At 36.7% G+C, this 52,395-nt stretch overlaps 8 protein-coding genes across 9 annotated transcripts; 4 read left to right on the top strand and 4 right to left on the bottom strand.

Annotated features, from left to right (window-relative positions):
• The first annotated feature begins 8,638 nt into the window (after positions 1 to 8,638).
• On the top strand, positions 8,639 to 11,128 carry LOC120341485 (RNA polymerase-associated protein RTF1 homolog). The gene has a single exon (XM_039410000.2). It carries the CDS (start codon positions 8,693 to 8,695, stop codon positions 10,754 to 10,756), a length of 2,064 nt encoding a protein of 687 aa, XP_039265934.2. The 5' UTR covers positions 8,639 to 8,692; the 3' UTR covers positions 10,757 to 11,128.
• Positions 10,913 to 12,424, bottom strand: LOC120341488 (glutaredoxin-3-like). Its single transcript, XM_039410003.2, has one exon. The coding sequence runs from the start codon at positions 12,402 to 12,404 to the stop codon at positions 11,358 to 11,360; it is 1,047 nt and encodes a 348-aa protein (XP_039265937.2). The 5' UTR covers positions 12,405 to 12,424; the 3' UTR covers positions 10,913 to 11,357.
• Positions 12,425 to 13,363: 939 nt separating this feature from the next.
• LOC120341489 (mRNA turnover protein 4 homolog) lies at positions 13,364 to 15,470 on the top strand. Its single transcript, XM_039410005.2, has 7 exons — positions 13,364 to 13,535; positions 13,773 to 13,831; positions 13,954 to 14,057; positions 14,269 to 14,418; positions 14,507 to 14,658; positions 14,894 to 14,970; positions 15,042 to 15,470. The coding sequence occupies exons 1-7, from the start codon at positions 13,508 to 13,510 to the stop codon at positions 15,207 to 15,209; spliced, it is 738 nt and encodes a 245-aa protein (XP_039265939.1). The 5' UTR covers positions 13,364 to 13,507; the 3' UTR covers positions 15,210 to 15,470.
• LOC120341487 (activating signal cointegrator 1 complex subunit 1-like) lies at positions 15,041 to 16,787 on the bottom strand. The gene has a single exon (XM_039410002.2). The coding sequence runs from the start codon at positions 16,754 to 16,756 to the stop codon at positions 15,719 to 15,721; it is 1,038 nt and encodes a 345-aa protein (XP_039265936.2). The 5' UTR covers positions 16,757 to 16,787; the 3' UTR covers positions 15,041 to 15,718.
• A 1,253-nt stretch (positions 16,788 to 18,040) lies between these two features.
• On the top strand, positions 18,041 to 22,369 carry LOC120341486 (U4/U6 small nuclear ribonucleoprotein Prp31-like). The gene is made up of 9 exons (XM_039410001.2): positions 18,041 to 18,302; positions 18,814 to 18,996; positions 19,232 to 19,358; positions 19,639 to 19,837; positions 20,314 to 20,457; positions 20,643 to 20,722; positions 20,805 to 20,927; positions 21,017 to 21,232; positions 21,521 to 22,369. Exons 1-9 carry the CDS (start codon positions 18,121 to 18,123, stop codon positions 21,800 to 21,802), a joined length of 1,536 nt encoding a protein of 511 aa, XP_039265935.2. The 5' UTR covers positions 18,041 to 18,120; the 3' UTR covers positions 21,803 to 22,369.
• Positions 22,370 to 33,491: 11,122 nt separating this feature from the next.
• On the bottom strand, positions 33,492 to 35,168 carry LOC120340772 (glutathione gamma-glutamylcysteinyltransferase-like). Its single transcript, XM_039409132.2, has 2 exons — positions 34,192 to 35,168; positions 33,492 to 34,020 (listed from the first exon to the last, which is right to left on the bottom strand). Exons 1-2 carry the CDS (start codon positions 35,159 to 35,161, stop codon positions 33,737 to 33,739), a joined length of 1,254 nt encoding a protein of 417 aa, XP_039265066.2. The 5' UTR covers positions 35,162 to 35,168; the 3' UTR covers positions 33,492 to 33,736.
• A 935-nt stretch (positions 35,169 to 36,103) lies between these two features.
• LOC120340773 (glutathione gamma-glutamylcysteinyltransferase-like) lies at positions 36,104 to 36,826 on the bottom strand. Its single transcript, XM_078120064.1, has one exon. The coding sequence runs from the start codon at positions 36,824 to 36,826 to the stop codon at positions 36,104 to 36,106; it is 723 nt and encodes a 240-aa protein (XP_077976190.1).
• A 4,935-nt stretch (positions 36,827 to 41,761) lies between these two features.
• LOC120340929 (solute carrier family 23 member 1-like) lies at positions 41,762 to 51,635 on the top strand. 2 transcript variants are annotated; one of them, XM_039409330.2, is made up of 11 exons: positions 41,762 to 43,026; positions 43,291 to 43,457; positions 44,077 to 44,350; positions 45,040 to 45,221; positions 45,810 to 45,942; positions 46,266 to 46,399; positions 48,764 to 48,931; positions 49,400 to 49,520; positions 49,958 to 50,130; positions 50,487 to 50,668; positions 50,738 to 51,635. In XM_039409330.2, the coding sequence occupies exons 1-11, from the start codon at positions 42,832 to 42,834 to the stop codon at positions 50,893 to 50,895; spliced, it is 1,887 nt and encodes a 628-aa protein (XP_039265264.2). In that variant the 5' UTR covers positions 41,762 to 42,831; the 3' UTR covers positions 50,896 to 51,635. The 2 variants fall into 2 exon arrangements, with proteins under 2 accessions (XP_039265264.2, XP_077976087.1); XM_078119961.1 differs by having other exon boundaries at positions 42,888 to 42,998.
• Positions 51,636 to 52,395: the final 760 nt, after the last annotated feature.

Raw genomic sequence — 52,395 nt, 5'->3', positions numbered from 1 at the left:
GAAACCAAACTGGGAAAGGCTCAAAGTTCCATGTTTATCGAAATAATATTTGAGACGATGATATAAAATGTTTTCATAAATCTTGACAATTTGTGATAGCAGGGAGATAGGCCTATAATCCTTCGGATCATGCTTAGACCCTTTCTTATGGAGCGGTATCACCTTAGCTATTTTCAGTATATCTGGATACACATGATCTGTAAAACTTTGATTAAAAAGAGAGGATAAAATTGGCGATAAAACAAGCTTGGCGATTTTGAACATTTCCACTGGTATATCATCACTACCCACAACTTTATTACTATCTAATTTATCTATTTGTTTTTCAATTTCCAGTGGTGTGGTATCACGAAGAAAAAAGGATTCACTGATGCTTGGTCCAAGAGTATGCATGTGGCTGTTCACAGCTGGACTTATTTTTGACGCAAGCATTGGACCAACTCTTAAGAAATGATGCTGGTACCAGAAATTTTCTTACCATCACTTATAATATAAGGTGGTAGTTTGTTAACCTTGGAATAATTACCAATTATTTTGCGAATTTCGGTCCATGTTTTTGCAATATCTTTTTGGTGTTGAGAAAATATGTTTTTATATTATTCTTTTATAATATCCAAGTCCAGGCTTCCGAAAACAAACAATACAGTAAAATTAATCCCATACCCGACTTGAAATGGTAACCGGACGAGAGGCCGTGGTTCGCCATATGGATAAGCCGTCTTATCGGCTTTCCTCTCCCTCGGGATAAATATGTAAATCCTATCCTTGTTTGGCTCTTGTAAGAGTTCTACATAACGCGTTTCTATACTTCTTGTATTCTTTTATTTTTACTTGACATTTGCTCATGCAGCATCTACTATACATCTTATTTTTGGTTTTGATGGACTTATAAAAATCCATGGAAATCCATGGTTTAAGCTTAAACTTGCGTTTCTTCAAGTCAGTCTTATATGGAGCATGATTATCAACTACAGATTTGATCACATTAATAAGAGAATCGATTTTTTTGTTTATATCATAGGATGTTTTATCAACATCTCTTTCTACTACAGAACGCAAATGATCAATAAAGTGTTCAGAGTTAAAATTACTAAAGTCGCGTGTCCTTATTTTAATCTGGGACCTCTGGCATGCTAGATGTATATGAGCCAAAAGAGGGAAATGATCAGAAATATCATATTTAATTATACTAGTAGTTGTTTTATATTCCATTCTATTAAAATAAAAATGATCTATTAAAGTGGCCGATGAACTAGTGACCCTTGTTGGTTTGTTAATACCACATATAAAACCACAGGAGTGAATGGTATCCATATACTTAGTCACATTATTGTCAACCTGATATTTTATCAGATCAATGTTGAAGTCACCAACAATATATACACAATTCCCCCTTGAGCTAATTAAACTTAAGGACTGTACATATTTATTTAAAAAATCATCATATTTATATGATCGATGTCTATATATAACAGCAATAATAATGTTTTTAGCATTAGAACATGGTCCAAATTGATCAATTTCGATCCATAAGTCCTCAATCAATCAATCATTCGTTCGTCGTCACAAAAACATCAAATGCACAAAAAATTGGTACAATAAATAAATATAATAATAATGATATTTGTGCGACAGGAGTCGCGAGGGACCATATTAGGTCTTCAAGCAGCGACACCTAAAGCGCTGTTACTGGTTCAGTGTAAAAAAATAACTACATTTGCTACAAACATTGACTATGCAATAGTCGTTATGATGAACATATTTTGAATCATTGAAAAAATTCGCAGCAAACGCAACTTTACTAAAATCATATAATAGAGAAAAAAAAAAAGAAAAACAACTCAAGTATAAATTTATAAAAAAAGGCATATTTGGATAAATGTATATAAGTTACATAAAAGACAAACGACAAGCGAGGGGACATCACATTCAATTGAGTTTAAGCTAAGGTCATCTCGTACATGATATTTAATAGATTCAAGAATATATAAGCCCACACCTCCTGCTTTAGTACAAGAATCCTTGCGAATAAAATCATAACCCCTAATGGGAACATCTGGAGAAGCCTCTCTCAGTTTGGTTTCAGAAACACCTCTTACATCAGGCAAGCTGTTATTACCTGGGCCTATTAGGTATTCAATTTGTATACCATTTTTTTGCAAATTCCTGACATTGAGATGGAGGATAGTCAAACTAGGTTGGCTTTTTGTCATTAATTTTTCCACAATATTATTCGGGTCAATATACTCGCTTCCAATATCCCAATCATGTACATCATTCAAACAGGTTTGTTCCGGCATACTTGTGGTAGGGCAGCATTGGTCCTCCATATCAGCCATTACTGGTAAATTATTAATTAGACATAAACTGCAAAAGGAGGGTGTGCTTAAGTTTCCCAACAAACTTAGCTTAGAGCATGTAAAGTGAACCCATTCATTCATGGCATATATTGCAGGAAATATAACTAGTTTTATCTGTGACGTAAGTATGGCAAACTTTACACATTTTTTAACAATTGACATAGTTACATTAGTATAAGAAAATTACACATGACCTCATAATTATAAGCAAAGTTATCATACAAAAGATTCATCGGATTCTATCCAAATCATCCTCGCTCAAAATTTTTAGACTGTTAGCTGACTCATTTTTACGCACATATACATTGCACATTACATTGTCAAAGGTAAAGACTGCTTCGCTCTCGTCCACGTGTTCATATATTTGAGCGTTGCTCTCTTGTTCTATGGACGTTTCCCCGACCCTTGTTATCATAAAAAATTTTCAACGCTGATTTTGACAGAGGGGCCATTTTCGCTATCAAGATTTACAGTTTATTAAGGTATTTGAACAATTACCAAGTAAAAAAAGATTCTCCTTGAAGGGAGGGTTGACTATTTTAGGGATATTTTGGATTCGGTTAAAAATGGCCAAAACTTGGTAGTTGGGGTCTAAGTTCCAGCAGGTCCAGCATTTAAGCATTGTTAAGTTACTGTTTTTTTTCTAGTTTTTTTACTAAGAGGACCATCTAACAAGTAAAGCAGTAAATTAACAGCTGATAACAAATCAGAGGAAGTCTGCTCGGGAATTCAAACATGTGGTAATTGAGGTGGGGAAAATGGTTCAATTAGAGGAAAACCATAAAAATCTATTCATCATGAAAAGATTTGAAGTCAAGTCTGGGAATCACGCCCGTTAAAATTTTAATGAACGATTATCGAAAATCTCGACTATGTTCATCATTATAAAAAGATCAAAAAAGATACGAAAAATATTTCATCTTCGAAACTGCACAAGTCTACAATGAAAGATAACTAGAAAACTACATAAAATGCAAATTTCTGCTCTGGTGACCACAATCCTCATAAGAGCTAATGTTAAAATCGTTTTGTTTATGTCCTTTTTATTTTTCGCGCGTAGGATGGGTTTTGAATGAATAAGGTATACAAGTGATATACTGAATACTGATGACAGTATCTCGCGGGGACAACACTAAAAGGCTGAAGGAAGAAACGGATGAAGTGGAGGGAAAACGGAAGTTGAAGTGTTCCCAAAGGTGAAAAATTGAAAAACACTAAAAGGCTGAACACTAAAAGTAAGAAGTGGATGAAATTTCTTCCGACGGGTAGTTAGGTGGCTGAAGTCACTAAAAAGCTGAACACTGAAAGGAAGAGGTGGAGGAAATTTTTTCCGACGAATAATGAGGTGGTTGAAGTCACTAAAAAGCTAAACACTAAAAGGGAGAAGTGGATGAAATTTCTTCCGACGAATAATGAGGTGGTTGAAGTCACTAAACAGCTGAAAACTAAAAGGAAGAAGTGGATGAAATTTATTCCGACGAATAATGAGGTGGTTGAAGTCACTGAAAAGATGAACACTAAAAGGAAGAAGTAGATGAAATTTCTTCCGACGAATAATGAGGTGGTTGAAGTCACTAGAAAGCTGAACACTAAATGGGAGAAGTGGATAAAAAAATTTCCGACGAATAATGAGGTGGTTGAAGTCACTAAAAACTGTATACTAAAAGGAAGAAGTGAATGAAGTTTCTTCCGACGAATAATACGGTGTTTGAAGTCACTAAAAAGATGAACAGTAAAAGGAAGAAGTGGATGAAATTTCTTCCGACGAATAATGAGGTGTTTGAAGTCACTAAAAAGCTGAACAGTAAAAGGAAGAAGTGGATGAAATTTCTTCCGACGGATAGTGAGGATGAGGAATACTTGAAAATTCAATATATTAGGAATTGGATAATTTAATGTTTGTTTTGTTCGTATTTATGTGACAATATATATATATATATATTCATATCTAGCTGTTCCTGCCGTATAATGGGTATGTTGCGCCACAATGGGTGGTTACGGCGAGGCATGTTTTGCAAATAGATATCTTGTTTTTCAAGACGCGTGAAGCTGATTTTGTTATCAAATCAATTTTTCCAATCAGCAAACCTTGTAATTTATAATATGTTTGTGGCCCACCTCAAAATGCCTCTGAGGCTTACCAGTGGCCCATGGCCCATTGGTTGAGAACCAGTGGTCTAACAGGACTTCGATTTGACTAATACATCATTATTCAAAGCCTTCGTGCGTGAACTGCTTGCAAAATTTATAAAAACAGATATTAAGTTCAAGGAATGAAATACGGAATCAAAAATTAATTATATTCGGGCACAATACCACGGCAATCTATGTACATAGATGTGTGGTTAACTGCGCGATTATTATTAATTTTTGATACCTATTTTCGTATTTACAAAATACAACGGCGATCCATGGCGGCGACGTTCTGGACATGCTGCGTATAAAAAATATTCGGTATTGGACTATTCGGTATTTGTTAAGAATATTCGAATCATTTGATTCGAAAAAAATATTCGATTTTGCGCACCCTTTTCTTGGCCGCCATAAGAGTATAAAAAACACGGAAAATTGAGAGTCACCGAGAAAGAGCTGCGTGTTTGTCTCTCTAAATTTAATTCCAGCCAGAATAAAATATTGAAACTTATCGAAACAGGCCCAGATATTACATTAAAATACCATTTCTGTTCCTAGCTCTGAATCGGAATATGTGTAACGTCTTTTCCAGCTGAAATTGACAAGCTATTATTAATTTCGTTAATTTATTTTATTCCGAAATGATCGATGTCAGTTAATTGCATAATATAGTTTATTTCCAAAAATCTCATTTGGTATTCCGTCACAATTTTAGAATAAAATAAGTGTTCCGCGATACAGAAAAGGTTGAAAATCACTGGTGTACGAGGTTAGGGATCAGGTTGTGCGACATCTTGGTGCGCGTACTTCAGTAGTACCAATATTTCAATTTCAACGGAGTTTAAATTAAATTTCAATCAAAATTAAATGTTTTCTAGAAGTCGGTATCTGATCGTTTATCAATTCATGTCAAAGCGTACCATAACTTAGTCGCAGAGAAGGTGTGCTGTTGCATATTTTTAACAAAATTGCAACGAACTTTCGGGTATACGATCCATTTAAATTTGCGTGTGATAGAAACTTAGGTCATTCAGTGGAATACTCAACTGACAGATTGAAGGAAATTAATTACCCACACAGCACGTCAGCATCTCGAGTGATGATCAGGGTGTGTTGCGCTGAACATGAAAATGAATGAAGGCAGATCAATAAAAGTAAATAACGAAAAATTCATTTACATTCCCGTCTGGCAATCGATGTTATTTGGAGTGTTTGTTTTTCTTCGCTAAACGGCTCTCTTTCTTTCGAATCGCGTAAATCAGATTCGAAAAAAATTGCGATTTGAATCGATTCAATTCATAAATTTAAAAGTGGCATGCCTACTCATCAGTCCGCTGTCAGGGTCTTCATCCAATCTCACTTCCGTCGGGATATGTTTTGGCTATTTAACTCTCCTAATTTTCGGTATTTTAGTGGCTTCAACCGCCTCAAAATCGATAGGACAAAATATCATCTAACCCTAACGTACTTCTTCCTTATAGTGTTTAGCTTTTCAGTGACCTCCGCCACCTCATTATTCGTCGGAAAAAATTTCATCCATTTCTTCCTTTTAGCGTTCAGCTTTTTAGTGACTTCACCCACCTCATTATTCGTCGGAAGAAATTTCATCCATTTCTTCCTTTTAGTGTTCAGCTTTTTAGTGACTTCACCCACCTCATTATTTGTCGGAAGAAATTTCATCCACTTCTTCCTTTTAGTTTTCAGCTTTTTAGTGACTTCACCCACCTCATTATTCGTCGGAAGAAATTTCATCCATTTCTTCCTTTTAGTTTTCAGCTTTTTAGTGACTTCACCCACCTCATTATTCGTCGGAAGAAATTTCATCCACTTCTTCCTTTTAGTGTTCAGCTTTTTAGTGACTTCACCCACCTCATTATTCGTCGGAAGAAATTTCATCCATTTCTTCCTTTTAGTTTTCAGCTTTTTAGTGACTTCACCCACCTCATTATTCGTCGGAAGAAATTTCATCCACTTCTTCCTTTTAGTGTTCAGCTTTTTAGTGACTTCAACCACCTCATTATTCGTCGGAAGAAATTTCATCCACTTCTTCCTTTTAGTGTTCAGCTTTTTAGTGACTTCAACCACCTCATTATTCGTCGGAAGAAATTCCATCCACTTCTTCCTTTTAGTGTTCAGCTTTTTAGTGACTTCAACCACCTCATTATTCGTCGGAAGAAATTTCATCCACTTCTTCCTTTTAGTGTTCAGTTTTTTAGTGATTTCACCCACCTCACTATTCGTCGGAAGAAATTTCATCCACTTCTTCCTTTTAGTGTTCATCTTTTTAGTGACTTCAACCACCTCAATATTCGTCGGAAGAAATTTCATCCACTTCTTCCTTTTAGTGTTCAGCTTTTTAGTGACTTCAACTACCTCATTTTTCGTCGGAAAAAATTTCATCCACTTCTTCCTTTTTGTGTTCAGATTTTTAGTGGCTTCAACCACCTCATTATTCGTCGGAAAAAATTTCATCCACTTCTTCCTTTTAGTGTTCAGCTTTTTAGTGACTTCAACTACCTAATTTTTCGTCAGAAGAAATTTCATCCACTCCTTCCTTTTAGTGTTCAGATTATAAGTGACTTCAACTACCTCATTTTTCGTCGGAAAAAATTTCATCCACTTCTTCCTTTTAGTGTTCAGCTTTTTAGTGACTTCACCCACCTCATTATTCGTCGGAAGAAATTTCATCCATTTCTTCCTTTTAGTTTTCAGCTTTTTAGTGACTTCACCCACCTCATTATTCGTCGGAAGAAATTTCATCCACTTCTTCCTTTTAGTGTTCAGCTTTTTAGTGACTTCAACCACCTCATTATTCGTCGGAAGAAATTTCATCCACTTCTTCCTTTTAGTGTTCAGCTTTTTAGTGACTTCAACCACCTCATTATTCGTCGGAAGAAATTCCATCCACTTCTTCCTTTTAGTGTTCAGCTTTTTAGTGACTTCAACCACCTCATTATTCGTCGGAAGAAATTTCATCCACTTCTTCCTTTTAGTGTTCAGTTTTTTAGTGATTTCACCCACCTCACTATTCGTCGGAAGAAATTTCATCCACTTCTTCCTTTTAGTGTTCATCTTTTTAGTGACTTCAACCACCTCAATATTCGTCGGAAGAAATTTCATCCACTTCTTCCTTTTAGTGTTCAGCTTTTTAGTGACTTCAACTACCTCATTTTTCGTCGGAAAAAATTTCATCCACTTCTTCCTTTTTGTGTTCAGATTTTTAGTGGCTTCAACCACCTCATTATTCGTCGGAAAAAATTTCATCCACTTCTTCCTTTTAGTGTTCAGCTTTTTAGTGACTTCAACTACCTAATTTTTCGTCAGAAGAAATTTCATCCACTCCTTCCTTTTAGTGTTCAGATTATAAGTGACTTCAACTACCTCATTTTTCGTCGGAAAAAATTTCATCCACTTCTTCCTTTTAGTGTTCAGCTTTTTAGTGACTTCAACCACCTCATTATTCGTCGGAAGAAATTTCATCAACTTCTTCCTTTTAGTGTTCAGCTTTTTAGTGACTTCAACCACCTCATTATTCGTCGGAAGAAATTTCATCAACTTCTTCCTTTTAGTGTTCAGCTTTTTAGTGACTTCAACCACCTCATTATTCGTCGGAAGAAATTTCATCAACTTCTTCCTTTTAGTGTTCAGCTTTTTAGTGACTTCAACCACATCATTATTCGTGGGAATAAATTTCATCCACTTCTTCCTTTTAGTGTTCAGCCTTTTAGTGTTTTTCAATTTTTCACCCTTGGGAACACTTCAACTTCCGTTTTTCCTCCACTTCATCCGTTTCTTCCTTCAGCCTTTTAGTGTTGTCCATCTCGCGGGGAAGTTTCGTTAAGTTCAGACTGATTGGGCGGGTGGTACCGGTACCGATATTTGTGACCTTGCTTGCCCGGAGCAGTTAGTTTTATTGTGGTGATCAGAGAATCGAGTTTTGTTTCAGGTTGTGGAGTTGCTCAGACAGGCTGCAGGGGACTAGGTTACGCGATATTATAATCTGCTGGTGCTGTAGGTTCCAAAAAATTGATACCGGTACCATCCGACTAGGCGCATAATTACAGAATTAATAGCGACTGAATTGATGATGCCGATTATCAATGTACTGAATGAAATACTGGCCCATTAAACCTCAGTTAATTAATAATTCATTTTTACTTCAGAAATTAGTTACTAAAAAGTTCAATTGTGATATTATCATGTCAAAACGTCGAAAGAATATTGTTTCAGACAGTGACGAAAGTGATGGTGAAATCAGCAGTGATCCAGTAGCTGCCAAGAGGCAACGAAAAGGAAGTAGCAGCAGTGGGCCGCAACAGGACTCACCAGCCAAAAAAATGTCATCTTCGAGTGATAGTTCTGATACATCTGATAATGATGACGAATGGACTGTCAGTGCGCGTTCAAAAAAATCCAAAACAAAGAAGAAAACAAAAACTAAAGGTAGCAAGAAAGAAAAAGGTAAAGTGGTTTCTGATGAGTCAAATTCTGGAGATGATAGTGATGCAAATGCTGCGGATAACTCTCCGGAAGAGGGAGAAATCAGCTCAAGTGGTGCAGAATCGAGTGGTGGATCCTCTGGTGAATTTGACGAGGAAGAACTGAGAAAACAGTTTGATGATGGCTATGATGAAGAATTGGTTGGGGATGATGATGACCGCAGAGCACTCGAAAATATGACTGAAAAAGAAAGAGAACAAGAGTTATATAACAGACTTGAAAGACGTGAAGCTTTGCAGAAACGATTCGAAATTGAGAAAAAATTAAGACTTGCAAAGCTACAAGATGGGAAATTGAAGAAGAAAAAATTGACCAAAAAGAAGAGCGGTAGTGTGGAAAAAAAGAAGGAATCTAAGAGCAGTAACGACCCATTTGCCGCAATGCGAAGTGATCGTCGTCAAAAGATGGAGGATAAAAAGGAAAGAAAAACTTTGGAAAGTTTCAAAGCTGAAAGAGAACGGAAAAAACTTAGAGCAGAGGAAATCGCAAAGAAGAGAAAGTTAAAATTGAGTGAAGTATATACTGATGATGAGGAAGATGATGATGATATTAAAGATGAATCAACATCGAAACCTCGGACTACAGCGTTGGGCTCATCTAGTGACTCTGACACATCATTAAGTGACAGTGAAGGAAGTAGTCGTGGGAGATCACCAAGTTCAGATGTTGAGCGGCAGTCAAAAGGATCACAAGAAATTGAGTCTGTTGCGGAGCTTCAAAAAATCAGACTTTCTAGATACAAACTGGGCCGATGGCTCTTATTACCTTTTTTTAAAGAAACCATCGCAGGTTGTTTTGTAAGAATTGGCATTGGAAACAACAACGGCCGTCCTGTATACAGGGTTGCTGAGATAATGGATGTTGTAGAAACTGCCAAAGTCTATCAGCTAGATAAACTGAGAACCAATAGAGGTCTTAGACTCAGACATGGCCAACAAGAAAGAGTGTTTCGACTTGAGTTTGTCTCAAATTCTGATTTTACCGAAAATGAATTTTTTAAATGGAAAGAGACTATGAGACTTGCCGGATTGCAGCTGCCAACTTTGGATGAAGTGAAAAGCCGTTTGGGAAAAATTCAGAAAGCATTGAAATACAATATACAAGAAAAAGATATTGATGGCATGATCAAGGAAAAGAAAAGATTTCAACGAAATCCAACAAATTATGCAATGCAGAAAACTCTTTTGCTCAAGCATCGAGAGATGGCTGAACAAACAGGAGATCAAGAAGAACAAGCTAAGGTCGGACAAGAACTTGAAGAATTGGAAGATAGGGCTAAAAGTCTTGATAAAAAAAGACAAGAAAATATTGCAGGTATTACATACATTAATGAAAGGATCAAGAGTTCTAATCTTGAAAAGGAGAAAGCCTGTATAGAAGAATGGAAAAATATTCGCACAAAGACAGCTGATCCTTTCACCAGACGTCGCTGTAAACCAGTGCTAGTTTCAAACGCAGAGGACTCAGATCAAACTCAACGCCTAATAAAGGAAATGGAACGGAGATACGGCGGTGGTGTTGACAAGTCATACGAAGCTCCAAAACGGGGAGGAAACAAAGAAAAATCGGATGAAGGCACTTCAAAAACTGATGCAAGTCTGTTTGATGCTCATAATTTTGACATCAAAATTGATTTGCAAATTTCAAATTCAGATGTTCACCCTCTTGCAGCACCGAAGGCCATGAGTTTATCCTCGTCAGTATCCATTCCAAAACGGTCATTGAATTTAGAGGACTATAAGAAGCGCAAAGGTTTGATATGATGCTGTATCAAAACCAGTGCGGCTACTTTTGGTTTTATTTTGATTCTGTATTCTTGTGTTGTCTGTCCGATCTGTTGTTACTCAGTATCATGCTAGTAATATTTTAATGTTTGAACTGTTATCAATTTGCACATGTCAGATTTATAACTCCAGACGACAGAGAAGATTCATCATTTTTATTGATCTCTCAGACCGAAAAAGCCCTCATTTGCTGTGTTTTTAAATAGTAATAAGCGTATAAATAATGATTTACTCATGGAAATATATTCACCCTGCCCCAACTGACATTAGCTAGTCACTATTTGTATCATGTTGAAATACTGGAACTGAAAAAAACTTTATTTCACATGCAATAAACTATTCATATTTTTACACATATTGTAAGACGCATTAAAAGCATTTACCATTTTGGGTAGCGACGTCTTGAAATGAAACCCTAGTGTGTGCCCAAGTGGAGCTGTCAAGAATTCCTTTTTTAGCGAGCCAAATTTTTGGTGTTATCAATCACAACAGGGGAGGGGGACAAGAGAATTAGAAGATATACAGGCCTACATCAAGTTTCTTCAAAGGGCACGTTATGAAAAATAACAGTGAACATATTTTAGTCTGTCTTCAATGCATCTTCTAATTCTCCATCTTCTTGCATATCGCGAATAATATCTAGTCCGCCAAGAAGTTCTCCTTTAACATAAATTTGGGGATATGTTGGCCATTTAGAAAAAGTCTTCAAACCCTGCCTTACTTCATCATCTGTGAGTATATCAAAGTGCCCGAATTTGGTTCCAATCTCTTTCAAAATTTCAACAATCTTTTTACTAAATCCACACCTGGGAGCATCTGGTTCTCCTTTCATAAAAAGCATAATTTTGTCTTGGTTTATTAATTTTTTAAGTCGATCTTCCAAGCTCTCTTTTGTAGTTGGTTTTGGTAACATTTCATCAAGCTCATCTTCTTCATCCATTTCTTTAAGTATGTCCAAGCCGCCAATGAGTTTGCCGTTGATGTACAGTTGAGGATACGTCGGCCAGTTAGAATACTCTTTCAGACCTTGTCGAACATCGGGTGCTTCTAATATGTCAAAAGTACTGAACTCTGCGCTGTATTTTTGCAATAAAGCAATAGTTTGTTTGCTGAATCCACATCTGGGTGTTTCTGGAGATCCTTTCATAAATAAAATGCAAGGAGCTGAGTTGATAAGTCGTTTTAATTTATTATCAAGCATCTCTTTGCTAGTTTGTATTGAGTCGGTGATTGGTGCGATGGCATCCAGATTTTTCTTGATCATTTTTTCAAGCTCTGGAACATGGGCACCATCCAATCGGTCAATTTTCTGTCCATTTTTTATAAAAATGAAAGTCGGTACAGCAACAATTTCAAAATGTTGTGATACTTCAGGTATTTCCTCCGCTTCCAATCTGATTAAGTGAACTCTTACAAACTGCTTTGCCAGTTCTTCCATGGCCAGATTCATTTGTTCACATTGTGTTGCCCACGGTGCCCAGAAATGCACAACTACTAGTTCTTTTTTTGCATTTTTGATGGCCTGTTGAAAGTCTGCTTCAGATTTGACATCAATGACCGGATTCATTTTATATTTAATAAAAGCTTTGCAATAATTTAATCTAGAGTATAATGACATATGAGCCATTATTTTAAAAAGAACTTTCTCATGTTAGTTATTTGAACCCATCCCAGATTGCCGATTGGGACATAAATATCTGAAAATGCCACAATTAAGCAGGTGGATATCGTAAAATCATTTCCTAAAGAGTGCACAGATAGAACAGTACAAGCTACATCACAAATTATCTTTCAAGTGCCCAAGTTTGTACTAGTCAAATACAAAATTGAAGCACATTTCGGTTTGCTATCATTATTCAATTCTTTGGCTAATAATACGGTAATATACAGCCTCAAAGTGGAATTTTTATTAATAAATAAGATATTAATCAATATAATATATTCAACCGTAATCCCTCTTATTCGGATGAAACGTGTTTTGTGAGTGCCACAGCGCACTAAGAAATAGCAGTGGCTTCACGAACACATAGGCTACAACTACAAGTAAAAAACCCACCGTCGTTGTTCAAGGTACTTGTTCGGAAAGGCTTGTCATCCTGTGAAAGACTTTCCGCAATGGTGGTGTTCCCATTGGGCGATTTGTGATGTTGATTACGAAAGTATGACGTCATATTTGAAATACACCGTTTTACTAATGATAGCGTTGCTGACATGAAATAAAGCTAGGGTTTATCGTACATTGACAATAGAACAATCTAAAACGCTATCAAAAAAGATTAATATACTGTATTAACTCAATGAGTGAGGTCAAGCCCCGTTTTATGCATCCAACTTTAATCCAACTAAATAAATAAGTAAATCCTATCCTAACTACTTTCGGATTGCGCAATTTTGATGAATAATTTTTTAATTATTTTATATGATTACTATAACAACTCGTTGATTTATTATTATAACTGTTTTATTCCGATTGACAAATAATAAATATCTGTCTCTCTCTGCTAATCTCACTTATTTTCTTTGATTAAATATATAAGTGAACACTAAATAATTACGTGTCGTACTAATCTCAATACAATTTGTTTATGCCCATTGCTCACATGTGCTCTGCGTTTGGATATACGCTCTCGCGAATTTCCGTTTCACTATTCACATTGATAAGTTAAGGTGATATCGGTTTGGATTAGGAACCAACGTGAATTTTAATAATTATCATCACTGAGGTCTGATATGCCGAAGTCGAAACGTGACAAACGAGGTAAGTTCAATTTGCCTGGGTGATATTTTGTTGAATAATTGAATATACATCGGACTTGAACTGGGAATCCAGTATTAATATTCTTAAATACGAACCTGGACAATAACTACAGAAATAGGTTAGCTATTGTTTTTTATACTTCATCTAGTTGATAATTACTGAATCGTAAAATAAATTCTGTTTTTTTGAGAACAAAACTGGGAAATGCAGAAATAAACGTGTTTACTTTTATTTCAGTATCCCTGACTAAAACAAGAAAAAAGGGCTTAGAAGGAAAGCAGAATCTGGTAGAGGAGGTATTTCAGTACTTGGTTACACATTTTTTACACTTCATATTATATAAATGGTGCAAATCACAAAGATTTTTTTCCGTTTTTTTGTGCTTGTCTTCAGAATTTTTTTCCTCCCCATTCAACAGGTGCGAAAATGCGTTGACATGTATGAACGAATATTTGTATTCAGTGTTCACAATATGCGGAACAGCAAGTTAAAAGATGTAAGAAATGCATGGAAGCACAGTAGGTATGAAGCTGGTAAAGTTTTTGGATTGCATCATCATTTTGACTGTGGACTTATGTTGAATGGTTTGTGCTCCGAAAAGCAATGATTGATAGTGATTCTAGCCAATTCAACTTTCGACTATTATATAGCTTATGCTTACTATGGTTAAACATGTATGTGTTTATCTGCTATGTCTGCATGTTAGTTTCTATTCTCTATTATGAAATTGAAGGTTTTTCTTTGGAAAGAATAAAGTAATGATGCTAGCCCTTGGTAAAGAATCAGGCGATGAGTATATGGAAAACATTCACAACATATCAAAAAAGTTAACCGGAGAAGTCGGAATCCTTTTTACAAGCAAGACAAAAAAAGAAGTGGAGGAGTGAGTTTTACTTCAATCTTTTTACATGGTTATCTGTGATGTTGGAGAACAATCTTTTATTATTGCATAAAATATAATTCTGTTCCAGATGGTTTTCCAGCTTTGGGGAGCACGATTTTGCAAAGTCTGGATTCAAAGCAGACAGTACAGTTGTTCTGGAAGAAGGGCCTCTCAACCAGTTTTCTCATGCCATTGAACCACACTTACGTAAGCTAGGATTGCCTGTTGCTTTGAAAAAAGGTATGCAGATGTTCAGTATCGTATCCTTTTTTATTGATATATACTGTAGATATGCATTTTAAGAAACGCAATAGCCAATAATGAAAGAGCTTGTTTTTTAACAGCCATGAATTTGAGATTAACTGATATATCTTTCACACTGTCTTTAATTGTAATCTATTGTTCAAAAGTGGTCAATATCCTAGTTTCTGTCGCCAACAAAACACTACAGATATGAATTATATTATCATTCTAGGTGTAGTGACCATGTTGGAACAACACAAAGTATGTAAAGAAGGCGAAGTGTTATCGCCTGAGCAAGCAAATATTTTGGTAAGAGATTTGTTTCCAAGTTTGCTTATATTTAAGCAATAGAATATTTAGTAAGTTTAACCCTATTACAGAAACTCTTGAAAATAATGATGGCGGAATTCAAAATACAACTCTGTTACGTATGGGATAAACCAACAAAAACTTTTGAAAATTTGCAAACGAACGTCTCCGAAAAAACATTTAATAAGATTACAATGGCCGGGGAGGACCTGAAATATGATTTTGTGGAAGATGGCTGAATAATACACAACGATTGTCAATATGAATTACTATCTCAAACGATGCTTAAAAGTAGTTTAAACTGCGTAAATCCTATTTGTTGATGAATGCAAAGACATATGATGTTCATTGAATATCAACTCTGAACGACTGGAACTCTTTATATGAGCACATTTGTGTTGTAACATCGTTTTCAAAATAGTTAATACTGAAAAGTCTGTGGACTTTTGGTGCATTGAAAAAAACTAACAATTATCTCTAAATATATCCGAACAAAAGCCCTTGGGTGTCAAGAAGATGATTTTTTTTAAATACCAGCCATGATGAGAGGTAACAGTAAACAGACAATTTTTAGCAATAGTGTAAGAGAACAGCTTCCCAGTTTGGTATGCAAAGTAATAATTACCTATTCCCTAATTAGAAAAGAAAGCTTGAACTTGTTGAAATGTAGTTGCCAGTTATTAAGTATACTTCAGAACACTTTTGTCTTCTATCAATGAAATATTTTAAAAGATTGTATGCATAAACATTATATTGCTACAATATCAAGACTTTCATAATATCCATCTTTACCAACAGTGTGTCTTTTAGAAATATGTATTTCCCTCAGATCGAACTCTCCGAAGTAATAGTTTTCAAATTCCTTCAGGATATTCTTCCCATCAAAGGTTATCCTTTTTTGGTTCGTGTTCCTCAAATTCTTTTGGTTGGGGTCCGGGCGGTCTATTGTTCGCAAAGTATTCATTACAGTAGCATGTAATTTCACATGGCCCCGTTCTTTTCTCGCAAGTCCTGCACTATCAAATTCTGATACAATGTGATCTGCTAATTCTTGCAGAAAATTAGGATCATCGGGGCATGATACTTTCGCATATAGAACATCTATTGCTTGTGGATCATCATTCATGTATTCTATACCTTGCACACAAATTCTTTTTCTATCACAGTTTATTAGAATCTTACTAGTTTTGATTCCTTGAAGAACATTAACTGCCCTTTCGCACTCGGATTCATCAAGAAGAATTAATGTCGTTATCGTCAAATGTAATTTGCCATAAGTAGGAAATAATTTATCCGTTACTCCTTCATCGCCTGAAAATTTTTTTAACACTTCAGTTTTAAACTTATTCAATCCATCTTTAAGAACATCATCATTAAGAGGAATTGTGACAAAATGTGCAAATGGTTCTTTCCAACGTTTTTCTGAAATCAGAAGTTCTATCCTGGTAATGGCTGCTTCAACATCTTTTGTTGACTTTGCTTTCACAAGTATGTCACCACTTTGCCCACGCTGTGGGATTATGACTTTTGAATGTGTTTCATATTCAATCTTTTGCTTTGTTGCACCACGACTGCCTATAACATATTTATATAATGCACTTGGACACGAAATACTTCCCTTGAAACCAGTGCTGGTTTTTTCATAGTTGAGGGTTTCATCTTCAGTTGTTTCATCCTCGTATAATTGTTCTTCATTAGGTTCATTTATTACAAAATCTTCCTCTTCAAGGTAATTTATATACAAAAGTCCATCTATATTTAAAATCTTAGAATTTAATATATCCATTACTCCAATCTGAAAACCAAGAGAAACTTTATAGTGTAGATAGATATATGTTTTTGCAGGCAAGCATACACTGATTTCTAAAGTTCATAGAGAGAGAGAGATTCCATGAATAATATTATCATTACCAAATAGTATAGAACAATATTGAAAGATTATATATCAATAGAGCGGGACAGTTTTGTGTATGCCAATATGCAAGATCAACGACAGCAAGGCTCCGGACCATTTTGTTCACACTGTCAGTAAACTGACATAGTTCAGACGCATGCATGGTACAGTTTTTATTAGATTCCGCACTCAACAAACTTTTACGTTAAATAACAATAAAGCAAGTTATATAGGACTTTATGAAAAACTAAACCAGCAACGCAAACATACACAGTTACAGTTCCTAACTCACACCTGCATCCGTCACTTGCTAGTCCAACTGTTAAAAACTTTGTTCTTTTAACCACAATTTCAGGTTATCAGACATACAAGTATTAGATTATTTTGCTTCCATAATCAGCATGAAAGATGAAAAAAATGCATTGCACTGCATTTTGTAAATCTGTTCATATTTTGGGGTCTCATTCTTTTTAGCAAAATAATAGTGATTGGGTAAAAATTGGTGGAATCTCTTAGAATTTAGTCGAAATTACAAAAAGTGACTCGGTGTCGGATTTAAAAATTGACTCATCGCAGCACAATAGCTTTACGTCCATCATACGTTTTCATGTGTGATTATCGATGGCTTCAATAGTGTTGTTGGAAACGTTGTGTGTTGGTGTTGGGAGTTAGTAGTTAGCATCATGGCGTGACAAATAACTTCCTTCTTTTATATGTAATTTTTAACATAAAACATATGGGGGGTGAAAAATATGAATAATTAAAATTCGGCCAAAATGTGGAAAAATAAATTCTTGGTGACTTCATGCAAATAAATTGAAATCACGTATTTGGATAACCAAAAAAAAAAAAAAAGACAAATGGCCTTTTAGTGGGAGTTCCTCCTTGATTCTAATATTCTCTCTACGTGAAAAGTAACGTGATGAGGCCTCAAACTGTGTTAGGCGGCTTATTTATAAATTGCAATTATTTATCTGTGTTAATACATTCTGACATTGAAGAAAATATTAAAACTAAAAATTGAGGAAGATATTACTGTATTAAGATCAGAAAGTAGAAATGGATTAGGCTACTCCATTGTGCATTTTAGATTAGGGTACTAACATGCACAAACTGAACAAGTCTGTTTTTTTCTATTTCATGTACTTTCTTATTGGCAATTGGCATGTTGTTTACCAAATGCAACATTGTAACTTTGTTTTAGGACTAATAGCAGAATAGTCATCTATCTGTGTCCAAAACATTGATCAACAAATATGTCTCTGGCTGATGAACTTTTAGCAGATTTGGAAGATGCTGGAATGGATGGAGAAGTTGCAATGGAAGAAGAGCATCAACTGGAAGATGATTCCGATGGAATCGATGATATTGACGATATAGATGATCTTGATTCTGGACATAAAGCAACCGATTCTGAAAGCATTCATCATGTTGCAAGGTATTGATTTAATGTCAGAATGTAGTATGTTTGTGTTGTAATAATTACTGCATTAGTAAATATACAGAAATAGAGGGCTCCATATTTCAGTCTATCTAAGTCAGTCATTATCTAATTATTATATTTATCAATCGCTCTATAACTATTTCTATTGGTGGAAAAGTCAAATGCTACTATTCTGAATGATTAGATTCAGAATCTTTCTTATAATGTACAGAATATGAACGATTTGGGATTGTGAAATCTCTTTGAATCCAACTTGTTTAATAAGATCGGCTGGCATTTTTAAAATTTGATTCATGATCCTATAATACAGTAATAGGTAGCTACTCTGTGCATTTATTTAACCATCTTTCAGCTGTGGTATTTGTGCTCCGGTTATAAATATATTTCATCAACCTAACGGACAATAGAAAAATTGATAAAAACGTATAAAAGATGAATATAGAAACTGTGGGTTTTATTTTTCAGGGGGATATTTTATTTTAAAGCCAATCATTTTTTTTTACAGGTTGAATGGAAGTGATCAATTCAAAAGAGTAATGGGTCGAATAGCGGAAATTCTTGACAAAAATGAGCCTGTATCATCAGCAGGTCCAGTAGAATCTAATCCAGAATATCAGCTTATAGTTGAATCAAATAATTTAACAGTTGAAATTGATAATGAAATCAATATTATACATAAATTTTGCAGGTACGTTTGTTTTGCATCACACAACTGTTTATTTGACGGACAGTTATATAAACATTTCTATTATTCGAACTGTCATTAGTTACCGGTAATACATCACATTATATGTTGAACTATTCAAATGAATTAACTGTAGAAGAATTTGTAAATCACTACAAAATGTACAATACCAACAGTTTATTTCTGATCATGCTGAGGCATTGTTTATACAAAGCCAATTAACATCAATCTATTTCAGGGATAATTATATGAAAAGATTTCCTGAACTTGAGTCTCTTGTTCCAACACCTCTAGAGTATATTCGAACCGTAAAGGAATTAGGAAATGATTTGGAGAGATGTAAAAACAATGAAGTTTTACAACAGGTAATCTTGTCACAAATTTAAATGTTAAAGATTCGTTTTTTTGCATTGAACTTTTTTGATTAATCAAGTTATTTAAAGTCAACTATCCATTCGTGACCAGTGGTCAGCTGCTGATGGCTGATGGAAGTAAGCACTTGATAACCTCGTTTTTGACTCCTGGGTTATAAATATTTTTCTCCAATTTGCATGATTTTTCTGCCCAGGGGACATATCTTGCTACTGGAACTACCATTTTTACAGGTTTCCCGTGGTAGCTTCACTACAATATATTTGTTTTCAGGTATTATCAAATGCCACAATTATGGTTGTGAGCGTTACTGCTTCTACGACCCAAGGAAAACAGTTAGATGAATACGAAGAAAAAAGAATTTTGGAAGCGTGTCATATGTCAGAGGATTTAATACTGGCTAAAATGAAGATTTTAGAATATGTTGAAGCCAGAATGTCTTTCATTGCACCAAACCTCACAATCATTGTCGGTAAGCGTATAGTGAGTAATAAAAAATAGGACTGGCAGTAGAAATATAGGCATTTCATAGTATCTGAGGGGGGAGGGAAGCCTAATTATAATGGCAGACCATGGAACCACTGTCACCGTTTCAGGAATTAACCAGATGTTCATTTCAGACTTAATGGTGGAGAAAGCCCTTACTGTTCAACATAAACCATCCTACGGTGCATTTAAAGCAGCGAATTCACAGGGTATTCGTCAGACTAGTGTTACCATGCACTGGCCGTCAATTTTAAAGAATCTTCTAGTAAATAATTGATATAGAATCGATATAATTTACCGTACTTGTGAATCCAGTGGAAAATTGGCAAGCAATAATAAAATAAACAGTAATATAAAAATTGATTAAAGTAATTTTGGCAAAATCAGCTTGCATCTTATTGTCAGTCTATTTTCCATTCATGAGTATCACATGTAGTTCTAAATTTTACTTTTGGTCTTTAGGAGCCTCGACAGCTGCCAAGTTAATGGGAGCAGCAGGGGGTCTTATTGCCTTGACAAAGATGCCTGCATGTAATATAATGTTACTTGGATCTCAAAAGAAAACATTAACTGGATTCTCTAGCACTGCTATAAATCCCCATACAGGTAATTTTTGTAGTTACAACATAGGATCTTAGGATGGGTAAATAATGAGATCATTTGTATTTTTCCCAGCTCCAGTATGAATACGAAAGCACAGCTTTTTATAAGAACTCATTATACAATTATATAGGTGTTCCTTTTATCAGATTTCAAAAGAACAAAACTAATGCTCATATTTTAATTCCTAGGATATATTTATTACAGTGACTTAGTTCAGAACATTCCTACGGATTTAAGAAGAAAAGCAGCAAGACTTGTTTCTGCCAAAGTAAGGAATTATTGAGAATGTTACCAATGTTAGCATATATTTTCAAATTGGCTCATTGAGTTGTGAATTGGCTTCTTTTTAGGTAACTCTAGCCGCTCGAATTGACAGTTTTCATGAAGCACCAGATGGCAAAAGTGGATTCAATTTGAAAGAGGAAATTGAAAGAAAGTTAGAAAAATGGCAAGAGCCACCTCCTGTTAAACAGGTACTTGAATATTTTTTGAGCAATTTAATCAAATCTAGGTCTTAAAAGCGAGTGATACTGAGCAAAGTTCAAAACAACGCTATATTTAGATTAAAGCTCTTCCAGCTCCAATTGATCCAGGACGGAAGAAGAGAGGAGGTAGAAGGTATAGAAAAATGAAAGAAAGACTTGGAATGACAGAAATGAGGAAACAGGCCAATAGAATGACTTTTGGTGAAATTGAGGATGAAGCTTATCAACAAAACTTGGGATTTTCACTCGGTCAGCTTGGAAAGAAGGGAACTGGGAGAATAAGAGCCGCACAAGTACGTTGTTTTATTTTACATATTATAATGTGTGAGTGATTAGGACACCGTACCTCCGACGGGAGTTCGTATTGATAAAACTTCTAATAAGATTCCTTTTATCCATGTTATTTTATTTTGCGTTATTTAGAACATTATTGCAGCGAATAGCACTAAATGATAATGGAGCCATTTTATATTCGCATGTTATTCTGTATTCATCTTGTTGTATTTGTTAGTAGTTTAAAATTATCCATGTATCTATAAGCTAGATTGAGGGATAGTTTATTTTCTTAATATTTTTTGAAGGTTGACAACAAAACTCAAGTGAAAGTATCAAAAACATTACAACAAAAGATTCAAAAGGCAAATCGAGCAGGTGCTGCAAGCACTTGGGGAGGGAAAACATCAATAAGAGACAGGGGGAGTGGAACAGCATCATCTGTGGCTTTCACTCCTTTGAAAGGAATTGAAATTGTAAATCCAAGTGCATCGGAGAAACGAGTGGATGAAGAAGCTTTAGCTGACGGTAAAAAGAGTTACTTCGCAAGTGGTGCTGCTTTTATTAAAGTGGAAACTCCAGCAACATAGTGAAGTCAAAATGAGCAAATAGAACTTGCTCGATCTGCATTGGTGAATTTGGCGGATGGTAATGAAATACCCAATTCCTGAATCGCTCCTTGTATTACTTGAAAATTATCACTTCGCATGGGATAAAGGTGGTGTTTTTTTATAGTTTGGGAGGGCTATCTTGTTGCAATCGAAGGGAGGACATTCCATTGCATTACTACTCCCTGCTCTTAATCTTGAACATTTGTCTCATATTTCTCAACATTGTTAGTTTCAGGTAGTAGCTGCTATCAAAAATTAAAACAGTATCAGATTCGCCTAGTTCACCATGAAACAATTTGTTTTATAGAATGTAACCGTGATAGCATATGCCTACCAGAACTGGTTTGCTTTGGTTAATCTCAAGTCATGATTGAGAATATTTTCAGGAATATTGCCATGGTCTGTTTTGGATTGATGTGATATGTTTAACCAGACCTTGTGTATGTTGCTTTTTGAGTAGACTTCTTCGAATCAGGAGTTGGTAGACATTGAAATTTTTATATCAGACTTTTGGTCAATTTTTTACAAATATATGTCCGAATCTGAGATGTATTCTACAGTGAAAAATTTTGGAATTGTTCAGGGAGGTATTGAAAGCTGAAATTCCACCTTCAAAAAAGTCCCATTGTGTCATGACAAATTGGTTCATGGTCTTGGATCATTTTCTAATATGTTCCTGTATTTTCTAACTGGGTGTGTAAGCGAATGGTTGCGTTTTGTGGTCTACATTTTAACATATATACCTTTTATGGGTAAGCAGACGCATGTCAGTCTTAATTTCAAACTGTCCAACCAAAATTGTCACAGATTGGATGCATGAATAGTTTTCATTCACTTGTTATATATCTGGCCAAACTGGAGTCCAGATCATACTACGGAGTACGGTACTGGTGCAAACGCTCCGCTTATTACCCTGCGCGGGTAAGAATCAGGTGGGGAATAATTATGTGCAAGTTTGGACCCCCTCCGTCGTTGATTAGTTTGGAAAACTACTGGTCGGCAACGACTCTTTCCCCCATCAAGTCCATGCGTCTGAAACTAATCCCATTCCCACGTCGAATGGTAACCGGAAAATAGGCCGTCACGTGATTGAACCACGACGTTCGTTCCCCCGAGAGGAATATGAAAATCTTATCCCATTTTAGGTAAGTATAGAAAGAGAAATTTATTATCACAAATATTACAATATTTTTATAATTACCATCAAAAATACAAAGTCAACACTATTATGAACATAATCCAATACAGAAAATAGTTTAACGGTATAATTAAATCGCTCTAATGCTGAGGTAAAGGAATATTGTATGGAGATATTGTATTAATTTGGGTTTCTAAGGCGACACTAACTACATTTATTCCTCCACCATTATTAAGAACCCCGTGCTTAGGACATCAAGTAAGAGGGGAGCCACAGCAATCTTCATAGCCGAGTTTTCAATAGTGCCCTAGCATTTAATGGAATGATTGGTCTAACTCTAAGTGACCAGGCGATTCAAACGTATTGGCACGCTCGAAATAAATTTCGCTTGTATTTCTTTCTTAAGTATCATCCTATATGGTCATAGGTATGAAAACTATTTTTAAAAAATATGTAATTTAATCATAATTTGGCCTTTAACCAGTCCGCTTCCTCGCGTGGGGTTTCCACATATATTTGGTCTCGTTTTTTATCATTTCGCATCTGATTTCTGTTGGTATCGAAGATCTGCCAGTGACAAAAAGTTTGCGACCTTGACGGTGTGACGAACTGCTTTTGAATTTTCGAATCAATTGGATCTTATTTTAAGTTCCGCCCAGTATTACGTTTTGCCAAGGTAGTGACGAACTGCTTTTGAATTTTCGAATCAATTGGATCTTATTTTAAGTTCCGCCCAGTATTACGTTTTGCCAAGGTAGAGGGCTAGTGTATACCAGTGTATGTTTGGTGCTAGAAGACTCGCGCCGACTTCGTCGTGTCATTTCTTTAGTACTACCATCAAAAATATTTGCAAAAAAGTTTACTTTAGTGTATGTACATGTGCAGATACTATTCTTCCAAGGATTGTCACGAAATAAAATGCTACGATCCTATAAATCAGGGACCGGTATGACTCAAACTGTGTTGGAAACGGGCCGGACAAATATTTTTGTCAATGCAATATAATAAATTCACAAAAGTTGGAAAATCCATTCAATTTATTCACCAATATAAATTCGACATTTCTGAAGTCTTGAATATTAAATTTTATAACGCAGAATATAGATCAAGAACATCAAAGCAAAACAAATAGATACAATATTTCTAGAGTTTTGGACAACCTGAAACGTAGTACACAGCAACAGTCTTGCCGAAAACACGCGCCACGAGTGTATCTTTCGCAGAAAACGTTGCGTGATCGTTGCGTACCGGTAGAGAATTTCAGCCTATTTTATAACAAATATTTCTAGGCTAATTTGTGATTACTGCAATTAAACTACAACCCCTAAGATGGCAACTTTTGCATCTTGCTGATTGGCCAGTGTTACAAAATAAACAAGGAAGTCGCTCTGGGAAACATCCCCTGGAAAAATATTTCGCCATTTTTTCGTGTTATTGCAGACCAGATGAAAGGAAACCATGGAACGGATCTGGCCCGCGGGCCGTTGTTTGGTGACATCTGCTATAAATTGACCAATCCAAGTTTAAAATCAGCAAAAATCTAATACTGATCTAAATTTGAAAATTGTACACTGAAATCTACACGCCAGAGAAAAAAATTCAGTTATTGCTAGTGAATATTTATGTAGACTGTGCAGTGTGTGATTTAATGTTAACTCTTGTTCTTATTTCATTTCAGTTATTATTGAGTTCCGTCATTGTTTACTAATAAAAGTGTAACAAATGGACTGTCAATCCTATCTATGACGGAACTCTAGCTTAATATCTAGTTATCGTTATCAACATTTGGCTAACGTGACTATTTACTAGCACCAGTGCTTGCAATCATCATGCCCGTCGTCCGTACATACCAAACACCAGACCAAAGCGATGCCATCGTGGCTGCCTTGATAACAGGTAACAGCACATTCCATCACACACAACTCATCGCCGGTTGCAAAAGTGGAAAAAGTGCGTAGGCCAACAATCACCATGGCTGGATCATCAGAGGAATGGGCATACTTTGAAACGAGATGGAAGGAATATGTTGACGCAACGAAAATAGAGGGTAGCGATAGAGTAATGCAGCTACTGGAATGCTGCGACGAAGCCCTTCGAAAAGACATCACGCAGGCAGCGGGTGGCAGTCTGGCAGGTAAACCAGAAAATGACGTTGTAGCTGCCATAAAACTACTGGCAGTCCGCGAAGAAAACACAATGGTTGCAAGAGTGGCATTGCATAACATGCGACAGGACAGAGATGAAACTGTCCGATCTTTTGGCGCCCGCCTACGTGGACAAGCCGGAATATGCAAATTCCAGATTAAATGCCCTTCTTGCGAAGCAACTGTCAATTATACAGATGCTATCTTACGGGACGTGCTCACGCGAGGCATAGCTGATCAGGAAATACAACTCGATCTTTTGGGCGACAGAAATCAGGACATGACACTCGAAGAAGTCTTCCTATTCGTGGAAACTAAGGAATCTGGAAAACGATCAGCTACACGCCTGTTCGACTCGATGGGTGCGGAAGCTGCGCGTAGCAGTTCCTACAGACGAGATAAAAGGAATGTTCAAAATAAATGCTCATACTGCGGCGAACCCGGCCATGGCGCTAGGGCAGTCCCAAAAATCAGGCAAGCGGAATGTACGGCATATGACCACACTTGTGGACACTGCGGTCTCAAACACCATCATGATCACATGTGCAGGAAGAAAAATAGTTCCAGAAGAACGGGAACTAGCAAACCAAACAAAGATGCTGAATGCGAAGGAGCCGTTTTTGATGCGATGTGTTCAGTAAGCGCGAACGTTGGCACAATCCGATCTAATAATTCCAAACGATTGCCAAGCCAAAGCATATCACTGGATCACCATCTATACGACAATGTCTATGACATATGGACCAAGAGGCCTTCGAAACCTCAACCATTCATAGGCCTTGCCATAAGAGCTGTCAAAGAGGACTACGAAGCGCTCGGATTCTGCCTAAAGGCCAACAGCAGTGTCGCCAGAGTCACGGCAATGGCCGACACGGGATGTCAAAGTTGCCTTGCGAGCATCAAGATTATCCGCCGCAGTGGACTGAAGGACAAGGATCTCATACCAGTCATTATGAAGATGCATGCAGCGAACAACAAACGTATCAACATAATTGGCGCCGCGATCCTGCGAATATCTGGAAATGATGAAAGGGGCGATGCGGTTGAAACTAGGCATATAACATACGTTACTGACAGCACCGATAAAATGTTCATCAGCAGGGAAGCTTGCACCGCCTTGGGAATGATCTCTAACAACTTTCCCAAAATAGGCGACATAAAACAAAGCATCTATTGTGCGTCTGGCGCGGCTTCACTGGACAAATCCGTCGCAAATAGCAACAGGGAAGCAAAACACACAAGCGCCCAGACACAAAAGCAATGTGATTGTCCTCGCCGCCAACTACCTCCTACGTTGCCCACCAAACTCCCATTTCTAGCCACAACAAACAACCTCGCACAGCTTAAGAACTTTTTCATTGAACACTACCGAGCCAGCACGTTTAATACGTGTGAACACCAGCCTTTGCCCATGATGGAAGGGCCGCCAATGAAACTGATGATCAAATCAGACGCCGACCCAGTTGCTCATCACACCCCTGTACCGGTCCCATTGCACTGGCAGGACGAAGTGAAGGCTGGACTCGACCAGGATGTCAGACTTGGCGTGATAGAAACAGTTCCTATTGGCGATCCAGTCACTTGGTGTCACCGAATGGTAGTCTGTGCAAAAAAGAATGGGAAACCACGTCGCACAGTGGATCTGCAACCCTTGAACGCCTACGTCACCAGGGAGACCCACCACACGCAGTCCCCATTCCATCAAGCACGCTCAGTCCCAAGCGGCAAAAAGAAGACCATGTTTGATGCGTGGAACGGGTATTAGAGTGTACATATACGAGAGGAAGACCGGCACTTGACTACCTTCATCACAACCTGGGGCCGCTACCGGTACCGCACTGCACCACAAGGCTACATTGCTTCAGGAGACGGATACTCGCGTAGATTCGATGAAATTGTGGCTGACGTTCCAAATAAAACAAAATGCATTGACGACACCCTACTTTGGTCCGACAGCATAGAAGAAAGCTTCTTTCAAGCCGCCAAATGGCTGGATATTTGTGGGAGACATGGCATCACACTTAATCCGGAAAAGTTCGTGTTTGCCGAAGATACCGTAGAATTTGCTGGGTTTGAAATAACAATGGAAAATGCTCGAAATTGCCCTGCTCGGAATTCCTAAACGCCATCATTAATTAACCAAGTGTCTTACGCATTCAGCATGACGAAACGCATGCTGCCATTCCGCGAACTGCTGAAACCCGGATCATAATTCGTTTGGGACAACGACCTGAACAGTATATTTGAGGAGTCAAAAACTACCATAGCAAAAGAGATCGAAGAAGGGGTAAAGATTTTCGGCAAAACGAAGCCAACATGCCTCGCCACCGACTGGTCGAAGAACGACATCGGGTATTGGCTTTTTCAGAAGCATTGCTCTTCCCTTATAAACTCAAAGCCGTTTTGCTGTCCCAGTGGATGGAAAACAACTTTAGTCGGCAGTCGATTCACTCATAGTGCAGAATCACGCTACGCCCCAATTGAGGGAGATGCTCTTGCAGTAGTCGATGCCTTGGACAAACATATTTACTTCGTATTGGGCTGCGATGACCTTGTGATTGCCGTAGACCACAAACCGCTGTTAAAAATTTTTGGCGACAGGTCACTCGACAAAATATCAAATACACGCCTCCGTAATCTCAAGGAAAAGACCCTAAGATACAAGTTCCGCATGATCCACATTCCAGGCGTAAAACACCGAGCTGCTGACGGCTGTTCTCGACATCCCACAGGGCAACCTGAGATGATGCATCTTACAGACGACATTGCATCGATTGTGAACGAAACCTCTCAGCTTTCTACGATTTTTTCATCAACCTTAATGGAGAAAGTTCGCACTACCGTGAATCACAAGAGCACTTTTGAGACCTCAATCATGGAGGCAGCAGCTTCATCAATTGCTGCTCTGCAAACTGTCACATGGGAAAAGGTAAAGTTGGCCACTGCTAGCGACGATCACATGAACAAAAAATTAGTCGAAATAATTGAGTCGGGAATGCCAGATAAGCGAACTGAACTTCCAACACCGCTACGAGAGTATTACAGATTCAGGAACGACCTCTACACTGTGGACGGGGTGATAATTTACAAAGACCGAATCGTCACCCAACCCCCCCCCCCCCCCACGTTACGCGGAGACGTTCTACGTGCCCTTCACGCCGCACACCAAGGAGTTTCATCAATGACCTCAAGGGCAGAAGCATCCGTGTTCTGGCCAGGAATTACAGCAGCGATCTTAACAACACGCAACAAGTGCCGAGAATGCAATCGCATGGCTCCATCACAGCCATGCGCTCCGCCTACATCTCCATATACACCATCTTATCCGATTCAATGCATTTGTGCCGATTTTTTCCACTACAAAGGTGTCAATTACCTAGTTATCGTTGATCGCTACTCCAATTGGCCAATAGTCGAAAGGGTGGTGCGGGTGGTGCGACAGAACTTATCAGCAGCCTACGACGAACATTCGTGACATTTGGTATTGCAGATGAACTGGCTTCTGACGGAGGACCTGAATTCACCTCCGTTGCAACACAGAAGTTTTTGAAAGAATGGGGCTTACATCACAGCCTATCATCGGTGGCATTCCCACACAGTAACTGCCGTGCAGAAGACGGAGTAAAAACTGTCAAACGACTTATTTGCAACAACACTGGGCCTAACGGCGAACTGGACACAGACTCCTTTCAGCGGGCCATCCTGCAATACCGAAACGCACCGGACCCGGACACCAAAATGTCACCAGCAATGTGCGTGTTCGGGCGCGCAATTAAAGACTTCATCCTATTCTTCTTGGAAGATATAAACCGCACAACACTTGGCGTGAAACTTTGGCAGCCAAAGAGGAAGCTCTTCGTAACCGGCATATGAGATCGGCAGAAAGATGGTCGGAACACACAAAAAGGGAGATCACGTAAGGATTCAAAATCAGATCGGCCCAGAACCGAAAAAATGGGACAAAACGGGACTGATAATTAAAGTTAGGCCATTTGATCGATACGCCGTAAAAGTCGACGGATCCGGAAGAGTGACACTTCGTAACAGAAATCTGCGTAAATACACACCCGTTATTGGACCTCAACCGCGATGCGTCATCGACATCCTCTATAAGCTCCCACCTGCTCGAAGACAATACACGAGGAAAGAGCCTTTTTGGAAACGACGTCACACCATCGGGGGAACACGACGAACCGATCGAAGGCAACGATCACAAAACACAAGCTGAAGTCACAAATCCTAACAGCCCGCCAACAAAAGCAGGAGTGGAATATCCTTCATGGCCTACGGACGCTGACATAGATGTTGACACGTCACCTGAATGGATGCCCCGACGTTCGAATCGTGCTCGAAATGCTCCTAGATGGCAAAAAGACTATCCTCAAAAATATGAACATTTTACTGTATATACTCAGTCTTTCATACCCCGCTACTCCTAAGAAACGGCGCACAAAAGACTTGGGGGGAGAGTGAATATTTATGTAGACTGTGCAGTGTGTGATTTAATGTTAACTCTTGTTCTTTATTTCCTTTCAGTTATTATTGAGTTCCGTCATTGTTTACTAATAAAAGTGTAACAAATGGACTGTCAATCCTATCTAATTGCTGCTTACTGACTATGCTCTCCTATCACATATTTTACCACCAAATTATATACTGTTCTTTAACTTCGTACTTTACATCAGGCTACTCAACTAATTTCACTGAAGATCCGCATACAAAACTTGAAAATTATTCGGGTCCGGTGTTTCCAGAAATTATATTTCAGCATCTTTAAACGCGCACTTCCTCGACCGGCTAATGATTATCAGCTAATCAAGATTGTTTATTATGATGTTATAGTTCTTTTCATATATATATATTCAAAACAATAAAACGTATTTTATAAAATGAAACTTGTAAAGTGGGGCTAATGATCTAAAATAAAAAAAATACTCCGCCAGTTGAGTAGCCCTGCTCTACGGTATGCAATGAACATTTCACATACTCACCGATCAAAAATTAAATAAACATCAGATTTTTCCAAATACAAATGGATGTGTCTACAGAACAATTTAATATATATACCGTAATTTCCAATAGCGCCTGAGGACCAAGGGACAACCCATATTTTTAAGATTCCCTTTGTTTTTGCAAATCTCATACGTCGAAATTCGTCAAACATTGAAGGCTGAAGCATAAGGAGTCTCAGTGTCAATGACTTTCGAATCCTCTACCAAGCGCCTCCGCGTTGTTGTCAAGGTTATTTACCAGATATCGAGTTGTGGAATCCATCCGGCCAAATACGTTTGAATGCAACCATCTGTGCTCCTCCAATCTGAACAGAGTCGCCCACATTGATGAAAGAATGGGTGAAAAGTTCCCCAGTGACAATGACAATCAATCCATCGTGTGCTGTCTCTTGAGAAATTACAAAACTTCACTAGGCAATTCGTGCATTGATCTTAGATAGTAGCCTACAGTGCGTATCTGGCATAGTTCACGTGATTGCACTGACTGACTGCAAAGAAAATAGGCTCCATTTCCCCCACACAGTGCAGGTGGAGATACCAGTCTGCTTCCCGCTCAGCCCGAATATACTTAAGAATTGCGAACATTGGTTTCACAAGACAATTAATCCACATCTTTGCAATTCTACTTTCTGCGGATAATGTAAGCAATATCTCTTGGAGATTCAGCCGTGTCATGAACTGCATGCTTAGAGAGAACAGGTCGTAGTAATTCTTCGACAAGCATCATATATAATTCCATTTATAGCATGTATAATTGGTAAATGAATGTGTTGTCACCGTATATTGCTATTTCGTAGATCGTCTCAGAACTGACAGTCGCCCGTTCACCCTTCAGCTTCAATGCCCACGTTAATGAAGATGCGTTAAAAATCTCTATATGTTTTTATTCGTAAATTTCCACAACACACAGAAAAAACATTTATCCACACTAGTTTCCAATGGTTTGCATCCACACTAGCTTAACATTGAAAGCTATCGAGTCGTATTTATACGTCGATCATAAATCTAATTAAATGCTGTAAACGTGAGCTCGTGATTCACGTTATAAACAAAACTCCTATTATCTAAATAAGGGTAATTATGTACATCGTACGGATGGGAACTTAGATATAATTATTTCAATCAGTGCCAAAGGTCTTGAGAATATAAATTTTAATTTGATAATGACTGGGTGGAACATGTTCTGTTCCTAAAACTGGTGTAATTTGATTCCTACGAAAGTCTTTGTTCGAATTTTGGGAAAAATCAACTTTGTTTTGATGATTTCAACATGAAATGGGGTACATTTGGGTGTTAGTTGCTATAAGCATTCTCAAAGCCCTGACATTTTGTGGGAACTTTTTCCCACTCAACATTTTCAGAACACCTCCAAAAGCTTCGGTAAGTACATCTACGATTCGGCTATTAATGTTCCAATACACAGTGGCGTATCTAGGGTGTGGCAGCCATGGCTCGTGCCATGGGCGCCGTTTGAACAGGGGCGCAAAAACGGCGAAAAGTATCAATATTAAAAACGTTTCAATGAAATAATTCAAAATTAGAAATAACTGAAACTCGTATTTTTAGTCAAATAATAACGTACAAGTATCTCGATTCAATAATAGTCATTATAAATTGCCAAACAACAATCAAGGGGGCGCATTTTTAGACTTTGCCATGGGCGCCATTTTTTGTAGATACAACCACATAAACTCATCAGCAGATGCATACCATCAAGTCTCAAATACATATCGTTGGATTGTCTTTGGTTTTCCCATTTTACATGTAATGTTATTCGGTACAACTGCTGTTCTACTGTAAATACAACATACTTTCGATCAATTTTCCAAGATTTTTTGTGCCTTCACCATTGCTAACATAATCGTAGTCGGATCCGTTGGGGTTCTGTCCAATAGAGGTAAATATACAATATTTGTTCTAGGTTGCAGGTTGTTACCCTGTTCTCGTCATAAGTTGGTCATATATACCCCATTTTCCGGGCTTTCATCTGTGAGAACATCGCGAAAAAACATGGAATCGATATCCTCCGCTCTCGATTGTGAAATTTTTCGTTGTTCTGGAATTCTGGTGACAGCAATGAAACAGGTGAACTGGACATGTCCGTATACTTTCTGAAACGTAGCATTTCATCATATGAGCATGCTACATAGTAGTCCCTCATATGGCTAGTTAAAGTTTTCAAAAAATACCAAGTGCGATTTGGAGGTCAGTTGCACATTTGTTTATTGCACTGGTTACAGTATTGCCGAATAATGCAGCTGGCAATGACCTATCAAGTTTTGAAGATATGGCAGCTAGTAGTTCTGAAATGTTGTCGATACTGATTCTAATGCCTTTTTTGCTTATACATGTTCTATAAGTTTATTTATGTGTTGTGGAAATTTATTGTTATGACTCTTACCACCCTCTATATTTTGCTTTAAATATAATTTTACAATCGCTCGCTGACATTATGAATATCAAACAATTTGGCTCAAAGTCACCCCTGACACTCTTTAACCACAAGATACGGAGGAGCGCCAGGACATGCCCATTTAGATTTTGATATTTTCATTCAAGTATTATTTATTCCCGTTCAAGTATATCCAGAAAATTTGAACGAAATAGGAAGAAAAAGGCTATTAGGTATTTTACTAATTAAAAAATTGCTCAAAACCCACACCCGTGTGGAAATGACTCGCTATAACCCCAATGAAATAAAACTTTGTCTGAAAACAAGGTCAAGCTTAAAATAGCTGGCTATATATGGCTCTGGTCGGACTATTATATGTGATACACTCCGTTAGAGCGAGTTTTTCTACCTGCGGAGTAATATCACGGGCGAGGATAATGCTGGGTTTACTGCTGTCGTAATAAGGCCCCGTCGATTACGTTTCGGCCATGGTATCCTCCGCCGTGGACGTCTGAGCGTATCTCAAAATGAAATTGTTGATTATCGGATGTTCAAGAGGCCAAGTTCGCCATATCATTGGAGCGTCTTGAAGATTATATTTATTCATTGTGAAATAGGTAAATGTTTATCTATCCTTCGCAGAGTGACGTACGGATTTTGAGACATCATGGCGTCAGCGGAAAATCCAATAGTAACGTTTTGAATATATATACGCATATGTCACGAACATGATCATCCCACCGTATACTATTTTGCTGTTCGAATTGTTCTAGATCAGTCTAAAAAGCTGAATATATCGGCTTATTCTGGTCGCCATAAGTATCACGAAGGCGCCTGTTGAATTAAATTGGATGTTTAAATACCGGTAACACTTCCCTCAATAAAAAGTTGTAAGTTGAGTGGTATGGCGCATCATGATGGAATGCGCTGACCTGAAAGTGTTACGGGAGTATTGCACGTCCGGCAATTGATCACAATGCCATTTTCATAGAACTTTATATTATATGTATGGATGATTGTTAAAAAAATTGATGTGTTAATTAAAACGCCCAAGGCTTACAGTCAAAAGATAAAAATAAGAAAATAGCACAGCAAAGATGTGCTTTTTTGCATATTCTAAATCTATTTATAAAGACATGAATCAAAAGTGTTTGATTATTTATGTAAAAAAATGCCTTGAAGGCAAACTGCACCATTTATCCTAAAAAACTCCTGCAGGAAACAGCACTATGATCCATGGCTGGACTTATTTGATTGCAACTCCAAATTAATCAGAGCAGCAAACTGTCTTCTCAGTTGGGTAATTTCGTTGACTAATAATACATGACCTTCTTCCTGTTCTTTTGTCACATTTCCACACAAACCACAGCCACCATCCACCAGTTGTGAATTGATCATTTTTTTCAAAAAGGCATGATAGGTTCCTTCCACAACATTCGTATTCTTTGTTGAATTCTTGCTACAACCCTCGTAACGTGTTACATCGTCCGTCGGAAAAGATAACAGAAATACTGTCAAAAAATGAGGCAAGCATATAACACAATCATTATTTTGGCAATAGTCATCCATATCTTCTCCATTTTCGGTTATGAATAACGCTTGCCTGCAACAAATTCCTTTTGGGAAAAGCTGCACAATTTTTTTATATAAAGGTGTTTCATTAATTGCCCCGATCAACTTACCTATTGCCTTAGCATGATTGGGAAATGAGTTTTTTATTTCGTCATCAGTGGCTCGCACTGACAAAAGGTTCGGAGAATCTCTTGCATCATTACTCTCTGTATGCTTGTATGACTGATCAAGCAAAGTTGTGATAATCATTCGCAGAATATCTTTGTCATTTTGTTCTTTTACTCTCTCCATGAGAAATGACTTGATTTTTAAAAAGAAACTGCCAGAGCCTCTAAGTATCGGTTTAAAGGCATTCAGGCCTTGGGCAATTTTGAAAATTAACAGTGGTTGGCTGGATATATCTCCTTCATCAGCCCTCCATAGAACCATGTATCCACGATAAAGTCCTGTCTCTACATCTCTAGTCAGCATAGCTTCCCATAATTTTGTCAAAGGAACCCAATATGGAGGATACTTGAATCTTGCCACATCCATAACAAGTACCATATCTTCCTGTGAATTGTATCCACCAATAGGAGAGAAATGTCCTGTGCCAGTTTGACCTAAAACCCCTCTTCCATATGATACTATGATAGCTATTTTGGTGCTTTTTGTGGCATTTTTCACATCCTCTCTGAATTCTGAAATATTCATAGTGTCAGACACCCGTTTTAGTTCCCCGTCAAGTTGATTACACAGTGCCAAACACATCAGGTTGTCCATAGGAACACCTATTTTCCTAATTTCTTCTAGGGGAGAACAACAATCAAGCATGTCTTCATGATACCAACGGAAAACCCCTTTCCAAACCACACCTGGATCGACTGCAAGAGAATTAAGAACCATGACAAGAGATGAGAGACCACAGTATGCTGGTTCTTCTTGTGTTCTGAACTGACTAGCAAGTGGAAAGTAACAGTTCATGTGCTCAGTGGCAAGAGCAGTTTTGAACAATTGCTTGCCTCTTTCAGATGCAAATGCGGTACAGATGTCAGGCAAAACTCGCCTGTAAAATGTTTTCTTCGCAGTAGCAGCCATCATAGTTCAAACCACAGGCTGTTCAACCTTGGCCACATGCAAATGTTATTTTATTCAGCATAGTTACATGAATATGTATCAACTATAGTTAGAAACAAATTCAAATTTTCCTAAAAAATAGAATAAATGAAATCGATAACTTTGAATAATTTAATAACAGTTATTATAAAAAATGATGCAAGAATGGCATATGTCGACTCGTCAATCATTACACACTCCACTACAAACTCTTATAACAGAAAACATATATACAAATAATACAGAGGTCAACACCTGGTGTATTATAAATAGGGAAGTAGAATTTTCGTGCTAGAATCTAATTCATGAACAATGTTCGGATTAGTTGACATGAATAGGAAATAACAGTTATGATTGAGTTAAGAGTTAAATTGGGCATTACAGAAGTGTATAAAAATAACTTAGAATATCCTTGGGAAATTCACATGAAACACTTGCTGATATTTTCAAGTCACATTTCCAATATCAATAATTCTTATTGCTGTTGTATTATTTAGCTTTTTAAAATTTTTCGATTGAGGTAGTAAGAACTGCAATTAACAGTTTGGTGTCAGAAACTTGTAAATATTTACCAGAGGTGGAAATAATAATAAAAACATTGAGAACAGAAAGGCAAGATTTGAAAAACTACAAATCACCCAGTCATATACAATAGCATACAAGATGAAATATATTATGTTCCATAACTTATCATGACCTAATTATGTACGAACCCGCATATTAATAGATTCTTATAAAAATTGATAAATATAATAAAATGCAAAAGTGAGGTTGTAGGTTACACATGAACAAGGCAAGGTAACCAGACTTTCAATGAAATTTCTAACATTTAATAAAGGTTTGAATAATTAGACTCTCTAATCTAATTATTCAATTCATTTTCAAAAAACCTAATATGTTCATAGTTTAAGATCTACTAGATCCAGTTTAAAATTTCTTTCTTTCCAAACAATTGCAGGATAATTTCTCCCCTATGATGGTATCAGCCCTCCACAGTTTCACATATCCATGAGGAAGTCCTGTCGATTCATCTATGCTCTTAATGGCATTCCATAAATCATGCAAACAAACCCAATGTGGTGGATATTTAAACCTTTCAACATCCAAGATAAGAACCTTGTCTTCGATAGGATTGTAGCCTCCAATTGGTGACAAATGGCCAGATCCTATCTGCCCAAGAGTAGAACGATTGTATGATAAAATCATAGCTACATCTTCTTTCAGTGTTACATTTTTGATTACATCTCTAAATTCATCAATGTTGGATTCAACGGAAAACCGTTTAACATGGCCTTCAAGGTTATTACATCTTGCCAAACGCAGCAGGTTCTCAATAGAAATGCCATTTTTCCTTATTTCCTCAAGAGGAGTACAGCAATGCAACATATCCTCATGGTACCAACGAAATGGCCATTTCCAAACAATTCCAGGGTCAATATGAAATGCATTAAGAACCATTACAAGAGATGATAAACCGCTATAACCACCAGGTTCTTCTTGTGTTTTATACTGAGAACCGATCACAAAGTAGCAGTTCATGTGACCCGTTGGCAAAGCTTCCTTAAAATATTTTTTACCTTTGTCAGATGTAAATGGAATGCAAGATGGTGGTAGAACATTCCTGTAACATGTTTTCAGCCTACTAGCCATATCTCCTGTACTTTGTTCTAATTATAATCCAATACTGCTTATTATTTTTTTCATACCAAAACTCTTCCAGCTCACAAACAACAGTCTAACTGCATTCAAGACTCGGATGATATTCCATCACTCTAACCTTTATAACTAAACCAGGGTGCTGATATTATTAGTTTTTAATTTCTTGATTTATTGAAGAATGAGTAACACACATTTATTATTCACATAAAGCATGATCATTTATCAATAATTATGATAATTGCTACTGTACCATTGAACAGCTGTCATCTACCCAATTAGTCACTATTTGTAAAACTTTTAAAACCATAATATACCAGTCATAATGAAAATAAACACTATTTTGTAATTGCTGTTCTGCAAATGTGTCACACTGGCTATTATTTGCAGGAGGAATAACAATCTTGCGCTTTTCACAATAAAACTTAACCAACCTGATAAACTTTTTATATTTTAAATTGCTTTGTTTTAAACAATGTACCGTACCTGTCACCCTAACAATGTGATTATTTTGACAACTTTGCTGATATGATTTTGACTATTTCTCAAAATAAATAAAAAGTAGAATGCATGATAATGCTTGAGTAACAGACGAAATATCCAATAAATAGCTGAATCGTCATCACTAGGCTTGTTTAAAATGCATATGCTGGCGATACTGTATTTTTGCACATGAATTTCATAAAATCTACCGGAAATCACCAAGTCTTGATATAAGCGTTGCATCTATTCCTGGTCTGGTAGTAGAGCGCTCAAATCATGGGGATTGCTATGAGAGTTTATTCACTGCAGTCGGTTTGTCTATTTCTTGCTCTGTTGTTCAACATCGATCAGTAATGAGTTTATGTTAATAATTGAATGTAATTTTGTGCAGCTGCTCAGATCCCTTTTTCACACCGACATCTTGTATCCTTTGTCAAACGGTACCATAGGTATTAAATCACTATATAAGAAAATTCATCATGTTACATTAGTTCCAACCTCCAACATCTGAACATAGTAATTCCCATGATCGTATATTTCATGAATTTAGCATCAATATTATCCATTCCAATGAAACGTTAATCCAGTAAGATGCACATTACTGCATTATCCATCCTGATAATATTATAAGGTGTGTGTTTAAGTTATTATATAAAGATCATAAATTTACAAAGGTTTAGAGTAAGAATCAAAAACAACAATTAGTAAATGAATACATTACAATGTTATCATTATCAATAAATTATAAAACATCATCTATTATTTCTTTGAGCAAAAGCATTCATAATAAAAACATTCACAATATTCATTCTTATACCCTTTTCTACATTTTGTGACAATAGCTGTACAATAGCAAAGCATCTAATTGTAAAGCACTTTGATACTCCTGTCTACTTACTGACTTATGGCCATCATTATGCATGTACACAACTTATAAAGTAGTAATAAATATAATCATAAATCCCAAGTCTCATTTCCTGCAATAGATTTTGTTTTCGGTTCAGATTTTAGAGATACAATGTTCCATGTTATCTTGAATCAGTAAATGAAACATTTTCTAAAATTCCTCTATGGATATTTTTGCAGAAATCAAATATATCAACACGACACGAAAAATTCATAAAATCAGAACTCATGTTATGAACAACTCTTTTTTTTATACATTTCTGATGATCACCTTATGAAATTTCATTTACCGACATATTTATGTGCAATCTTATCAATTCTAATAGCTATAAAAATAATTTGGTTTTACACTGGGTCACATTATTTTTTGCTAGTAGGCTAATAATCACAACTAACAGTCGACCATATTGTTGCAGACTCAGCTATATCAGTTTCGGTCTATTCTTTGCTTTAATTAATTGCGACACATAGAAAATGTTCATCAGCATCTGAATGACAGATATAACAGTGTGACAAACTACAATTTCTGGGTAACGACCTCATTTCAATTACACCATGATCACTTAGAAAATACTATGACCGGTTATCAAATTTACATCAATGTCTATCAAAATCGCAGCTGTTATTAATTAGAAACTAGCACAGCGGTTCCCAACCGGTGGGGAATTCCCCACTTCGGGGATTGCTGGTGGGAAATGAATGCTCATATAAAAATTTACGCAAAATAACTCAATTAACAAATATTACAAAATGAAAATCACAATATTTCATATTTTCAGCTTATATTTTGGTTTAACGTAGTGGAAGTTCCTTCTTCAAGAACGACAACAAAAAACAAACGTCCCTGCCAGGCTATAACCCTTTGGCAGACGACCGTTTCCCGCCAAACTGCCAAAGTTGGCCGAGCGTAAAAAACACATCCCAATACCGCCCCAATTTTTGGGTCAGGGCCATTTCAATCTGGCAATGGCCTTCGGTGAGAAATAAAATAGATAGATAGATAGATAGTTTATTTCGAAAACTCCATAACAAACCTAAATTTAAAATGGAGAATTCTGGAGGGCAAGCAAAACCTACAAAAAAGTTTAAAACATGAAGTATCTCATGTGCCTGCCCACCAGCACGCACACAAAAACACAAGCCCAATTAAATGAGGCTTGGGCCAAACTTAAAAAACAAAATACACGATAGTAATAAACTTTATAATAAAAATCAAAAATAATCCACTAGATGTCACGAACATGCTTGTGTTGATTGAAACTGTGTGCGTCCTCATGTTTTTCAGATACCGTGCGTTGAAAGTGGGCAGGCAGAGTTTGCGGGGGTGGCGGTATTAGGGTCCTTGACGTTATGCCATAAAACGGAAAAAGTTCAATATAAGCCATTCGAAATTTTGGTGAAATAACGTTGTTGGCCGTGATATTCTGATCGCGTTTTGCTCATGTAGCGACAAAAGGTTGCCGACCCATGCCCTATCTAAACTAAAGCAGTTTAAAGCACTAAACTAAAGCAAACTTTATGTACTTGCGGGCCGAATATCCACTTTTCCGGTAGCGTACGGGCCGCATAAATTTCCGGCTATAAACAATCGCCACATTTAACTTCAAATTATGGCGCACTCGCACCTATTGCTGTGTTATTAAAAGGCTGCCACAATGAGACGTGTATGTTTATATATTGTACGTGTACCTTTTTATATATTTTATCGAACAATACATATTTTTATTTAGTTATTAACAGTGTGAAGGATAAATTTATTTCTGTGTCATGGCCAAAGCGTTAAAATCAATTGACGATCTGACAAGCGGGTACGAAATTTAATCTTAGTGTAATACCGTTTAGATAGTGCTGCTCACGGCAATATTGTGCTTTCGAACGTGCACACTTCACGTTTTACACTGTCGCTCAGATGAGCAGATCGGGGTCGAATTTCGTTTTTGCAATGACACTTTTAACATTAAATACCTTAACTGCGATGCCGACCTAGAATATCAAGCAAACTGGTTTTGAAACGCGCGAAAAAGAAAAATATTTTTCCTCTCCACTTTGGAATGTTCGGCCCTCGTCGCAAACTTTCCTCCGTTTCCCATACATTTTCAAATTTTAAAAATCAAAATAAACTTAGCTTATAATTACAACCAACGATGGGACGTTTAAGTAAACGACATATGACATAGGCTACAACTGACACTACTTGCTATAAAACAAGCGGTACTTGTTACCAAATAAATCCATGTGGATACAATACATTTGGGGCAATTTTCGCTTTATGAGTTAAAAGTCATTCGAGGGCCGCAAAAAAGGCGTTCGCGGGCCGCATATGACCCGCGGGCAGCAGTTTGGCGACCCCTGATCTGAAGGTTACGTAAAAAGTTATTTGTTGCCGCAAATGGCGACAGTCTATTATCACATTTCCCGGAAATACGCCCGTGCCGTCATTCTGCTACACCGTTATGAAATGTAATGGCTAATGTAAAAGGAAGTACGATCATAGTTATCCCGGCTACGGTGTCAGGTCTGTAAAGAGAAATTTTCTGGCCCGTGACGTCATTCTGATAAACTGTTATAAAAGGTAATGGCTAATGTAAAATGAGGTTCCATTACAATTGAACCCACGTGCATTTGAACCCACGACAATTGCACCTGCATACTATTGCACCTATGTACATTTTTTGTTTGTATTACAGATATTTGAACCCATACTAACCCTAACCCATGGGTTTTAGCACCCGCATATAGATTGAACCCGCGATATACACATGGGTTCAAATGTACGAACACCGTAAAATGAAAGTACGATCATAGTTATCTCGGCTACGGTTTCAGATCTGTAAAGAGAAATTTTGAGCAACTTCCGCAATGCGTTGTTTGCCTCAAGCCCCTTTCCAATTGTTCTATGAAGCTTCCTCAACTGAAGCAACATATTTCAAAGATCTATTCTCATTTGGCTGAAAACATTTAGGCGAGTCGAGTGAAAAAGATGAAATTCGACAGCATGGGACAATTTCAGATAAGTTTAAAGGCGATAGTGAATGTATCTTATGCAGTTGTCCTGCAAATAGCAATGACCAAAAGGGCCCATAACATCGTGAGATATTGATAAAACTTGTCTGGTAGAGTGTGCTGATATTCTGCCGAGCACGTCTACGGCGTTAAGCAAGTCGCCTTGTGCAATAACAATGATGCGCATTTTGAAAATGCCATTTTCAAAAATAGATCCCGACATCCGGTCTATCATATTAAAAAAACATGACGGTGTAATGTAAACTCTGATGCGTTCTTTGTAATCTTATGCGTTCTCTGTAATCGTATGCGTTTAATTTTTCTATTCGATGAATAACACTGTTTTTTTTACACGGATCGTCACTGTCTTGGAATGCTAGAAAGGGCATTGATTGTTCTCGCGGGGTTTCAACTTCTGCACCAATTGCAAAGAACTTTCTTTACTGAAGAAAATCTTATCAATTATTATTGACGGGAAATTATCTTTTTTTAAGGGAGTCGATGTGTTGTATGTTGTGGGGAATGAAAACTCAGCCTGAATCGAAAGTGGGAAATTAAGATAAAAATGTTGGGAACCACTGAACTAGCATACCAGCTTTGTTGGCTTGAACAATTTAACGTCGATAATTTCAAACCGACTGAATTCAGTTGAATGCCAAAACAGACAAATGGGAATTTGGTGCATTTTAAATATCCCTGTCTGTATTAGCAAAGCCAAATTAACAGAAGCGGATTCGCAATTAAGTATATATATATATACTCGTTGTGATTCCGTGTGCTGCAAACCCTCACAATAGCTTCAATGGCATGATGACGCAGGCGAAGAACTTTATTATGCAGCAGAAAACACGGACGGATTGAAAAAGAGAGAACAGTGAAAACCGCTCTAGTTCAAAGTATAGCATTGTTGTCGAAAACAGTGGCTCCGATACCAAAACGCATTCTTGAATACTATATATATGTACAAATAAAAAATCTCAAAACACATTTGCCCACAATATACGAATAATATTTGACGCGTAATTGGTAATACACATCTTGTTGCGAACCCTTAAAAAATATCAAACCTGAACTTTATATGCGATCTTAATAGCCCACATGAGGATCAGTCGATTAGCGGTGTGTGAGGCCTGAAATAATGGCTTAGCAAGTCTCGTATGAGATTTCAAACATTTATGTATATATACCAAACGTTTATCAGTACATCTCGAAATACAAAACAAAAACGAATCAATCACAGCGAATAGGCAGGCCTACATCATTTCCACTTGTCATCCGCTCTCTAAAATCAATCTTATCTATCAAAACGTTTGTATTGCGTGTGAGAATGAGTGTTATATTTCGAGCATAATATATCTCTAGGTTTTTATCCGATGAAGCGTAAATGATAAGTGTTTCGAGAATATAGGCTATAGAAGATTTATTACTCAGATAAGGGAGAAGACTTCATCCATATTACTACTAGTCTACTCAAGCATTTATTGAGATACTTGTACCTGAAAGATACATGTATATTATGTTAACTACATATTTTATTTTTACGGATATCGCAATTCCATCTTCAACGATTCGGTACTAAACCTATTGACAGAATACTACAAGCAAAAATGGGAAACAAATCATGTAAACGCCAAGATGATTCAAAGTGTGTTAATACACGGGAGGAATCTGTGGCCACAGTCACGTTAAGCAGCAATGGTGATATTCGTACTGAAAGTGGTGAAGACAAATCAAACGACTCTTTGCTTTATCGAGTAGACGAATCTCCTCCATGGTATACATCTTCCTTGTTCGGTTTCCAGGTATTGTTTAAGCTCAAGGGAATAAATATTATCTTATTCAATAATTTTCGGCTTATTTTAGCATTTCAACAGATGAGGAAAATCTAAATCGAGTAGACAGTATACTTTTTTAGACCTCCAGAAGTATGTGTACCAAGATGGCGCACAACCTGAAAATAGTATGTGCACCAGGTTAGAGTTCAGGTTGTGCGCCATCTTGGTGTACATACTTCGGGAGCGTCCCTTTTTATAACCAATAGAAAACATTGCGCATTTATATTTCAGCAATTTCTTCTATGTATCAGCCTCATGGTAACGTTTCCTTTGATCGTTATGACTGTCATGTGTGCTGATAATTCAGAAGCCGTGACTGATTACAAAACATATATGATTGGAACTGTTTTTGTGGTTTCCGGGATTTCTACCTTCATTCAAACAACATTCGGATTACGGTGAGATGTACATGAAACTCTTGACCTCAAAACGTCCACGGATCTTTTGTATAGAAAGCTCCTGCCACTGATGCAAAAAATATGAGATTTGAGAAAAACACCCAGTCGCATTTTAAGTTCTGCAGATTGCGGTCGCCACGTTTTAGGTAATTGCGCGTTCGCTAACACTGACATAGCTTCATTCCATCAATCAATGAAAATTGCAACTAGATAATCACTAGATTATTATTTCAAGCGGCGGCCGGTTTTTTTTATTGGCGGGTGCTTTCTACAGAAGATCCACTTTACCTACTGGGCTGAATTATGCTCAATACAAATTAATTCAAAATCTTAGAATTAAATATAGTACTAATGATCAGTTCGCCACACTTTTGCGGCAATGAAATACATACAAATGTTACTACAACAGTAAGACACAGTAAATATATAGGCAACTCCGAAACAAAATTACGCAAAGGTACAGAATGTGACTGATAGCTGATGCTCATTGATCTAGAACTCTTCATCTGTATTGCAAGCATTACACGCTAATCCGAACCGCGTGGTATGGATGGCTATGTATTAATAGTGTGTTGTCTTTTCTTACCTTCAAAATTGAAACAGTTTACTCTATATTCAGACTCCCGCTGATTGAGAGTTTGACCGCAGCTTATTTATCATCTCAGATAAGTATAATGAGTTCACCCGACCTCAAATGTCCGGCACAATTGGACTTGAATCCAAATTCTTCTCACATCGACTTTTCGGTCGAGTTGGGTCAAAATTCAAGCAAAACAATTCATGATAACCTGATGAACAAAACAATAAATGTAGATGACGAATCAAATTATTACAGAGACAACGATGGAATTATAAGAAGTAGCAATGAACTTTGGCTTCTTCGTCTACATGAAGTAATTAATATGTTACTTATTACTTATCGATTTTAATCGGTAATTACTTATCGATTTTAATCGGTAAGTATGTTGATAGGTATTTGTCTGTTTGTCTGTCTGTCTGTTAGATGCACGCGATATCTCACGAAAGCGAGGTTGAATCTTCAAATTTTGCATGTGCATTCATCATAGCTCGGATCAGAAGCCTATTGATTTTAGATGAATTATGTCGTATAATTAGCGAGTTTTTAATTAATTAGTGATAGGACACACGGTGTCACTTGCTCGAAGCTGTTTTGGGGAATCCCCTAACCTTCGATCGGTAAGTCTTCGGTCTCCGACCGATATTCTCGTTTTTGAAATTGTTTAATTTTGGTGACAAGGTTACAATTTTTATGCAAAAGTAACTGAGCCCTCAATTAGTTGCCACAGTTCTTAGGCGTATAGTAAATAAATTTCTTTATTGCAAACACACTTAAAAAAAGTTATATAACGATTATGCAAAAAATATATCAAATTTGCCATATTTCGACTTTCAGTCTTTTTCCTAATATTTCATGCAAAATTGTTCAATGTTTAAGGATCCATATATTCATTCAAAAAGACAGATGCAAGATGTTCAGTTTATTTGATTTGCGCCAATATTATTTTGTTATATTATCAATGATTTTCCTAATGCAAATTTGAAAACGATTGCTATTTTACAGATACAGGGCGGCATCATTTGCGCTTCGTTTCTACAGTTGGCGCTTGGCTTGACTGGTGCCATGGGATTCTTACTACGTTTCATCGGACCGCTCACCATTGCACCTACCTTGGTTTTGCTTTCGTATGGTATATTTGAAACAGCCGAACAGATATCGAGTGATCAATGGGGAATCTCTCTCTTGTATGAACTTAACATTGCTACCGTGATACATTTATGTTTGTTTTACATGTGTGTTCTGTCCATGACTGTTTGCGGTAAATATTTCAACAATGTTTACAACGACAGCAAATCAACATCGCAAATATGCGAAACAAAGATTTGGTGTTAGTAAAAACTGAAAATATAATGTAGATTATTTAAAATTCAGTATGAGTGTATGGCATCTTTAATTAATAATGGTCTGAAAATTCAAAAACTAATTCGGACTGATTATTTTTTTGAGCCAATGAAAGACTCAAAAAATAGTATACTCAAAAAATTGTTATCGGAATTATTAGCTTGTTTGAAACGCTGATGGATTTTGGTTGAAGCTGATCCATCATAAAATTGGGGACAAGCTAATATGTTTAAGCCGTTCAGGCAATCAACATTTGCAAAATATCCGTCATAAAAGTAAATCGCACAATTGTTGTTTTTATAAACATATTGCTGCTATATTCGTCAATTAAATTTAAGATTATATTTGATTATTTATTATGGATTATATACGGCTTGTGCATAAGCGCTCTATGTTCTGAATGTTCGATTATTTTAGCAAATGTTTTACAGAGTTGTTGCATTGTTCTTCATATTTGCGATATGCATGGAAAAAGTACTTGTACCGATTCCTAATTGCGAGTTCAAGAGAAACAAATTGAAGATTACGTCAAAATCGAAATTGCCTTTATTTTCCATGTTCCCGGTGAGATTGATTGTAAAATAATTATATGAAGTACATAAATTCTCACTTCTTAAAATATAATTATTGCAAGTGATTAAAGCAATAAAGCAGACCTACTTACTTTTATCAGTTCAGTAAAAATTCAAAATATTTTACTGAAAATATTTACTATTGATATGTTTATGGGAAACGCTATAGAACGATAAATGTGCTTTTCAGTCAGATCGAGCGAAGCAAATTAAAATGCTGTACAGAACCTACAGTTGCTGTTTTCTGGCGGCTATGTAGTGAATAGCTCAAATATATAATCTGGTTTTTAAGTAACAGACCTCTTTTTCACTCAGATACTACTAGCGACGTTGTTGGGTTGGTTTGTATGCTACGTTATTACAATCGCTGGTGGTTTTTCTGATGATCCGAACGATCCATCATATAATGCTCGCACTGACGGGTCTAATGCAATTTCGAGAAGCCCGTGGTAAGAACCTGTCAGCTTTGTACTATAGATATTTATAGCATCTACAATGCATATCTACATTATTATAAAAAATATGTAAATTTCGTATTTAAATTGTATGTCATTATCCCCGTTATTACCAGTGTGAAATATATAATTAAAATTAATGGGTTGTATGATATGTATTTCAAATGTTTTGGTTGTTTATAAAATGATTAATGAGTTTCCTCTGACTCTTGAACTCAGAAAATCACTCCCTATATTTCACTATTACAAAATTCTTAATAGATTTTTGCCAGTTGGCACTTACAAATTGTTACCCTGTTTCATAACTAACATTTTGATTCAAAATAGTCCTGTCATTCAAAAGATAAATAATTTTAGCTTATTATAGTATATATATCAGATTTTTTTTTAGGGAAAACAAAATCTTCAAAATGACCATAAATTGCATATCCACATTTCGGAAATGCAACTAAAAACTGACAAATATCCGCTAAAAGTATTAGATAATGCCTAAAAATCTGAAACTCTGTCTTAGTTAAAAATGTCTCTAAGCGACTTTCAGAATTTCAATCGTTGCGTCACCTTTGATATATTATTGTTAGTCAATGTAACGAAAATAAACAAAACACGTTAATGCTTGGGGAAACATTCATAACGATATCATCTCACGAAATTCGAAACTGTAAATTAGCGTCACTCATCTTGGTTTAGTTTTATTGTTAGCAGAGAAATTTTCAGCTGACCATTTCTATTGTTTACACGAAGTCAAATGTATAGTCGGGGGCGGATTAAGCCCCTTTGGTGCCCTATAAGCACTGAAGACTTTGGTGACCCCTCATGTGCAATTTAATTACAAAAACAATAAACCTCAAAAGTGGATTATTCATTAAAAATAATCACAACCAACAGTAAATAAAACAACTTTTACGAACATTTTAAGGTTTTTCAATATCGGCAAACACGCAATACCGGGCGATATATCGGTTGAGCTCTAATCCTGAGGGAGTGTGACAATAAAGATTCATGTCTCCAGTCTCAACGTGAATCGAAATACCAAATGATACAAGTCACAACTATAGTTTGAAATTTTACCGGTACCTAGTAGTCACCGGTAAAATTTCAAACTATAGTTGTGACTCCCTCAGGATTAGAGCTCAACCGATATATCGCCGCAAAAACTTTTGAGGAGGGCTCGCGGGCCGCAAGTGATCGAAATATCGCGAGTTTACTTACTTTGAATTTAATAAACAACGAGAGTTTACCGTTCTAATCAGACTATTAATATGTTGCATGGGTGGCGTTCTTTTAAATAAGATATATATAGCGTTCAGTTATTTTAAAGTTAATTCCCGAGAATTACCGTTGTACTTTGCCCATCTTGCGTTTAATGTAGCTTCAATTTATATTCTTTCGTGACAGATATTACTTGAAATGAAACCAGGCACTGTGTGATGGGCAAGGAAATACGTTTCCGCCGTGTTTTCCTTATGTCACCTTTCTTTCGACACTCATTTTATTACGAATTGTTATATTGAGTAATTTAAAAACTTGCAGCGTGAGCAAGCTAAGAGCCATTGTCAAATACCAACCAAGTCCGTCTAAGTATTTCGGGACCTAGCTAAAAAAAAAACTGGATTGCGCAGCGTTAAGTCGGCTCTGCGTTTCGTCACTACTGTCACATGGCCGACGCTTGTAAATATAGGAGTGTTTTTACTAAAATAAAGGCACAAAGCGTTGGAAAAGGGGTTTGAATCTCGGGATCTCGACCCCAGTTGGAATACCTAAAAAAAAACTCAAAAACGTTCCTCCATTAGATACAAATATACGCTAAAATTGTTCTGTGAACCGCACGGAATGTATCAGCATGACAGGGTTTGGACCACCCTGGTCTACCTTATCAAAAAACTTCCGACTTCGCTGACCACTAGATCGTTGAAATGCGATCGTGGAACCGCCACATAGTGTAAATAGTTCATTGGTCCAATTGTTGAAGAGAAAAGAACTTTTTTTAAAACAAAAATGCAGCAACAAAGTGAATACTAGAAAGAAAAAACAACAACAATTTAAGAAAACGACTCATAGGCCCATTTCGTGTCCAATAAATAAGTTTCAGTGTTTATTTTTAATATAGTAGGTTAATATGATAATTGAAGACGAAAAAAATAAGCGAACATTTTGAGGTTTGAGTCGTCTGGTGAACTCGTAATATTTTTAAACACCGATAAACTATATAAAATTCTGCTCTAAAATTTCTTTGGTGCCCCTCTTTGCTTGTTACCCTAAGCACGTGCTTATATTGTTTAATGGTAAATCCGGCGTTGTGTATAGTGCATATCGCCAACTAATTGCCCAATTTATTAAGTGATACTTCTTTTTCAGGATTCGCTTCCCCTACCCGTTCCAGTTTGGCTTTCCAATATTTACAGCAAGAAGCATTCTGGGAATGATGGCGGCGGTATTGCCAGGAATATTGGAATCAATAGGGGATTACAATGCAACTGCTGTTGTTTGTGACGAACCATCGCCACCGAAACATGCTGTTAATCGGTTAGTAAATAAATGACCCATTATAAATAAATAGGTATACCTAAATCATTGTCCAAGATTCAATCCTTCAATGTGATTATTCTGGCCTTTTATTTTAATTACTGATCGCGATGTAGGTCTATAACTCGTTTTGCTGAATGGTTGTTGTTCATCCTGTTGTTGTTGTTGTTGCTCGGGTGAGTAGTGTTGTGAAAAATGACTTTACTAATGGAACAACAAATTTCAAATGTTCAATACTCTATGGCGCAAGAAGTCTTTTCAATATTCCTATTTTTTTTTCCTGAGTCTTATGGTACCCGATATTTCATCTCTAATTTTGCTCCTCCGGTTTTCATTGGAGTAAAACAATTTTTTGTTCTGTCACGCTTGACCGCCTCCGTAAAGCATCGTCAGACAATCTTTTCAGGAATCTTGGTGCTTTTCTTGGACGCATTTCTCTTTATTACTTTAAAAATTGTTTTTGATCAGAGGCGTGTTTATGGAAGGAATCTGTATTCTTTTATCTGGTCTGTTTGGCACCGGCAACGCTACAACGACTTGGAGTCACAACATAGTGTTGCTTGGAGTGTCAAAAGTCGCGAGTCGCAGGGTAAGTGTTTGTTTGTATTTTATGGTATTCCTGAAGTATGCGCACCAAGATGTCGCACAACCTGAACCCTAACCTGGTACACAACCTGAGTTCAGGTTGTGTGCCATCTTGGTGCGCATACTTCAGGAGGTCCAAAAAATGTTCCATTCATGTCATTGTTATTCAGTATTATACAATGTCCCTCAATTTTTTTCATCCTCTTTAGCATATTAAAAAACTCTATGACATACCCACTCATTTTAACCGCTGTTTTGAAGTGAATTTTGATCGAGGTGCTTCACGCACGCGCCGCATGTACAAAAAAAAGTTCTCCACTATAACAGACATATTACTTTTTATATTTTTTATATCAAATTCTTATCCACCTAAACCAAGCCTATTTAAAATAAAAATAAAACATTGGAATTCACAAATTTATTTTGTTATTTAATTTTCAGGTTTTCCAAGTAACTGGACTGATAATGTTTATTTTTGGACTTTTCACAAAATTCTTGAGTGTATTTTCAAGTCTTCCTGTGGTTGTACTTGGTGGAACTGTATGTGCTACAATGGGAATGATCTTGGCAATCGGGGTTGATACTTTGAAACACGTGGATATGAGTAAAAACAGGTTAGATTTCAGAATAAAAATGAATGTTTTAAAAGTACTAATAAAGTATTTTTTGGTTGGCATTAGAGGTAGGTTCAAATACCTTTGCTATCAAAATTTGATTTTCTCTGAATTGGAGTCGAATTCAAATTATATACATCCCAAGCCAATACTTAAATCGAGCTGATTGTTCGTAATGAAATTTTTGAGTCATTTTAGTTGATATATATGTATGTAAAGCAGTATAATAGATCGACATCTATGTGTGGCAGTACACACTTGCCAAATTTTATCATTTCGACGTCCAGTCTCTACCTATGTCTATATTCATATTCTCTAGCCTTCTTCGTTTTGTTTCTAAAGTATTCTCTTTCCAGGAACTTATTCATTTTCGGATTCAGTATTTTGTTCGGAGTTGTTCTTCCAATGTACGCAGTAAGACATGGAGACAGAGTAGATGTTGGTATTGAAGAACTCAATAATATTATTCGCGTGTTGATTCGCAGTCCCATGTTCGTCGGAGGCATTGTTGGATTTGCGTTAGATAATATTGCACCTGGTACGTACATGTGTAATATTTATATAAAGTGGTACCACACATTTTATATCATTGCAAAACCCCTTACAGGAACAAGAGAAGAAAGAGGATTGGTCGGATTTTATGCATCAAAGTCCGGTACTAAATCATCCGGACTTGTGTACCAACTTCCTTTTAAAACTGACTGGAAATGGACAAAGTGGATCCCAGTTTGCCCCAACTTCTTAAAACCAAGAACAAGAATATAAAATGGACAACAGGCATTCCTAAAGCATAAATTGTGATATAAACAAATTTAGCAGTGCGATTAAAACAATGTATACACATTTTAATGGGCGCTCCCGTAGTATGTGCATCAAGATGGCGCACATCCTGAACATAGTATGTGTACCAGGTTAGAGTTCAGGCTGTGCGCCATCTTGGTGTACATACTACGGGAGCACCCATTGGAATGTGTATACATTATTTTAATCGCACTGCTAAATTTGTTGTGATAGATTTTTTCGGACCTCCAGAAGTATTGGCGCACAACCTGAACATAATATGTGTATCAGATTGGGGTTCAGGTTGTGCGCCATCTTGGTGGACATACTTCTGGAGCGCCTTTTTTCAGCATTGAGTCTACGTTGACATAGATAGAGTTTCCATTTATTATTATTGCATTAACAAAGATTTAACTTTGCTTTGTTTGACACTATTTCAAAAGTATTACCCTATTAAGAATAAATATTCAGAAATCAAAAAGCTTTCATTTCTTCCCGCATAGTTTGTTTTCTTCATTTGAGCAGGCCGTGATATATTTTAAGGGTTATGCTTCGTAAGGTGAATGAAATTATTACGCTATAAATACCAGTTGCTGAATTCAAAAAAATAATCAATCAATTTATATATATGAAGCATCCCCCACACTTACCGCGAAAGTTTGCGTGTTTCGTTTTTTGAATCGACATTGAAATCCACTTGTTATATATATATAAACGTTTTTGTAAATGGACTCAAAAGGAAATCATTGAATAAAGATGAATGAGAAGCATAGAAGACAGTGCAAGTCTTATCAGTTTAGATTAAAATAGCGTAACTATTTTGTTGTTAATTTAGATATATTGCCCTGCAGGTATATTTGTTTGGTAAGTCAGCCGTATAAGGGTTCCAATATTTCCTAAAGAAGTTGCTGTGTCTTTGCAGATGTTAATGAATTTATGCAACTATGCAGGGAGATATACCAATAGAAAAATGATAAAATTGTTGCAAGCAATATCGTAGAACCTGTATATTTAGCTGCAAAAGTAATGATTTAAAATGACTTATTTTAACAAACCGTGACCTATTTGTATAGACAGCGTGATAAATCACACTCGAAAAATAATCTATCAAACATGAGGGGAAAAACATGCATACATTGTCTCATTAATAATGAGGGCTTTAGCATTCTTGACAACCTGGAACGGTTTAAGAAAACTTTTGAATGGTAAAAAAATCTATACTGATAACATTTCAGGTAACAATATTTGTGAAATTAAATATACCCCAATATTAATTAATATAAATATAACGTGACACGTCTAGTCGGAGACACATTGAGGCGAAATGTCCATATAGTAAATATTATAATACATTACATTTCTGCATTTCTGCATACATTACATTTACGATTCCAAGCGGTATGCTTACTAATTTACAACGCTATTTATTGTCACACCCATCTACTTTGTTGAGTTAACCTGTTTTTCACAGATTAGAATAATTTT

Source organism: Styela clava, chromosome 14 (assembly GCF_964204865.1).
Source record: "Styela clava chromosome 14, kaStyClav1.hap1.2, whole genome shotgun sequence".
NCBI lineage: Eukaryota > Metazoa > Chordata > Ascidiacea > Stolidobranchia > Styelidae > Styela > Styela clava.
The sequence above is the reverse complement of the archived record's forward strand: the minus strand, read 5'-3'. Positions and strand labels throughout refer to the sequence as shown.

Coding starts and splice junctions, on each gene's coding strand:
- LOC120341485 (XM_039410000.2), top strand. CDS start 8,693: ATGTCAAAACGTCGAAAGAATATTGTTTCAGACAGTGACGAAAGTGAT.
- LOC120341488 (XM_039410003.2), bottom strand. CDS start 12,404: ATGGCTCATATGTCATTATACTCTAGATTAAATTATTGCAAAGCTTTT.
- LOC120341489 (XM_039410005.2), top strand. CDS start 13,508: ATGCCGAAGTCGAAACGTGACAAACGAG. Junction 14,419..14,506: donor ACAAAAAAAGAAGTGGAGGA/GTGAGTTTTACT, acceptor ATTCTGTTCCAG/ATGGTTTTCCAGCTTTGGGG. Junction 14,971..15,041: donor CTGAGCAAGCAAATATTTTG/GTAAGAGATTTG, acceptor ACCCTATTACAG/AAACTCTTGAAAATAATGAT.
- LOC120341487 (XM_039410002.2), bottom strand. CDS start 16,756: ATGGATATATTAAATTCTAAGATTTTAAATATAGATGGACTTTTGTAT.
- LOC120341486 (XM_039410001.2), top strand. CDS start 18,121: ATGTCTCTGGCTGATGAACTTTTAGCAGATTTGGAAGATGCTGGAATG. Junction 18,303..18,813: donor AGCATTCATCATGTTGCAAG/GTATTGATTTAA, acceptor TTTTTTTTACAG/GTTGAATGGAAGTGATCAAT. Junction 20,458..20,642: donor TGCTATAAATCCCCATACAG/GTAATTTTTGTA, acceptor TTTAATTCCTAG/GATATATTTATTACAGTGAC.
- LOC120340772 (XM_039409132.2), bottom strand. CDS start 35,161: ATGATGGCTGCTACTGCGAAGAAAACATTTTACAGGCGAGTTTTGCCT. Junction 34,021..34,191: donor CAATCATGCTAAGGCAATAG/GTAAGTTGATCG, acceptor ATTTTTTGACAG/TATTTCTGTTATCTTTTCCG.
- LOC120340773 (XM_078120064.1), bottom strand. CDS start 36,826: ATGGCTAGTAGGCTGAAAACATGTTACAGGAATGTTCTACCACCATCT.
- LOC120340929 (XM_039409330.2), top strand. CDS start 42,832: ATGGGAAACAAATCATGTAAACGCCAAGATGATTCAAAGTGTGTTAAT. Junction 43,027..43,290: donor CTTCCTTGTTCGGTTTCCAG/GTATTGTTTAAG, acceptor TTTATATTTCAG/CAATTTCTTCTATGTATCAG. Junction 50,131..50,486: donor GTGGATATGAGTAAAAACAG/GTTAGATTTCAG, acceptor TTCTCTTTCCAG/GAACTTATTCATTTTCGGAT.